We start from the raw sequence: 70,964 nt of genomic DNA on the forward strand, positions 1-70,964 counted from the left end.
ATAAGTAATGACAACTTTTTTGCACACGAAAATGAGATGTTATTTTGTACACCATGTCAATCAATTAAATATTTGGCAGTAAATCAACCATTAGGGATTACCCATCAACAGACACGTGCCCAACAGAATAACCTTTTCTAAAGCCCCCTACGAGGGAGTTTGATTGAATCTGAAGGTGTAGTCGGCAATGATTATTATGTTATTAACATTCATAATCAAATTGAAACTTTTTAAGCTCATGATGAGTTCATTACAATCCAGCATATGATTTAGAGGGGGCAAACAAAAAAAAAAAAAAGTGTAAATTTAGTACCTCGTGACTATAGAAATGATAGGGTGAATGGGGACCCCTCCAGGTATGGTCTCTGGTGCACTCATTTGATGCATTGTCAGCACGTTTTTTTTCCTAAAAAAGGTGCAGTTGTCAATTTTGCTTCTATATCAGACTAACAGTGCGCATGGCAAAGGCTACTATGAGGAGAGGGAAAGATGATAAATTTTGGAAAATTAGCTATTTCACCTTATCAAATATATATATATATATATTAAATAGAAGAAAGAAAATAAAAGGCAAATATATTATGTAGACATTTAATTTCATGAGTATTTTATAAAAATTATTAAATTTTAATTTTTTTCATAAAATTTATTAAAATTTAATTTAATTTAATGAAAATTATTCTAATTGAGAATTAAAAATTTTCAAATTAAAATACTAACCTGTCAATTATTTTATTAATAAAATTAATCTATTTTATTAATTTCTTTAAAAAAAACATGATATATAAAACGTATTAAGCTATCCCCTTATCATTAAATCCTCATCTTTCTCTGTTTATTTTCATTAGTAGTCACTGGTTAATTAATTTTATTTATAAAATAATTGATAAATTAGCATATTAACTTAAATATTTTTAATTTTTATTATAATGACTTTCATAAAATTAAATTAAAATTTAATAAATTTTATAAAAAAATTAAAATTTAGTGACTTTCATGAAATATTCATAAAAGTTGTAACTTTTATATAATTAAATTAAAATTCAGCAAATTTTATATAAAAAAATTAAAATTTAATGACTCTTATAAAAATACTCATAAAATTAAATGATCACATATAATAAAAACTAAAATTAATTAAAACTAAAATCTTACTCAGCCCATCATTTCTCTTTCTTCCTTATCAACCATTTTCTAAATACAAAAACACATTAAATTGAATAATAAATACAAACATAATAAATTAACTAATTTTTTTCTTTTTTTTTCTCTCTCAAAAAATATTAATTTCGTTCCCTTCTTCTTTCAACTTCATAGCATGCATAGTGTAAGAATATGCATTATTGATGAGCTAATATTATTAAAAGTTATAGGGAAAATATCTTGGATTTATTTAAAAAAAAAACCTAAATATGATTATTATTTTTTAAATAGTGAAATTTCATAATTTTCATTATTTAATTTTAATATTAAAAAAGTAGCTGACTAGACGGTCCTTATTGGTTAAAAAAAAAAAAAAAACTAATTGGCTGCATTGTCAGCACGTTCAGTTCCACTAACGGAGCCAAATCTATAAATGCGTGTCGTGCGTGATACGATTTTTATTTTTATATACACGTATATAAATAGCTTTATTGAAATTTCAACCTCCGTTCATATAGTTTTTTGAATGAAAAATTTTTAATTAAATTCACTTCATTATGAATTTTAAAAAATAAATATATAAAATTTATATATTTAATAAATAAATTTTATTATATATTTTATATATTAAATTTATAATAAATTAAATATAATAAAAAAATAAAATTATGAAAATACCTTTAATATCACGAGAATAAAGCTCATTAGTCGTACATTATCATCGCTCCTTTATCCACAGCATCTTTGCTTGTGGCTTTTGGCCAATGCCATCAAAAAGAGCCAAAGTTGTTTTTCTGGTCTCCTCCTTAATGGCACGCCACTTTTTTTTTTTTTTTTTTAATATGCATTTCATTTTATTAAACAAACCTCTTTTGGTAAGTACAGCAGATTCGTAAGTCCGCATGACCAAAGGCTCATCACTAGCCCTACACGATTAATCAACCCAATCCAAATTCATAGACCTTAGCTCTAGGAAACCACCACCTATCCAATATTGAAACCTACTGCCCACAAAAAAAGAAATTGCCCATACTACTGAACAGTATCGTCGGTTACCCAGATTGGAGTCGGTACCGTCGATTACTCAGGCCAGAACCGGTGTAGGTGCAGCAACTGAGAGAGAATGACAGGAACATCACAAGCAAATTACAATTTCCGAAAACAAATCAAGCATACTCGATCATTATTGACCAATTAGTCACCAATCCAGCCAACAAAAGCGTTTCAGAGGAGAAAAAGAAACGAAAATGCAAAGGCCCAAGGCATTTCAATCTTACATAGCCTTGGGTCGTCCATTTAAGATAAATCCGACGGATTTTTCAAAGGACTCCTTTGCAAGCATCCTTTCTTTACGATGGAAACTCCACCTGCAAGCCATAAACCAACCAAACACTATCTAAAACTTTACTCTCATCTTTTTCACCACCCCTGCACAAACCAAAACCCAAACTTTACACGCCGCACCTGGAAAAGAAGGAGAAAACCACTCCTCATTGATATTTGAAATAACTTTAACTTATATTTCTAGTATATTAAATAAAATTAATAAAATTTTTAATTTATTTAACTTTAATTAAAATTTTAAATTTAAAACCGTATATTTTTTTCAACAGCCATTCAATTAAAATTTATTAATTTTCATTATTTCTTGAAAATTTAGCAACAACAACCCTCTCTAAAAGAAAGATGATCCTCTCTCTATCGCAATCCGACGAAAATCCTCTAAAATAACAAATTCATAACTCATGATCAATCAAACACAGTTGTTTGATTTGGATATTTTCTTTTTAATGGGTTTAGCAACATTGGTGCATTAGAGTTATAATATATCCAATTTAATTTAAAATAATTTTTAATATGTAAAATAAACCATGCATTTTATACAACATGGATGGTGATTTTTTTTTAAAGATAAAAGTTGAAAAATATAATAGATGAAAATAAAAAAAAATATGAAAGTAATATATATATATATATTTTTTAAATAGTTGAAAGTCAATGATTAATTAAGGTATTAAGCATATGGAAAATTAATTATAGAATGCAATTATATATACATACGACAAATTTATTATGTCTAGTAATTATAATGATTTCTATTTGGGTCCTATAAAAATATTTTATTAATATAATATATTTATTATTATATATATAATAATTACACCATAAAAATTATCTCCATGATACACTAATTTTGGAAATTATCGGCCCAAACATTCGTGCCAGGTTCAGGTCTAGATTGTAAGAATTGTGTGGGCCATAGGTTGATCACTGAAACAACATGCTGAGACCAACGCCCTGAGAAGTACTTGTACCCGCTGACCAGGTTCGGCCGCCCCATTCCAAAATTTCCAATAACCGGCCGGGTCTAATTTTGAAACTAATTCGGGTCAATTTGAGCACCTTTCTTTTAATATATACAAACATCAATTTTTTTTTTGGAAGGAAAATTCAATTAAGGCTCCAAGTGGGCAAAAGATTGGTTACAAAATGAAGTTGCTATAAGGGATTATACAAAAAAGAGTAATCCTTCAAAGTAATAGTACCTAAATAATGTGCAGCTTGATTACATGATCTGTTAATGTAAGAAAAGAAGACCTCTGTGCAGTTAGTAGAGAGAAGTTTGACATCATTGAAAACATCATGAATCTCTAACGGAGTCAATATATTTTTTCTCTTTACAAGTTTAATTATCTCTTGGCAATCTACTTCAATTATGACTTTGAGATGCCCTTGACCTTTACTAGCAATAAAGCCTCTCTGCACGCCAGCAATTCCAAAACAGCCACTCCTTCACATTTAGCATATTTGTTAACTCATATATCGAAGTTGATTTTTATCAGCTCCCTTGGAGGAGGAATGAAATGCGGAGCAGATGGTGTAAAAGTTTGGGTGCGAAGGAAAATGCTGGTGCTGTGACGCGAAGAATTCATGATGATGATTCAAGGCTTTGGCAATTACTTCATTGAAAGGAATACTCTGATGCTGACAGGATAATAGGCTACGTTTCTTCCAAATATGCCACAACAGAAAGATGAAAAGGTGATGTAATTTAGATCCATGGTCATGTTGAAGCAAAGTGGATGAGACTTCAGTCTAAATATCCTGCATAGATGCTCCTTGCAATTGGTCTGCCCTTAAACACAAGAGAGAGTGTAGCCATACTTCTAAAGCTTTCGGGCAGAAGAAAAAAATGTCTGATAGATTTAGGACCTGTTTGTTATTGCTGCTCTATTCTGCTATTACTGTTTTAAAATTGCTGACTATAAAACTACTGTTATGAAAAAACAGCTTATCTATTTGGTAATAAAATAGAAAGCTGCTGGTAATAAAAAAAATTATTTGTTATGTATTTTATTAAAATGCTGTTGAGCGGAAAAATACCAAAAAGGATAATAACTATAAATATATTATTTCAATTTTTTTAAAAATTAATCATTTATTTTATTATTTTTAATTTTTTATAATTATATTTCATTTATATAATGAAATGTATTTAATTCAATTTTTTATTAATAAAATATTAATAAATATTAATAAAATCTTTCACCAATATTTACAAAATATTATCAAGCTAATACTTCATATATTTAAATAAAATAGTATGAATATTTATAACAGTTGATTTCTACATGACATTAAACTATATGTAATTTAATCACGAATAACATTCATATAAGATGTTTTATTATCTCTATGACTATCAATTGGAGTACCTTCAACATTAGCTCATGTATTTAAGTCAAGTTTGTAATTGAAAACTATAATCTATAAAGAAAATTAAAAAAAAAACATTAGGTTTTTTGCTTTTTTTTTTTTTTATCGAAGAAGAATTGACATTAATTTTAACAGATAATAAAAACAGCAAGTCAATTGGGGCTATAAAAATAGTATTGAATTTCTATTAATGAAATGGATTGATCACAAATTCAGTTCTATATCACAAGCTAGTATTACAATTCCAATACACAAAAAATGAAAATAAACAAATTCAAAAAATAGCCACAATGAGCCCCATGTACATGAGTCCTACCCTTCAAAACCAAACCGACAACTACATATGTACAAGATGGTTCTTCAATGTGAATTTATTATTGCAATGTGAATCTTTCACTCTTTTTTGTGAAAAAACGACTTGCACTGTAATATTAATTGAGACTTGATGATGGTTGAATTAAGTGAACCAACTTATTGAATTATATCTTAAATATGTAGAATAAGGTCATAAACCATTTAAGAGATATGATTAATGTTTCAATTGTAAAATTAAATACAGTCTAAAATAAATTCTCAAATTTTTTCATGCAATCAATCACAAATCACATGCATTCGTAACCCTAAGAATTAGTCTTAGAGCTTTAGTTTGAAAATGAGAGCTTAACTAGAAAGAATTTAAGCTTCATAGTCTTGTATACACTAAAAAATGCAAATCATATATGTATTGATAATTAACTGAAGAAACGGAGTCAAATAACTTCAATTTCAAACTAAGAGATTTAACCATGCTGTTACTTTCAAGAAAATGAACACAGCTTCATAATCCCTCTATTTGTTTTGATAGCAACATTTAGAAATCTGTTTCAAGCATACATGTAGGTCCAGCTTGAAGGTGTTATTGTGACTAACCAAAAAAATATAAAATTAAATCATTCAAACTCAAACTCATTGACTTGTTTATCATCACTGTAAAAATAGGTATGAAAAGTTATATTATATTTATTTAAATTATTATGGAAAATTTTATTTAAATATTTTAATTATAAAAATTTTTAATAATAAAATAATTGTTCATATTTTTAACATTTTAAATGATATTTTCTTTTTAAAAAAATTTCTTTTTTTTCCCAAACGGGATTATGTATGTCGTTTTGACACCTTTGAGAGTATCTCGGAACAAAAGGTCAATCAGTATCATTAGTTACTCGTTGCTAGTTGGGCCGGAGTTCCTAGGGTTTTAACTCCTCATTCAAAAATCAAAACCCATAGATAATAATTCGATCTTCTTCAATTAGGGACGTTTTCTTCTTCAATTCCTCCTCCAATAATTTAGCTTAGCAACCCGCTCCACCAATCTGTATTCACAATGCCCCAAAACGAGAGTATTCGCTTCACTTCATCTTCGCTCAAAATTCCTTCCCTTCCTCTACGACAGCTGCAAACACAGCCACCACCTCCCTTCCCTTTCCTTTCTCATATCTTCACCTCTCAATTAGCTAAAACAGCAATCTCTTTCACTAATTTCATCGACTCGCTCATAACTCGTTCTAGATTACACATACCTCGCCCCCCCGATTCCAAAACTCGGAGGTCTAACTTGTTTGCCAACTCACCTCTTATGTGTTTAGCTTCATTATCACTCAATCGGTCGACAGATTTAGCTCCTTCCGAGTCACATATAAAGTCGCCGATTCTCTGTTCGGCTTCATTGTCGGTGAGTCAACCTGCTGAAACGGCGTTGCCCAGCTCAGAAGCCTTGGTGACGCAGCAGAAAGGGGGTGGCGGTGGCGGTGCTGGTGCTCACTCAGCTAGTCGACACGATGAGGAGAGAGTTTTGATAAGTGAAGTGTTGGTGAGGAACAAGGACGGCGAGGAGCTCGAGAGGAAGGACCTGGAAGCAGAGGCTTTGGCTGCATTGAAAGCGTGCCGGGCCAATTCGGCTCTCACGGTACGCGAGGTTCAGGAGGATGTACATAGGATTATTGATAGCGGATATTTTTGCTCGTGTATGCCTGTCGCAGTAGATACTCGCGATGGTATAAGATTGGTGTTTCAGGTAGGTAAATTTCATATGAACTGAACTCTTATACGGTAACTTATGAAAGGAAAAATTAATGTGGCAAAAATGGTTTTAATGTTGATGTGATGATTCTGATAGTGAAATGCGGTAGAGAGAGGATGACTCTGTTGTTGAGCATTTATTTATGTAGTCCTTAAACATAATTAGTATTATTACCTTTTCCTTTCTATTGGTGCAAAATGTTTGTATGATAGTATTATTGATTAGATGATTTTAAGAACTTGAAAATAAGATACTCATTGTGGTGTGTGATTAGAGTTGGAAAATATGAATATGTGGTGCAACAAAAGGGGACAGTATTTATATGTAGTTTCTCTCTCTCTCTCTCTCTCTCTCTCTCTTATTTTCTCTCATTTCATAAAAATAACTCTTGAACCTTTCTCCAACTGAGGGTCTATTTAACTGCAAATCAGTAGTAGATATATCTGCATTTTATAGTTAGAATGCAAATTTATGAACAGAAACATGTTTATCGTTTTGACTTATATTAATGACTAATATTGCTTTCTTGTGGCATAAGGTAGAACCAAACCAGGAGTTCCATGGGCTGGTATGTGAAGGAGCCAGTGTTCTTCCAACAAAGTTTCTGGAGGATGCTTTCCGAGGTGGATATGGTAGGGTTTCCCTTTTTTTTTTTTTTCTCTTTTTGTAAACTTTGTGCTAGCAGTGTGTCTGGCATGCATATGGGTCTTCCTTTATTTTTCCTCCCTCCCTCCCTTCCTGCCTCTCTCCTAATATTATGGATGCCACTATTTTCTCCATCCATATTTCTGTTTGTTTTCTTCATTATGCTATGTGTCAAGTGAAGGGGATGCTACATCCTAGATATTCTCTTTCTTAATATGTGAAAATTATTATAAGTTGGTATATGAGTATCCTTGTTACTTATGATGCTGCATTTGAAATCAATTAATAGGATTCATTGGTTTTGATTTTTTGATGTCAAGCTGTGCAGGAAAAGTGGTAAATATCAGGCATTTGGATGATGTGATAACTTCCATCAATGGCTGGTACATGGAGCGTGGTCTTTTTGGATTGGTTTGTGCTTCATCTCTCTTGACATGTGGCATTTTAACTCTTCTTGTATTTAGACACTTGAGTTTTTCTGGTTTATGATTACTCTGTATAATTAGGCATTCTCTTTATTGCTATTTTAGGTTTCAGGAGTTGAGATCCTTTCTGGGGGTATTATAAGGTTGCAAGTTGCAGAAGCTGAGGTGAACAACATTTCCATACGCTTCCTTGACAGGAAAACGTAAGAGCCTGCTCTCAAGTTGCTTTACTTGTGCATTTGTCTGCTGCTATGTGCTCTTGTCCATACTGACGAAACCCTAGAATTCATGTGACCTGTTCTTTATTGCTATCTCCAGTGGCGAGCCAACTAAGGGGAAAACAAAACCTGAAACAATACTTAGACAACTTACAACTAAGAAGGGACAGGTAATTATGGTCCCAGCTTGTTGTATCTTTACAGCATTACTTTGAGAAAGTATGATAATGATGGTTCCCTTTGTAGGTCTACAGTATGCTTCAAGGAAAAAGAGATGTAGATACTGTGTTAACCATGGGGATCATGGAAGATGTTAGCATCATACCCCAACCTGCTGGAGGTGAAACACAATCTTGTTCATTTTGCATTATATCATGATAATTATGACGTGCAACATCATATTCTGAGACATGCTAAAATTGTCAAATACTTTAGCATTAAAGTCCTGAAATGTACCAGTGATCTGCAAATTTTGCAATATCCTTTAATGTCGTTTATTATTGTCAGCTACAGATATGCCTGATTTTCGCATGCCCAGAAAACCTTTTTGCCTTGAAAGTGTTAAATATTGAAGGACAACAGCCTCTAATTTGTTTATTGATGTCATGTGAATGGTTCTAAATAAATTTGACTTTTGTATTGATTGATATTACTTGTTGAATCAAGCTTCACATGGACTAATCTCCACTGTTTTTCAATTTATACTGGTTGAATTTGAATAAGAGATTTAATTGTTGATAGGGATTATGTGTTTCTTCTGGGTTATGTATGTTGTCAGAATAATTGTTAGCATAATTGAGAGAAGTGCTTTTTTCCCGCTTATGTGCTTTTGTATTTGTTATTTTTTAATCCTTGCATTTGGAAACTAACACCATTGCCCCTACTTTCTCTTTGTTTAGACACTGGTAAAGTTGATTTGGTAATGAATGTTGTCGAACGTCCGAGTGGAGGTTTCTCTGCTGGTGGAGGAATATCTAGTGGGTAAGTGATGCTAATGCATATGGCACCAGTGCCAATGCTACTTAATGTAGTTTACGTGTGTATTAAAGTTATATTTTTGGTATGTCGGAAACAACATATGCTGATTATATTGCAATTTTTAGGATTACAAGTGGCCCTCTATCAGGACTCATCGGAAGGTAATGTTACAGAATTCCTGTTTTGCTTTATCTAAATTATCCTTCATGACTTGCTAAGTTTGGACATTTATTTATTGCTCATATTGGGGGATCTCTTGACACTATGAAAGGAAAATGATGTGTTGGACATTTATCTTGAGATGGTTATCTCTATATACTTTTCAACTCAGATTTGACCGTGGTTTAAGTGTATCAGAATACATCTGATCATTAATTGGTTTGCATCTATTCATGATCTAAGAGTGGACAGCTAGATCTTCTCAATATACTTTTTTTTAATCGCATTTGACTTGGTTGAGGTATATGCTAATGGTTCTTTGAAGGCAGTAGTAAATAGTAATTAATGGGTTTATTATTCAGAAACTCATAATACTTAATGGTAATATCATGTAAATTAAGAAGACATTCAATGAGCACGTTTGCATGTTTATGTGCGTGCAAATGCCATTTCCCAATTATGGTATTGCCAAATGGGGATCTTGGGAAAACACACATGCTGATCTCATAAATTGGGCATGTACAGAAAAAATTAAAAAGATTCCTACCCTTTATATCTATATGAAAGTTCTGCTTTCAGGAATCTTGATACATGCAATATACCAAGATTCAAGACACTAACTTGTTCCCTTGTGATTGCAAGTTTTTATCAGTGCCCGAGTAATGCCCCCTGACACATACAGAGTTGTTATTTTTCTTTTATTTTTTGTCAGTTTTGATTTATGAAAAATGTTAAATTTTTAATTTTTATTTATTTATTTATTTTATTTTTATGATTTGATGGGAGAAAAAAAATGGATGATGAAAAGATTATTTCTTTTCGGAAATTAGAAGGGGATCTGAGGAATGATCATTTAGTAAGGCTGACAGTGCTTAAATCATTCAATTTTGAATTTTTGATACATGCAATATAAACACTTCCCTTTCATACTTTCTTGTGATGACATCTACTGTTAAACTACAAGCACATGACAACTTGTGCACATGCTGTTTTACCTCATGGTTAGTTCGATTTCTGTTGCAGCTTCACCTATTCTCATAGGAATGTTTTTGGAAGAAATCAGAAACTTAATATTTCCTTGGAGAGAGGCCAAATTGACTCGATATTTCGCATAAACTACACAGACCCATGGATTCAAGGTGATGACAAGCGAACATCTAGAACTATTATGGTTCAGGTATATATATGCTCTTCTTTTTTTATGTATTTCTTGTGTTGGTTACAATTAGTCTTGGTGATGGGAATTCTTTTTCTCATTTAAAATTATGCATTCTGAATTAGAATTCGAGAACCCCAGGGAATCTTGTCCATGGTAACCAACCTGGTAATAGTAGTCTTACCATTGGCCGTGTAACTGCTGGTGTAGAATTCAGTCGACCACTCAGGCCAAAGTGGAGTGGAACAGCTGGACTTATTTTTCAGGTACTTCACCAGCATCATTGAACTTGCCTTGTATTGATAATGAGAGAATCTGTATTTGACTCTACATAGCTTCCCATTGATAAGAAACTGATTTGTAGTTTGCTTGCCAGCTTCTCTTTTTCTGTCCCTTCCAGTTTAATTTGCCTTATTTACTTTCTTTTATTGATCCCAATATCACAGCATGCTGGTGCTCGTGATGAAAAAGGAAATCCAATCATTAAGGACCACTATAGCAGCCCTCTTACTGCAAGGTATACTTCTCTTATAGTTGATATGAAACTTTTAGAATTTTTGGTGACCATGGTTTTTGGTTATTGATTATGTTGTTGTTGGTCTAATGTATTTCTGATTTGCTGTTCTTTCTTTTCATATTTTGTGGTGCAGTGGCAAGACTCATGATGATATGCTGCTAGCTAAATTTGAAAGTGTCTATACTGGTTCTGGTGACCATGGTTCTTCAATGGTTAGTCATCTATAATTTAGGTTTCAGACCCTTTTATCTGGATATAGTTTAGAGAGGGAGTGATTTCTAAAGTTTTGGTTTGATGCATCCATTGACCATCATTTGTATCCTTGCAGTTTGTATTGAATGTAGAACAAGGACTTCCTCTTTGGCCTGAATGGCTGTTTTTTAACAGAGTAAATGCACGTGCTAGAAAGGGCATGGAAATTGGTCCTGCTCTATTTCTTCTAAGGTATTGTATCTATCTGTAATTTTTTTCTGAATTGGAGGATCATAGTTTAGATGGAATAATTGGGAAAATGATCTTAACATAAAATGAAAGTTTCATTCTGAAACCAAAAGTGATAAATGACTAGATGGCAAAAACAGATGCATCAGAAGCTTTGACAGAAAATCGGGATACAAATGTTGTCAAGTTCAACTCTATATCAGCTGGCAGCCAAGGCTATTTGGCTTGAATGGAAAACTTGATAAACCAAGAGGGTCCATATAAAGGATTTTCTCTGCAAGAAAACAAGTTCAAAATGAGCTATAATTGTTGATAATAGAGATATAATTGTTGATAATATGCATATAAGATTTTAGAGTAACCTAGCATCAATTATAGGACTAGCTCACTAAGAGATCTCAGGCATCATATATTGTGATGCATAGTCCCCAATTAGTGCATGGCATTTCACAGCGTATGCAAAGGATTAGGGGCAGAAAATTCTTATTTCTTTCCAAAATAAGATGCTACGGCCTGATATATGGTTTCTTCAGTAGCTTTCTTTCTAGAGAAATATTTGATAAGTAAGTTAAGGAGGTTCCCTTGAGGATGCTACCTGACAAGTTGCATCCAATATGCTGACCCTCTTAACTCTTAGGAGCCAACTATCCTGTTCATTAAGCTCCCAAACAAGCAGCTTGGTATTCAAAATTGCAAAATATTTTCCTTCGTTCTAAAAAATTACAAATTTTTTCCTATGTCCGTGAAAATCAATGAGGAGTGTCCTGAAGCAAATATGTTTGTGTCATAGTAAAAAAGGACATTTTCTTCTTACGTGCCTTATTGAATTTCGTTTATGGGAGATTTTAGTGAATGTAATCTGATTCAGCTTGCTGACTTGCTTGTGCACTCATTTATAGTTTGTCTGGTGGCCATGTGGTGGGTAATTTCTCTCCTCATGAAGCATTTGCCATAGGCGGAACAAACAGTGTGAGAGGATACGAAGAAGGTGCTGTAGGTTCTGGTCGATCTTATGTAGTTGGCTCTGGTGAAATTTCTTTCCCTGTGGTAGGTGATTGCAGCCTTAGTTTTTTTCCTTTTGTGAACCTGGTATCATTGACTTATGGTATTGTCGGTTATATTTCTTCCCTAACTGTGATTTGCTTGATTACCTGCAAGCTTTCCTGCAATTGCCCCTATAATCTAAATTTATTTAAAAAGGTTTATTCAATGACCCTTTGTTTTTCCTTGTTTTGCAGTTGGGGCCAGTGGAGGGGGTTTTGTTTACTGACTATGGAACTGATCTGGGATCTGGACCCACTGTGCCTGGTAGGTCTTTTGTGATTTTCTATCTGCTATTTAGAAGTTAATAATGTTATATGTGAGAAAAGGATGGAAAGAAAGGCTCGGGTTACGTACTATATTCATGGACCATGGTCAGGGCGGGATAAAGACAGGAAATGTGCATTATCCAGAAGCTGAATGTTCTGCATAATTTGCATAATGATGCGACAGTATATGTAGAATGGGATTGAGCTTTGAACCCCACCCCCCACGCAAAAAAAAAAAAAAAAAAAAAAAGGGGGGGTTTAGCTAGTGTAGCTTCTTTATCCTAACCATCAAGGTCTGTTGCACCTGACCTCAGCAGCTTATTATGAAAGGTTAATGGTCAAAGAAGGATAGTTCTGTTTATGCTTATGTATGGTGTAGGAATTTTAAGTCACTACAGAGCATCTGATGTTTGCCCCTGAGATCTCTTTTAATTGTAATCTGCAGGACAGTTTGGATGGACTTTCAGCTTCTGAATCAGTTTAATTTGTTCTTCAATCTTTATATAAACTCTTTTTTGACTGTGATTATTACTGGGTATTGTCACTAAAAAATGTTGTACTCTTTATGAGTTGGATATGAATACTTTGTTCTCATCCTATGGGGTTTTCGTAATTCTTTATTAGGTGATCCTGCTGGGGCAAGGCTGAAGCCTGGAAGTGGATACGGATATGGCTTTGGCATCCGAGTGGACTCCCCTTTAGGCCCTTTGCGTCTCGAATATGCATTTAATGACAGGCATGCAAAGAGGTTTCACTTTGGTGTTGGTCACCGAAATTAAGGCCCTATTGCATCCCCTTATTTTTAGTTGGGTATAGTCCCCCCCCTTTTGTTCAATTAACTGTAGTGGTTGTGTTGTCAAGATCTGTGTTGCCAGTAAAATGCTTTTGTTTTATGTGGTAATTGTATTGGTGCCGGCCTTTAAGGCCTGTTGGTTTTTGAATTTATGAAGATGCATTTACTTTCTCAATATCAATTTATGATTGATGTATTTATCTGGATTCTAGTCATGATTGAGTGCAGAGATGGTTCCATTTATTGTGGTCAAATGTCCATGGCAATGAAATGGAGATGATGTTTTCCACTGTTTGGTTGATCAGATTCCATTCAACATTCATCTACAGCTCTTCAGAGACGATAGCTTTGCTTATCCTTGCAAGCCTTGTATGAATGGTAGCAGGAATAGGTTAGGACTCTCATTCAAATCGAAACTGATGGGTTTTGTTATAGGGTGCGACTATAAAATATTCAACTTATATGAAGATGAATTTATCTATTGTTATATTAAAATTTTCCATCTAGATTTGTACATTATATATACATTTGATTTAGTTTTATACATATTAATATAAATATTAAATTTAAAAAATATTAAATTTGTTTTTATATGTGTTTGAGCTTTATGTTACATGTACCCTTTGTGGGGTGGCTGAGTACCGTCAAGAAATAAATGAAGTTGTTTGGTGGGGACATGGAAAAGTGAAATAACTTGAATATCCTAGTACAGGGAAAATGCTATGTACTCTTTGAGGCGAAAATTATGCAAGTTAAAATTCATTTTAAATCGAAAGATTTCATGTTTGATCCTTGTTTTGATTGGGATTGAATATCTTTTTGTTTTTCTAAAAAAGGTGGAGTCGATTTCTGTATGGCTAATGAATAGGGTAAATTATTTTTTATTTTTATATTATAATTAATATTAAAAAATATAAAAGTATTGTTAAATTTTAATACTTTAATTATTTATTTATTTTTGTGTTAATTTTATTGTTAATAAATGATAAAATAATAATAATTATAAACACTTAAAGACTCAAGCAAAATTTAATAATGGAATCATAATTTATTACAAGTGATATTAAGAAAATTTTTTATTAATAATAAAAATTGAGAAAATAAATGAAAGTGTTTGATATCAAAATTTAGAAAAATATTTATTTTACTTTTTAAAATATAAAAATTTAAATATAAACTATGATAAATGAAAAATTAATTTACCATTAATTAAAAAAAAAAAGACTAGAGAAAGGCACAAAAGACAAAACAAAGTGAGTGATCACGTCATCAAGTGAAATCAATCATTGTAATGCATTTCTCTGCTCTCCTATCTGCAATTCCATTTTCTTTGCCTATCTGAAATTCACACGTGTCCATTGTCAGGATCTTCTTCCTTAAATTTTTTTACTTCTTTCTCAGGCATCACTATTCATATTTAAATTAATCCAAATTCTAAAATATATTTTTCGCCCTCATTAGCTTAAATATATATATATATAACTAATGATGGTTTTGAGAAAATAGGTGCAGATGCCTGAAAATCTTATAACAGGACAACTACGAGTAGCGTCGAGCAACTGGCAGGACACACACACACACTCTCGGGTTGTCTTGGGCGGTGCGTGCATTGCATTGCATGCACATCATCTTTGCTTAAGTTTCCTTCACTAACGTCTCCTGTTAATGTTCCCTATGCATTGAAACTAAGCGTAATTTGGGAACTTCCAATTCAATGGTCACGTCTTGCTCTAATCCCCAAGATTAAAGGGAAACCCTCCATTAATTAATTAGTTAATTAAGAACATTTTAGTTTTCATTTCAATTTCGAACAATTAATTTAAAGTCTCCAACACAATAATTGATTTACAAGTACTATAGATATAGTAATTTGATTGCGAAATGCATTGCTTTTTTATCTCGTGAAAATTATTTATAAGTAAAATTCTAGTAAATTTTTTAATAATTTATTTTTCATTACGTAATAGCAAGCAGTTTGAGAAAATTTTATTTTTAATTAGTAAATGTCATTAATTTTGAAATTTTCTTTTCAATCTAAAGCTGAACTACAATAAATAATTTTATCATATAATCATTGAAATTGCTATTCAAGAGATTGAGAGTTAATCGAAACATTAAAAATGCCAACTTTGTAATGATCCCCTATTAGAAAAAATGTCATAAAAAAAAATTTAAATTCAAGTTTTAAGAGTTTAAGTGTGTGTCGAGTGAAATCGTAGATTTTTAATATAAGGAACTCATTTTGTTATGCTTATTTTTTATGCATGAAAAAGTAGTTGCTGATATAAAAAATGTGTAGAAATATTTTTTTAAATTAGTTAATGTTTTGAAATGATAATTTATAATTATTATAATAAATAATAATTAAACATTTTTTACTTTATAGAAATAAAATAAATAGGGACAAATATTCATGCCACAAAAAATTAAATTTTTAGCTTTAATATTTAATTTATTTTAATAATTAATAGTAAATTTAATTTTAAATATTAAATTTGATAAAATTATTATTCTTAAATTTAAAAGAAAATTTTTAGAGACAATAATAAATTTAATCACTAAAAGTTTAAATTTAAATAATTTAAATAATTATAAAAAGTATTAAAACTTTAAATATTTTTTTAAAGGAGCTCCTTAATAATTAACATATCTATTTCTTTTTTTTTAAAGTAATTAACATATCCATTTTTTTTAAAAGGGGGTGTGGGTTCGCTCTCGATTTATAAAAGCATCAGTGAAAGAAGTAATCATGAATTTAAAAAAGATTAGTGTTATGTGGATTGTAAAATGGAAATAAAGGACATTTTAATAAATAAAAAAAATTAGTGAACAAAAATAATTTTATATCTTGTATTCTATTAATTGCATGCATTACCTTATCTTAATTACTTGAACATTATCTTAATTACTTTAGTGTATCTATGGAAAATTCGAACTTTTATAAAGATGAATATACTCACCATTGGTTAAAATTTTTAATATAAATTTACACACTTTATGCATACACTTTAATTAATTCTATATATATCTTAATATAAATATTTAATCTAATGGTAATTAAACTCGTTATCATATGAGCTCAGTTTATACTAGGCATCCTAGTTACTTTGAAAATTTTCCTGATAGTTCTTGCAAACAGACTTTAAATGAATACCATGACGCTCCAATTTGTCTCTATGTTATTCTGTCATACTAAAATTATTAAATTGAAGTTCATATACTATATATATATGAGATGTAATTTTACATATTAATATATTTTATTTCTTTGATTTTATATAAGTGGAGTGGAGAGTTTAAGGTGACGCAACTAACTTCTTTGAATCATTGATTTATTTGGTTTTCACAATAAATGGTTTAAATACACAATTCACACCAACATTTCTTCCTGAAGTGTTATGTGTAGTTATTTTTTATTTATTTTTTGGTCTTATTCATGGGTCCAGGTACAGACTACTGCAGAGAGGACTTGCGGCGTCAGGTACATGAAAGGAAAGTGATAAGCGTAGAGATAGGGTATGCAGAAGCAAGCAAGAAGTTTGCAAGTAGCAAGTACTTATGTTACTGTGTAAAATTTAATCTCATCTGCTTCCTTTGCTCTTCTATTCACTTGCAATAAATCCAAAGAAAGAAAAAGCTGTATAATTAATAGCTATACAAGGAGAAAGAAGCGGTGTATGTATGTATAGTTTTCGCTCTTCCTTCCTCTTTTATATTTTCCTACTTCTAGAGAGACGCAAGTATCAGAATCACTTATACATGTATTGAAAGAATGATCATTCGAGTGTCTGCTTAATAACTACTGAGTTTTAGTTTTAGATTTTTATTTGCTACAGAGGAACAGTACTGTTAAGTTAATGTAGTTGGTGAAACTTGCTGTAAAATTTGCAGCAGAAACAGAACAAGCTTAAAAAACCATGTGGGGTTGGCCTCGCAATGAGAGAGAGGTGTGTGTGTGTGTGCACGCATGTAACTACAGCTTAAATAAACAGTGAAGATGGTGGGAAGTCTCTCAGGCGGTATTGAGCCAAGCAGACCGGGGCTCGCCCACCAAAGCAAGTGCTGGATTTGGGTTCAGCCTATTTGTTTCCCAAGGATGTGCATACATTGTTAGGTTAAGTTTCTCTTCCCTTGTTAGGATTTGGGTTAAAGAGAGTCAAGCTTCCAACCCCAAATTACAGATTTTGTCTTTGCTTATTTACTTCCATGTGCTTCTAAGATTAAATTTATTTTACTGGGTATATTAGATTTTAGTAGTATATGATCAAAATTATTTTATTGGGTATTGGTTTTTTTTGATTTCTCCTTATAACAATCTTTTCACACAGTATTCAATAAGAGTTGCCTTGTTCTTTCAAGTCCCAAGATTATCCTTCTCCTCCACTTTCTAAGCCCAACCCCCTCATGTCTGTCTTCTGCTTTCCTTCTTTCTTTCTCTCCCTGCTTTAGCATATTTTCTCCATTGTTTAGTCACACCTCATAAGTGATATCTTGTCTCTCCTTTTTAACTCAATTGGGTTCACTTTACCAACCTTGATCTTGTTCATTTTCCTTTGTACCCTTCACCATTACACTTCTTTTAATTTGGTTATCTTGTTCGGCCTCCACCATTATAAAACTTTTCGCCATTTTTATTTTTGTTTTCCTCCCTCTCTCTTTCTCTCTGTGCCCAGCTATTCTCCCCTCCAAATTCCAATCATGGCTGATCCCTACTCCAATTGCTTCAACGGATGGTATAACCTAAACCATCATCTACAACACTTATCTTCCTCCTCAGCTTCTTGCAATCCATCTTTATATGCATCCTATGGCTTCAACTCTTTCATTTATCACTACCAATATTCCTCATCACCTCCCTCTCCTCCTGTCAAAGAAGCTCTTCCACTTCTCAGTTTAAGCCCAGCAAGGCATGACGACCAGAAGCAAGAATCCCGGTGCAGTGCCACGGAATGGGGCAAGGACAAAGACAAAGAAGAAAGCTTGTTTGATGATGAAGCTGTGACTGTGGCTTTGCATTTAGGGCTTCCTAGTCCTAGCTCTGCTGATTTGATCTCAAGCTTATCCTCCACAGAGATCTCTTCAGATAAAGAAGAAGTTACTGTTGCTTCTGGGTATCAGACAGCCAATACTCTTAACAAGGGTCAGTATTGGATCCCTACCCCTGCTCAGATTCTGATTGGTCCTACTCAGTTTTCATGTCCTCTTTGCTTCAAGACCTTCAACAGATACAATAACATGCAGGTATGTTTCTTGAAATGAACCATGATTCTTCAAAAAATGCTTGCCTTTCCCTTCCTCTCCTATAGTCCATTCCCTTTCTGTGTTTCTCCTTTTTGGTCTCGCAGAGAAGAAAAAAAAAAAAAGCGAAACCCCCATTCCTAGTTATCCTTTGCTTGTACACTTCTTTTCTTGCTGGATTTCGACCTTTCACTTTTATTTTCATCTCTACAGGCTGAATTCTTGAGAATGGAGGAGTGAGCGTGGGTCCTTAGGCTAGGGTTTTCCTTTTTCTTTTTTCTCTACTTTAAGACATTTCTTTCCCTTTTTTTTTTTTACTCTTTAACTATATATATGCATTTTGCGCTCTAATTATTCTTCTCCACCCCACCTTCCTCCTCATCTCCTTCTTTTTGCATGATTTGTGGGCTTTGGGATTTAAAAACTAAGAATAAATCCACCGGCTGGTCCATCTGAGAATAAGATCAGTAAGTACCTAGCTCTCTTTATGTGATTGAACTACTCAGGCACTACGCTTTTTGTACCTTGAAGTTTGTGTTCTCTCTACATTGGCAAGTGTGAAAAATTAACTGAAGAAATCCCAGTTCTTTCATCTCTCTGATGTTCTTCACCAAATTAAATCCCTAGGGCAAATTTTCTCAATCTGAACACTAGAATCACCACTTATTTTTTCAAAATATCCCACACGTAAATCTTTGCTTCATCTTTGAATAACTATGGGTTTCATGTTACTTGAATCCCCAATTTCTTGCTCCAGCAACCTCCTTTGTCTTCTCACATTATGCATAATATGCCATGTGTGTGTGAACTGAGAAAAAGTATATCAATTGAACAGGCTAAGAATCCACAGGCACCTTAAATACCTTCTCTGAAAGCAAATCCCTCTGCCTCCCCTTCTTTATTTAGTTACATATTGATCCTTTGATTTGGAAAAATTTAGTTACATAGGGTTTGCATGCTTGCACTACACGTGCAAAAGCCCTTTCCTTCTGTGCATGACTACAAGGGAGCACCCATAGATAATGTTCATTCTCTGGATAAATCCCAAGTATAATATTTTATTTTGACTAGGTGCAAAGATATCTAAAGTACGTAGGACAGAGACTATTTTTTTTCAATGGATGCTCTTCCTTTTTCTTTCTTTATTTTCAAAGGTCTAGTTGCTAATTATATATCTATATTTGTTCAGTGCCTTTATTTATGTTCCTCTTTTTTTTTTTTAATTCATCTGGCTCGAACTCACAACTCAGTCATAGAGATCGATTTTAATATAATGAGCAAGTAAATTCTTAATTATTCTTCATATTATTATTATTATTTATCATATATGTGAGCATCTGCTTGAACGTGCAGATGCATATGTGGGGGCATGGATCTCAGTATAGGAAAGGGCCAGAGTCCCTAAGAGGAACACAGCCAACTGCAATGCTTAGGCTACCTTGCTATTGCTGTGCACCAGGATGCAGGAACAATATTGATCATCCAAGATCAAAACCACTCAAAGATTTTAGAACCCTTCAAACCCATTACAAGAGAAAACATGGAATCAAGCCTTTTATGTGCAGAAAATGTAGCAAGGCTTTTGCTGTTAGAGGTGATTGGAGAACCCATGAGAAGAACTGCGGGAAACTTTGGTATTGCACTTGTGGGTCTGATTTCAAGCACAAAAGGTCTCTCAAAGATCATATCAAGTCATTCGGGCATGGACACGCAGCTTACGGTATTGACTCCTTTGAGGAAGAAGATGAAGAACCAGCCTCTGAAATTGAGCAAGATAATGAATGCACTCAGTGAAAGAAATTAAATGTCTCGAAAACTATGATCCATATTTTGAGTTGATAATGTTTTTACACAATCGTGGCCTCTTAAAGCATTAGAGTTATGTAATCTCGAAGCCATGTTCTCAAAGCCATGTTCTATCTTCTCAGTATTATTATTATTATCATTATTATTATTATTATTATTATTATTATTTTCCTTTTTAGCTTTTCTACGTTAGAATTTGCTTATTTTGCGGACTCCTGAAACATAAATGGTAAACCAAGTTGCTTTCTCTATCTTTTCTTTTCTTTTCTTTTCAATTAAATTGGGTCAGAAGGGTTAATTATATATTACATCGGAAGCACTGATTTTTCATATCTCTAGAGAGTGGGATCTATAATTTTACATATAGAAAGAATGTGTTTCAAAAACGCGCAAACAGATTACTATAAAGAATGAGTTTATGTGGCTCATTTTATTTAGTAATTCAGAAAAGCACAACATATTCCTCATTCATGAATTTTATAATTATCAAGACAACGAAGATAAATAGACATTAATTTACACGTTTGTACAATAGAATAGCATTAATATGATTTGTTCAAAAACCCCATCATCTTTCAGCTGAGCTAGCCAAATAGGCACAGAAAATTAAACATTAAGAAAAAAAAAAAGAAGAGGAAGAAGAAGATGGGACGAAGCGCAGATGGAGGACAGGAAGAAAATTTCTGCTTTTGGGAGGATAGTACATGGACATTTATTAGCCATGTGGGTGTTGTCAACGTTTTGTCTTCAATAATTCCTTTTGTAAGGGTGTAGTTTCTCTGCGCCAATTCAACAAATGGGCACTGAAAGGGTCTAGGTGATAGCATCTCTGATAGATGAAAGAGAATAAAAGTTATTGAGTATATTACGTATAGGGCAAATGCAGTGAGAGGTGCTTTTCCAAATACTATGCATCAGCTTTTTTTATTTGCATACAATACCATTTCCCTCTGGTTACTAGATCGTTTTCACTGATGGACAGAACATATGCTATGTCATTAGATTCACAATAAAAAATCAAATCAAATGATTATGCTGAACATAATTCATACTACACATTTTTTATGAGATTATTGAAGCTGGGGTACAAAGAATAGAAGGGAATTGGATATTGTTGGCAGCTTTGGGAACAAAAGTTGTGAGAAGAGAGATGAAGAAGAAGCAGTCAAAGGGCTCCTGATACGTCATTTCATGTTACTATACAGTCGGCGTACATGCAGTGTTAGGTTTGGTTCAGTACCTGTCCCATATGAGCCCAAGCACACCTTACACATCCTTGGCTCCATCTCTCTCTGTCTCTGTTCACTTTATATTTACTGAGCCAAGTTTTGGCAGTGGCTCTGAGTAGTTATTAGTTTTTCAGAGTTTCATAGATGGATAGATTTAACACAGGACTGGAAAGAGTGATGAATGAGATAACTGTGTGATTCTTTTCTTCTTTTCTTTGTTATTTCCAGTGATCTGTCACAGAAATTCATCATTTTCTACACTAATCAATCACTAACTTGTCAACTAAACAATTTACACTTTTATTTTTCCCCAAAAAGATTGTGATTATGTTCCTTAGACCAATGAAATATATCATTAAAATAATGTAAAATTTTTACAATTTATTTTCCACATTTTAACATATTATATAGGATTTTAAAATTAAGAACTTTCATTTCAGAGAACAAAATTACTTTAGTCATGAAATATTTATAAAAAAGAAACTCTTCTCTCTTTTTCTTTTGAAAAGAACGAAAGGAAAAATATATATATATATATATAGCCACTAAAGGTGCCTTTTCTCATCATGTAAGGTCTATGATGATGGTTTTTTACTTATGAAAAGGAAAGCTAAATTATGAGAACCACAAGAATGAAATAATGGTGATATATCACGTGTGTGTGGTTTTGTATATAAAAAAAATTTCGTTGAGACTAAATAATAAAATCCATATATGAAAATAGATGAACAATATTTGTGTATTAAATAAACATTTTTTTTATATATATTGCCATAACATTTCTACTTTCAACTATGTAGCCCACGAGAATAATACTATATTTGATAGCATCAAAATAATGAAATAATTTTTTTCAATTGCTTTTTTTTTGATATCAACCTCAATGAAAAGCAGAGCTATAAGCCCGGAAATTTTCCTTTTTTTTTTTTTTATAATTATACAAATATTCAGTGTTTGCATTGCGGCATGAAGAAGACAATGTTTGTCTCAGATTCTGGGTCTGAAATACTCGTCTTAAAGAATAGCTCAACTTATACATGAATAGAATACTGAGCTAAACCAGGTTGTTTTGAGGTTCCTTTTAGAGAATCCCACCAGGAAAAGCAAAGGCAGTCATGCACCATGATCAAGTTTTCAAAAATTAATAAGAAAGTCATCAAGATTTTGCAACATCAATATAGTTTCAAGAAAAATAGAAAGGGTAATAAAGAAAGGAAAGAAGAATTCTTTAATTTTTTTTTTTTTAAGAGGAAAATCCTTCCTTTGGTTTGGTCTCTCCCCTTGCTCTCCCTCTCATTGTCACTGTACATGCCAAACTTCTTGGCTTTACATATCAAGGTGCTTGGGTGAAGTCTTTCTTTGGAGATTTCATTAATTGTAGAGGAAAAGCAAATTACACTCATGATGATTTCTATCTTTATTTAAGCAAAATCATGGATTCATATTTTCTATATTTTGGACGGGAGAGGCTTTTGTGAGCTTTTTAGAGAGTTATCTTTCAAAGAAAATATGTGATGATCCGTTAAGTAGCAGCTCTTCCCAATAAAGGTTTGAATGAAACTGTCTTTCCTTTCTTTCCCCTTTAGTTGATGAAATACTTTCCTTCTCTTTTGCTTTTAAGTGTAGGACTCTCTTTTTTCTTCCTCCACCATTTTGCCCTTTTCTCTCATTCAACTTTCACATAGCCAATCAAAAGCCACTTTTTCTCATATGAATGCGAGATAGGACTGGACAGTAGTGGACACCTTTAATCCCATGAATCTCTTGATGAGATCTTTGTTTCCCTCATGACTTCCTTGAAAATTTGCATTTCCCAGAACCTGAAGTAATCATAGTCTCAAATGTGAAGGGAAAAGCAAAAGGAACAAAGAAATAAAAAGAGTTGATGCAATTCATCTCCTCTTCCTTCCCTCTTCCCCAGAAAAACACTCAATCAAGTGACAATTCAACAAAAATTTCAAATCTTGTATAAGGTTAAAATTCCCAGAACTGTGTTAATACAGGGTTTAAAAGGTTATTACACTGCATGTCATAGCATGTGGTACACAAAAGGTATCGCCTATGTCTCCAGGTCACGACCAATCTCGTTTCCCTGCTTCCTTTTAGACGTCTTTTCATTTACATCTTTACTTGCCTGCAAAACATTGTAGGCAAATATATATATTAGAGTTTCATTAAGAGCTAAATGAACAAAAAGGGAAACAAAAACAAAAAAAAAATCAGCTAGCAGATAAGATTGAGACCATACAATTCTTCTTAGCTCAGGCCTGAGAGAATAGCTTTATAAATTATGTTGGAAGAATAAGGCCCTTGCCTCTATTGCTTCGAACTAGAACAACAAACCACTCATCTTCCATCTAGATAATACAGAAAATAAAAAAATAAGCTCATTGATCAGCAGCTCACGGAAGAAAATGACAATAAGCTCATTTGAGATAATGAGATCCATAATTTCTGCCCTTGTCTTCACCTCCTCCCCTAAATTCCCTTTACATTTTTTCCTATTCCTTGGAGGAAAACTTTTAAAGGTAAGTATCAGTGAGGTATTGATTAACGATAAAAGCATGTTCTAGCCTTCTGGGATACTCGTGTCTTCTTGGCCCTCTGATGAAACCAAGTTGCATAGAATACTGTGGTTTTGGAATATGCAGAATTGTTGCTGACGGCTATAAACTCATATCAGGTAAGCTGATTTCAAGAAAGCATAGGCTGCAGAACCAGCACAAGTATATGTGTAAGATGAAAAATAGTAGTCGAGGCATTGGACAAAGAATTGGCAATATATGCACTTGACATAGTTTGAAAGAAATTTACCATTGCACTCACTGCAACCCCAAAGCTACAGCATTCAATCGTAGAAATAGAATCAGAGGATTGAACCAATGACCATTGACCAAGTTTGTTAACACGTAGACATGCAAGCCATACCAAGGAATACAGCCTTAACTGCTTGCTTCTGACCGGCATAATCAAAAGCCAATGGCAGCATTTCATGCAAGTTGAGGAAAGCCATCACTTCACCAACTGCCAATTTGAATAAATTAGTAGAGAGAAATGTTAATAAATTAATTTTCCCTAATCATTTGAGATGCTGAGTGCAAACCTGATCCTAGCAGACCCTTGAGAATTTCGGGACTTAAATTGCTTGGAAATAGACATGCTGCAGCCAAGAGGAAATAAATTCTCAATCGACAGAATAAAATGGCATTCTGTACTTTGGCATTAAATGCAACAAAAAGCAGTGGACGTACCTGCAAGGACAACACCAAGTGGTTCTGCAAAACCAGAAAGCATTGGCAATTTGAATGCCTGCCACTTGCTGAGATCGGTATATAAATCAGCCAGTTGGATATCTTCTCAATATAATAAATCCTAATCTGTTGAGATGCATGCACAAAATTGCTGTTAATATTAATGGAAGGAAAACTTTAGCCACATAACATAGGCCATTAACAGATCTCAACACCTCAGTCGTTGAACCCTTAGGCATGTGATAATAGTGCTGAAGCCAAAAACTGCTGAAAATACATACCAAATTACACCACATTAACAACACAATGTTTTGTGCAACAACTGCAGGAAAAAGAGTGAATGGAGTTGATTCAGCCTGGACCAGTAATGTTGGCTTTATTTGAAAGACTGCCTTTCTTTAGGATTTAAATACTTTGGGAGCCAAAAGGAGGATTTCTACTCAAATTCTATTGCTAACATGGCCAACAGTTAGCAGTACTTCGTCATAAATCCTATAAATTTTAAATAATGTCACATGCATCATTTCTACAAAGAAAAGGGTGGTTGTTTTCACTATCTTTGTCTCCATCCTTACCAGCACAACACTTGTGCAACAAAATCATCTTCAGCATTCCACCACAGCAACACCCTATATTGCCATCTCTACAGCAGAATGTCAACATGGAAACTATATTGACCTCCACCTCTTCACTTCTTATTTCCAATAAAGTACCATTAAAGCTACTTTCACATGAAACATGTTTTTGGTCTATGCTTTTTATGGTATAGAAGATTCATCAGTAATTTAGAAGGATTAACACTAACAATTTGCCCAGGAATTCTCACCTTTGTGTAGCAAAATAAACAGGCAGTGCAACAGCAACACCCTGTACATATGAACACAAAAAAGTTAGGACAACAGGGAAAATTTTCACTATGTAGTTATTTATCTATCAGAAGAATTACTTTTCTGTGCAAACAGTGAAATGCAATATTCAGTGAGCTTATATTAAATAAAAAAATTCCTGTCTTAATTTTCTGAACATTGCAGAGAGCAAGAACTTGCAAGAACTAACAACATAAATTAAAAGGGCATACTAAACATTCCAATGCACAAAAAAGGCCACATTAAGGATCTGAGAAAGCGTACCTCTGGAATATTGTGCAAAGCAATGGCCAATAAACCATTAGCATTAATTAGAAGTTTATAAACATTAACATAAATTTCGAATAAACCATGAGACGTGATTGAAAGACCCTTGTAATTATACATGAAGTATTTGGTGAATTGTTTGACGGTGACAGTGCAGAAAGAGGCAAATTCTTGGAAGAGCTAGGTTGAAAAACCAGAAAAGTAACAGATCTGGTACTTTCTGCATGTGAAATGAAAAATGTGCAGTGTAGAAATTGGAACACAGCAACTCCTTGATTTCATAAAGTATATAATTCAACCTCATAATAAACAGGTAGGTCTCCATATTAAACCCAACATAAAATGGCTCAATTTTCTATTTTCAATGCATCAACCTTGGGAATAAACAATTCAATATTGGCTAACATAAAATTCATCCAGTATTTTGACAGCAGTACAAACAAGGCAGAGGCTACCTCAATCAAAACAAGGAACACTGCCATTCCCTCTGGAAATTGTGCAAACTTACCCCTACAATTCATAAAACCAAAAGTTCATTCCAATTGGATTAATTTATGAACTTTTTTATAATAACAGTAATAAAGTAACCAACTCTAAAAATTGGAATTTGTTTTAAATGCCATCCAACTAGTGACATTCCACCATTATGGACGCTATACAATATAGTTCTTTCTTCCATTATATGAATTCCCTAAACCATATACTAATTTATCTGACGTTATGGTGGGTTTGACACAGTGAAAATATAAAATCAGAGACAAGACAAAGTAATCGTACCTATAGCTGTAATAATCCCACTGAACATAACTTGGACACGATGCTTTTTCATGATGTCCTCTCTCTGTCCCACTTGTCTGCTCCAACACACAACATCAAATCATCAAAACAGCTTTAATATCCCGACACATAAAAAAGCAGCCAACATTAGCTTGAGTAATGGAACACATAAGGATTATGAGAGCAGATAATCAGAAAACCTTTTGTTTTTAATATCCGAACCCAGGATAAGTGTTCAGGGACAAAACCTTGCTACAATAGTAAAGAATACAACATCTCCAAAAAAACTGCTCCAAGAAGAAATTAAAAATAAAGAATAAAAAAGACTTAAAAAATAACATCTTACTGGAAATGTGTTGAATACAAAAACTTGAAAGATATTGCTAACCCAAAGGTTTCCTTTTAAGAAGCCAATTGAGTTCATAACTATGATGACTCGACCCAGGACCGATGAAGGCGGGGAGTGGCATAAGACAGTAAACTCCCGACAAGCTTTTAGGATGGCGAGACTACCTAGGGTAGTGGAATCGAATAATATATGGAAAACTAATCACTAGAGGTAGGTGCATTTTAGTGGAACGGCGTGGAGAGTTGGAAGAACTCTGGGATTAAGTGGGTTAAGCGTGCTCACATGAGAGAAATACTAGGATGAGTGATTTTCTGGAAATGTGCTTTGGCTCATATGCTCAACATTAGAACTGTGACAAAACCCTGCACAATGAGGTCTAGACAATGTTACTGCAAAGAGAGAGAGATAGAGGGACAGAGAGAAAAACTAATATCAAGTTTATATCGTCCCTGGTAACTCTATTCTTTAATCAGTTCCCAGCACTTTTGGATAAGGAAATTCAACATAAGCAGGAATCGGCAAGACATGGTAAGCAAGAAAATATGAGAAAAAAAAAAAAGAACTTCATCAGTAACTATCCATTCAAGATTGGTGCTGCATTCACAAGTAGCATTATGTCCTTCTCAGTAACAGTGATTCATGACAAGATGAAGAAACAAAGAAACGAAAGGAAAGAGAAACCAGTTTCCGCCTTGGATGGATATAGAGGGTTCTACCTCTCAGAGTCACGTGTAAACGCCCATGCATCTTTAAATTGGAAGCCTGATTAAAAATTACAAAAATTGCACCCGTTTCCTAGCCCAAAAGTTACAATTAGATTACAGAGCAAGACCTAATCTTGAACCAGGCTTATCAAATTAGAGAGGTATGAAGCAAGCAGAAAATCAGTACCCAAAAAACAAGTTCAGATAGTTTTGATAACATATTCCATAGAATGCAAGTTTCTCATCTGAATAAAAGAGCTGTCCTTTAATGTCAAAGATTTTCTGATTCCTCCCATGCACTTCATATGGCGTGCTCATGACTGTTTGCATTAGAACATAAAATGTATATGGATCTATTTGAAAACAAAAGCAATTATAAAATCTCAATTAGCCAATCAAGAGTCAGAAAGGCTGTTAATTTAGCAAGTTATGAATATAAAATATTAATGTATTAAACTCATAACAAAGTATGCAGTGATAAGAAAAGTTTATTCAATAACATATTTTTGAATTTCTAACATTAGAACATTTTTTTTCTCAGCCATAACGCTAATCACCAAATTTGTGAACATTAGACCACCAACTGGAGTACTAAAACCGACCAAAAGCGAGAGAGCAATCATCAGAATGTCCATGAAGATGCCCTCTCTCAGACCAAAAATCAGGTGATTTTTATTGATGGGTTCTATAGGCTTGTCTGTTTAGACAGCTATAAATTCCAACGAGGGTTGGAGAAAAAAAAAAAAAAAAAAAGACCAATAAGGGAGTAACATATAAAACTTGCTTTCCCTGAGAGAGGACAAATCAACGATTATAAAGAAATAAATGATCTGAGAAACACTTGAAATGAATTGATTATCTCACCGTATACTAAACTAAAAAGAAAGTTTATTTGACCTCATCTCTTTATCTTATCTAAAACACGATACCAGCGGGTGCCCATAAACAACAACGACAAAAAAGTAGATAACAACGAAATTACGTCAAAAATAGTCTTCAAGAAATCCTTTAAATTTTCAAATAAAAAGAAAAATTCCTGAACTAAACCATTAAAACAAAAGAATTTCCTTTTAACAAAAAAAAAAAAGAACAATTCGTAGCTGACCTATAGAAGTGCCCAATCCGCCCACAAGAGAAAGAGCGAGAGCTACCACAACTTGAGAATCCATTGAGATAAAAACGCGAAAATGGTGTAGTTTAGCGGGTAAACAGGGACAAATTGATTGAATTTTAAAAGAGCTCTGGTTCACTGAGGAAGTGATTGAATAGAGTATATATGTATAGACACTACTGAAGAAGAAGAAGAAGAAGAAGAGAGTATAAAACTAGAAACAGTTGAAAAAAAGGAATGGTGAGAACCTCCACGAAATGAATAGGCAACCCAGTGTATGGGATTACTTTACTTCCTCCGCCGTCCCTTATTCTTATACGGTTATACCTAACTTTCTACTCTAATTTCCGTATGAGTATGCCATCGCGGAGATCGCATGACTTTACATATGGCGAACGACTTGTCATTTCTAAAGTGACTGAAATGTTTGGTCACTCACAAAACGTGCAGTCGTATGCCAATTATTGCCCACGACCCATCCAATTTACCATTTTCCTTTTGGAAAAATAAAACGTATACACTTAATATAAAATTGAGAAACTATTAGATGCAGTGAGCACTTCATCCCTCATAATTACATAAATTTATTTTTATATTAAAAATAATTTATTTTTTTATAAAAAAATATCAAAAACAATATTTAAAGTGTATTTAATAATTAACTCTTAAAATTTTTTTTTTTTTTAAATTAACCCTTAAAATTTTATTAAAACATCTCGTCTCATATAACTCGCATACTCCACGTGGAACACCGAATGAGCATTTACTCACATAGTATGCAGCTGAAATGGCCAACTGATTTGTCGTTTTCCGTAGGATCAGCTTGTGAAAGGCAGTTTCTCTCTTTGGCAAAAAAAAAAAAAAAGAAAGGCAGTTTCTTTGTGTGGGAACTGTAATTTGGCAGCAACCCTCCTTGAATCTTCGATTAGCCGCCATAATTTCGCTTCCTTACAAAACCTCTACTTTTTCCACGTTCGCTCAGAACTTTTCCATCGCTTTTTCCCGAGAAACAAAGATGGCCTTTCGCTCCTCCCTCTTACGCCTCAGATCGCATCTCCTCTGCACCACCAGCAGCAGCAGCAGCAGGTTTTTCCAGTCTAATTCTCCAATCCTATCCACCATCAAATCTGAACGTTTGCTTCTCTTCCCTCTTTCAGATCTCCATGCAATCTCTATGGAATTTCCCTCACTCGCCGGTCTCCGATTCTTCTCCACCGCCCGACGTCACCCTACCCGGCCGAAGAACGTCGACATAGGGGCCCGAGCCCGTCAACTCCAAACACGCCGCCTCTGGACCTATGCTTTGACGTTCAGTTGCATCGCGGGTTTTATCGTTATCGTTTTAAACAACTTTCAAGATCAATTAGTGTTTTACGTGACCCCAACAGATGCCATGGAAAAATACAAAGCGAACCCACAAAAGAGCAAATTCAGATTAGGTGGTTTAGTTCTCGAAGGAAGCGTGGTTCAACCCGTTTCTTCGCCTGAAATGGAGTTTGTAATTACAGATTTGGTCACTGATATTTTGGTCCGGTATCAGGGATCGCTGCCCGACTTGTTTAGAGAAGGGCATTCGGTGGTGGTCGAAGGGTTTGTGAAACCATTCACGGAGGAGTTAAGGAAGGAGGTGGGAGCGAGAAGCGTTTCAGGGAAAGCTAGGAGCGGGAAGTGTTACTTCTCTGCTACGGAGGTTTTGGCTAAGCATGATGAGAAGTATATGCCTAAGGAGGTGGCGGCGGCAATTGAAAAGAATAAACAGCGAATTGAAGCTGGTGAAGGAAGAGAAGAGGAACATGTAAACTAATTGGTACTATTCTAATTTTGATTAATTGATTCTATTCTATAGTTGAAGGCAGAGGATTGACGGCTACAATTTGAATTTTTATAATTTAGTGACATTTGGTTTTTGAGATACACATTTATATGAAGCAGGAGGAATGATTGATTATAATTGGCTAGTTGAATTTTGTTCTTCACAATTGTTCAGGCAATACTCATTGGTTTTGAGCGAGAGATAATTCGATCATTTGACGCTACTACTATTCTTGTTTTTTGATGTTGTAATTTCACATTCATTCATGAGTTGACCTTATAATTAATTTGAGTAAGGAATAATTCCACTGAGGAATATACATGTAGATTAATGAATCTGCCACAGATTTTGAAAACTTTTGCAATATCTTTTGGAAGGAAATTATAGAAATTTCATATTTGTTTTATGGAAATGATTCGAATTGTGTTTTTGTGTATGATTGATTTGAGATGTGGAATGGATTGATAAAGGATGATTGGGGATTCATTTGGCGGATTTAGCAACTAAAGTTTTTCTTACCAGGGAAAAGGTTTTAATACGAAGAACTTGAGGCTTTTTGTTAATTTTGATCTTTTGATTCCTAATTGCCATGTTCACTTACTTCCACTACAATATCCATACATTCACTTGGCCATTTTTTATCATCAGACTGGAATGTGGTGTTAATAGATCAGCACACTTTTTTCACTAAAGGATGGTGAAACCATGTTTAGAAAAAGCAAGAGAACAAAAGTACATGCTTAGTTTCAGGAAATAGGCATTTAATTAACCTATCAACAGAATTGTGATTCACCTTTGTCATTCAATTTTCTGTTTTAGTCGATCTACAAACTTCTGTATAACTTTTAGCTTCCATGTTGTTAATTGCCTACATTTTCTCTATTATTATGAGTGTGTGTCAAAAATTGAATTTTGCTGACATCAAGAAAAGCAATTTGTAACTTTCCTTATTTTTCCCCTTTTTCTTTCTGGATTTCAGATATAGGTGGCTAGGTTTTCATAATCTTTAGGATGAGCATTAGTTGTTTTTAACATGTTATATGTGCTTATATTGGGAGAGATGAATTAGAGTGCTTTGTGGGAGTCTAGCAATGATTGGCTCTGTATCATTTAGACCCCAGAATGATGAATGTTACTCAGGAATATGCAGGGTGTTTCTAGGAAGTTGATGAGAATGAGATGAGAATATTACTTCCCAGCTGCTGAGGTTGTGGCTAACTCGCTGAGGGTAGCATCCAACTTTTCTCTTGTTGCTGAGTCGTCTTGCTTTGCTGGAGTGCTTGTCGTCTAAAATTCAAAAGATAGGGAGCTTGTCCACATCCAGCTTTTGTCCATCATATCATAGCTCATTGATATGTCATAAGTAATGAGGACTAAAACTAGGTGCAGTAAACCCCTTTTGTGGGACCAGGAACTCTCTCTCTTGGGTGCAGTAAATCCCTTTTTCTGTCATGTAGAACCTAATGCAACTCTGCAAAGCTTTACTTTCTTGGGTTTCCATGAGCTGATAGAATACTAGCTGTTTTTGGTCCTTGATAGCCCTTCAAACTTTGCTTTCTTTTCTCCTTTGGCTCTTCTATTCCTGGAAAGAAGGTTTTTGTATTGAGATATGTGTAAGATCTTCCTCTAACCCTCTATATCTAGGTTTTGCCATTCCCCTTTGAGGGGAATATTTTTAATTTTGGCAGTCTCTACAGTATACCTATCTCCAGATTTTGCTCCCCTGCAGATGTGGTTCTTAAGCTTCAGAGGCGAGATGGAGTTAGAACTTCTTAACGACCCTTGGCTCAACCCACTTAAAGACTAAGAAGACTTCTCTACTGCCAATTTCTTTGCTGTGTTGAGTCACTTGAGGGTTGCTTCGCAGCCATCATCAATTTACAGATGATCATGAAAATTTAGTCCAGCCTATTTGGTGCTCGAGTTGTCCTACCGCATTCCACATTCTTAAAATGTATACAAGTGAATCCTATCTCTCTGCATTGCCAAGGATTGACTTGATCCCTAGTAACGCAATTATATGACTATTTATAACTTGTTTTTTATGCTGTTTCCCTTGGATTTTCATATAAGCTTCTTATCATATAAAGAATCCTGTTTTTCCATGCGATGTACGGGAAACAATTCACTATCACATCTTTGAACCGCATGACCTCCGGCTCCTGCCCCCCTGCATTTTTCCCAGAATTACCGTAAAGGCTCTGTATAAAGCTCAAACATCAATGGCTATCCAGGGAGGATTCTCCTTTCATATTTACCCACTACTGCAGAGTGGGTCTAATCTGGCAGGCATCTTTCCTTGTTTCATACATTCTTTTTGGATCCACATTAAAAAGAAGAGGCCAATAGAGAAGGCAATTAATTAAACACAGTGAAAGCTTTCATTTCCATGATTTATTGAACTTAACTATCTGCCTGACCCTAAATAATAATCATCCATAGGTCCCCCTGCCCAGCAAAGAAAAATTACTTCAACAAACGTCTCAACACAGAACGCATAGTAAGATTTTATCATTCGGGAAAGACTTGTATTACAATAATCAATGAATGAATGCAACATACTTTTTGAGCGTTTTATATTTGGCAAATGTATGATTGACATGTATCCCGAGTTTTTAAAACTCATTCACCCGTGACACTCACTAATTGGATTGGTGTAATACACTAGTCAAAGTATTTTTCCCATTCATTGTTGCTAATACAGTTGATCATAGCTAACTGTTTCTTCCAAAACCTCATACATATAGAGGAAACTGATATCCATTTAATAGCTTTTAAAACAATTTTAGATCATAGCACCACAAAGTCAACACCTGGAGGTATTTTTGGTCGCATCTCTTCAGCATGTTGCTTGGCCAATTGATACATCCCGGTCTCCTTGAATTTCAACTGTGATGAGCTTCTCAGATAGCATGGTGAACAAGGATCAATAATTATCTTGTCAAGCGAGATACCATTCCTGAGCAAGTGTAGGACAAGCTCAATTTCAGCAGCATGTCCTTTAAAACCAAGCACTTCCACCACCTTGGGGCATGGAAGTGTATAATCCTTTGGAACCTTGTGAAGCTCTCTAGATGACGACGAGGGAGTTTCATATGATATCTACAAAACGGAAAAGAACATTAACGAATTTTTTTGCACAACTAAAGATGTGAAATTCTAAAAATCTTGAACACTGAAACATGGTAGAAAGGAGTGTTCACCTTTAGTGTGAACCAATACAGCAAAGGGCATGCTTTTAGCAGGGAAACATAAGGAACGAGGCAAAGTTCACCAGCAGAGACTGCAGTCGTCACTTCCAAACTCCTGACATTACCTAGAATGGGAAAATTTTGGAGGAACTCGCAGAATAACTGACCAGTTTTAACAAAGAAAACGCCCATATTATACCATACTTGAAAACAGAAATGAATAGAAACAAGAAACAAAATCCCATCATACGTACATAAGAAAGTCCTACATCGAATTTCAGTGTCTGTAGCCGCAAGATATAGCGAGAAAATTGGTAAAGATTATCAATGATTGATTCACCAAATCGTCCTCCAAAGTATGACTCAACCAGATTGGGCACATTCTTAAAAGGAATGCCTATCACTAGTCCATAGTATTTAAAAGATACAAGACTCGCGGCAGAAATCTCGAGGTCCTTCAAGCTAAAGCAAGAGACTATCTCCAGGTACTGGGGGCTTGAGTAATGGACCTGAAACTCTAAGACTTACCAGACTTGTTGAATCTTCTACTCTTAATACCTCAAGAAATGGACAGCAAAATAATAGCGAGTGCTCAAGAAACTCTCCGGACACATCGACAGTATTCAAACTCAGGGTTGTCAGAGAACTAAAGCTTGAATGATTAAACAAATTTAATGCCAAGGAATAAAAACCTCTAGTGTTGATTCTTGGCGGGATACTTTGCAGGTCCAACTCAAGCCTTTTAACTCTCTTTTGCATTGCAAAATCAATCCAACTATCAATTTCATATTTGCAATCAGAGTCCATATCATAACAAATTCTTAAACCCTCTAGAGTTGGACCTTCATGTAATCTCAGAACTCGATTCACCCAACTCACAAACCTATGCCTTTCTGTGTCCAGTGACTTGCTCATCAGATTCAAATCCCACATTGTAAGTGAAGCATCAAAGACCATACCACCACTGAAAAATGTCCATAAACGTCTCCATCTGCTAGAGAAGATGGAGGTACGAATTGCTTTTTTCAGTGTCAAGCGTGACAAGATGCTCACAAGAGCATCTTCTGGTAGCTGACTAAAGTGATCCTTTGAATCATTACCACCGTTTTCGTTGCTGTTCTCTCTTGGGGGATTCTGATCTTCCCCATTATTGCCTTTCTCATCACACTAAACGCCATCACAGAATTTAAATATGAATTAAAATTTCAGAAGAATAAGAAATAAATTATTAAAAAAAAGTTTGAAAGAACAAACTTGTCTTCTCATTTCCTCACTATTAAAGCTGCGGTTGATCTTTTGTTGTTTGAAATGGAAATAATTTATAATCTGCACAAAGAAAATAAGGATTAATATAGAGCAGATAGCAAAGCAACCAAATCCATATTGAATAATATATATGTATTTATGTGATAGAACTCATCAACAAGAAAAACAATTAGAAGAGGAAATCGGCGGCAAGACAGAGCAAAGTACCTTCTCTTCCATGGTGTGAACATATGAAAACAAAGCAAATGCAAAAATTGGTCTTTCACGGTTTCTCTCCCTGATCGGATTTAGGCTGAAACATCCTCATTTAAAACCCCATCAAACATTTGACGCAGAGAGAGAGAGAGAGAGAAAGAGAGAGAGAGATATGCGTGTCGGCGTCAACAAAAAATGGGTTTGCAGAAGGAATGAAAATAAAGAGGAAGCTCAAACCTTCGAGTAGAGTGGATGGGCAATTGTACCCATGGAAACAAACACAATTAATTAAAAACAATTACAGTTAATGGCTTATCATTAACCGCAATTAATAATATTTAACCGCGCTTTCACTTTCAAGGTCAATCCAACCATGACATAAGCACATACCTGGATAATTATTGGCCCGTGAAGTTTACATCTCCTGAATCTTAAACATGGCAAAGCCGTTATTTGCTTACAGTTCCAGGACAAAACAGGAAATATATATTTGCACGCTCATCCAATAGTAATTTGACACGTCACCAATCAATAAAGATCGTTCGTTGGCAGAGGCAGACGCCTTGCCTTTTAAAAATCAAAAGGGAAAGGCAACAGATAGAAATCTTTAGAAATCTCTCTCTCTCTCTTACAGAGAAAGGAGGTCACCAAACGCCTCTCTCTCTCGCTCTCTCTCTCTCTTACAGAGAAAGGAGGTCACCAAACGCCTCTTTCTATCTCTCCCTCTTTCTCTGGCTCTGCTCTTCTCTCTCTCCCTCCTCTGCAATCTGGTACGTGTTTTCTAGGGTTAGGTTTATGATCTCTTATACCTCGATTTCCATTTTTATTGTTTTTTTTTATCTTTTTTGGGGTGTGATTTGAGTCTGTAGATTTATTTATATGTTTGTTCTATTAGATTAACGCTGGTATTTCCTGATGCAGTTTTGAGCGAAGAGATCGGTTCAAGGAATCGTTTTCAATAAGGAACAAGTTTCAGGTTTGTGTAAATATGTGTCTGTATGTGTTTTCCTGTTTGTAATTGATTTTTTTTTTTTCGAATTTTCAATTTGTAGTCTTATATTTAATTTTGCACCATGAAGAGACCGATATCAAAAAGTTAGGGTCTTTGTGACATTGTAAGAAAGCCCTGATGATTTTTTGTATGACTGGAGTTGTAACTCGTGTTGACTGGTGATTGTAGTTCAGTATAGATTTTGGCTTAGTTTTGTGATTCGATTTGGTTGTGACTTGGATCAGATTCGAGATTTGTATGAATAATTCTAAAGTTAGGATATTTACTGCATTTTATCATATAAAGTAATCCGTGACATGTATGTGACTGATTGTTGATGGATAGTGTATTATCGCATTTTATTGGTGTTAGCTTGTGTAGCGACTCAAATAGCAATTAAGTAGGCACAGTTGAGTTTGATTACAGATATAGTTGATAGGAGATATGAACTTACTAGTGTGGACTTTGTTAATGTATTGGTTCTAATTCGATAAAAGAAGACTTGATGTCCCTGGCACTTTCTAAACATGTAGCCCTAAACCGGATGGAAAGGAGGAAATGATTCATTTAGCCCAGTTAACTAGTTTGGATTTGGTTTTCTGTGGATTGGAATACTCATTGCTCCTTGGTATGCAGTGTTTGCATTTGGTTTTCAGTTTTCTATAGAGTGAAATACTTATTGCTCCTTGGCATGCAATGCCATACTATCTGGCATTCGTTTTTCAGATCCTAGTAGTGTATGGGAAATGTTAGAAAGTGGGCTTCTATCATATTTTGTCAGGAGAACTAGTTTGAAATTCATTGTTAGCTGACTAAAATTCCATCAAAATGCGCAGTAGTTGGCAATGCATTATAGAAAAAATTCTGTGAATTTTAAGTGTCAAATGATGTTTGATATGAGAGAGAGAAAAAAAATGTAAATAAGACCATAAACAGAAAAGAGTTCCATCATTATAAAGCCAAGCTACTGTTTATCTTTTCTGAATCTTATTTCCAATCATTGAATTTCAAAACTGTCACTACCACCACTAGAAACTAGCTAAGCAAATGGTCAGGTAAACAAGACCATAAACATAGGTTGAAGCCTTATACTTGTTTGTCTTGATTATGCTAGTTTATTCTTAACTTGTATCATGACGTTCTTTTCTTTTTGAATTTTTATAATAAATTTGAGTGCCTATGAATAAATTTTCACCTTTCTCACTTTTTTATTGTGTTGCATATGCACCACTATTGTGAATTATCGTTTCCTATTCTCTTGTGAGTACTACACAGCAGCCTTTGTCGATCTCACAACCAACCTCAACCATTTTAGAAATTAGAACTCAGCTCCAGTTCAATCACAACTTGTGTGAGATACAAAATTTGTGCATTTGTAAAACTTAAAGAGTTTTGGTGTGTATTTCATATGTTTAGTGCAGAAGCCACTTTTCTGCCAAAAGGTATTGAATTATGTATACCTGTCACTTTTGTTTGTATATACGTTTCTGATAATTGTGTTTGTTTGAAGAAATTGTGTTTGGAATGGGAACTTATGTTTATTACTGTCAGTTTTTATTTCATATTTCTGGTAAATATGGTGGATGTATGTGGTATGGAATTTAAGAATTGCTAAGAATCTACTTGTGAGGGTTGTTATGCATGTCTGTTAGTATTTGGACCAGGCCGTCAGACATTCTCTGACACGTTTATTTTCATAAGTGCTTGATATTCACTATTTATGGTTTCGGTGTAGGAGAGGTAAAAGATGGACCATGATGAGACAGGATGTCAAGCTCCTCCTGAACGCCCAATTTTGTGTATTAACAATTGTGGCTTCTTTGGAAGTGCAGCCACGATGAACATGTGTTCCAAATGCCATAAAGATATGCTGTTGAAACAGGAGCAGGCTAAGCTCGCTGCATCATCTGCTGGAAATTTTGTTAATGGATCATCAAGCAACAGTGTGGAACAACCTGTTGTTGTTGACACTATTGACGTTCAAGTCAACAAAGTGGAGTCAAATAGCATCTCTGTGCAGCTGTCCTGTGCTTCAGGGCTGGGGGAGAGTGTTGAGGCAAAGCCAAAGGAAGGTCCAAGCCGGTGCAGCACTTGCAAGAAACGGGTTGGTTTAACAGGGTTCAAGTGTCGATGTGGCAACTTTTTCTGTGCATCTCATCGCTACTCGGACAAACACAACTGCCCATTTGATTATCGCAATGCGGCACGTGAGGCTATAGCAAAAGCCAACCCCATTGTCAAGGCTGAGAAGCTTGATAAGATCTAGATCAAATGGGGTGAAGTTTCATGTACTGGAACTTGATGATCATTTTGTCTTTTGAGGCTTCTGAGTTGGCCAAGTATCTTAGCAGGTGTCCTTCTGTATTGTTGTGTATGGGAGAAGCAAGGCAGCATAGGACATCTCTCTGCAAAATGAAGGACTCTATATCTTGTGATTGGCGAGAGTTTATATGTTGCCTCCAGTGTTATTAAGTCTAAATCTGTGCTGGTTTGATGGACTTTGTCATGGTTAGGTTTGTACTGTGTCATCTTGTTTCATATAGCATTTCGCAGGTAGTACGTCAAAATGGCTTGTGCAATTTCTAGAAGATATATGGAAGTCATCCATGGACGCTCATGTGCGTAGCTTCGTAAATTTAAATTATGGCTTCCATGGCATTAAATTTGCTATAATTGAATCCCTTTTATGGTTTGCAATTACTACTATCTAATTTATTTCTGATTTATTAGTTTTAATCTGGTGCCTGGTACTAATTCTTCATCAAGGCTGACGTTTTAAAAAATGAGGATTAATTGCTTGCAGAAAACCCTTAGAAAGTCGAACTTCAAAAAGCATTATACCAGTGACGGTTGATAGTTGGTTCATCTTAAAAGACACTACAACTGTAGATGTGCTGATTGACTATTGAAAGCCAGAAGCTTTTTCCTTCCATTTTTCTCTCGCCTTTTTGTGTACTTACAGTTTTAACAAAGTGTACCAATTGAATTACGCCAATCACCAAACTTCTTTCGCATAAAGGATTAACATAATCATTATTTTATTCCAAGAAAAAAAAACAATTCAATTCAAAAAAACTAGAGAAACTTGAAGATCGGGGAAAGGTGCTGTAATGGGAAACCAATAAGTGCAAAGAAATTGAAACCCATACATTAATTGGAAACCAATAGCAGTCGGAACTATAACCGCCGGCAAGAGATTTCAGAAAATTAAACAACAATCATGCACACATAAAGACGCGTATATAGATAGATGCGTACACTTTTAGTTTCGATTTACAGCATAAATATTTACTGTCATCACAACAAATTCAAAGAAAAATAAAATTAAACCCATAAAAGAGAAGATAACAAAGAAGAGAAAAAAGGACTCACCTTGGTTGGAGAAACAGTGAGCGACGAGAATCTTAGAAGAGATCTCACAGGGTGAAGAACAAAAAAAAAAAAAAAATTTACAAAGCGGAAATTGCTCTTTCATCTCATCTCATATGAGATCGAGATCAGGTGTAAACTTGCTTATCAGAAGACAGGCAGACTGGCTCTTCATATAACTTTACTTTTTTTTTTTTTTTAATTATTATTATATAATATAACTTTATTTATTAAAATATAAAAAATAAATTTTAAATATAGTTTTAATAATATATTTATATTTTTATTAAATTATAATATTTAAATATATATAAATAACAATAAATTATAATAGGCAGCCAGTTGAAATTTTGATGGCAGAGTGAAACCGGTGTGGCTTCGAGGGGTCGGTGCTGCAATTCTCTTGCGAAATGATAGGCGTCGACTTTCTTGCCAGGTTCATAAGACAATATTGCCCCTTAAAAAAAATAAAGTCTAAACACATCAGTTCTTTCGTTTTTGTGTTATATTATAATTAATATTTAAATTTTTATATTTTATTACTTTATTTTTTACTCCTCTATTTTTTCTTATTATCACTAAAAGAAAATTAATATTTCATTCTTAAATTTTATCATTATGAAAATTTTTATCCTTAAGGTCTTATTATTATTATTATTATTATTATTATTAACAATAACTAACAAAAATATTCTTGACAGCGTTAATTTTAATAATAAAAATATATAATTTTTTATTTATGAGAAATTTAAAAAAAAAATATATATATATATATATAGCAATTAAAAAAGAGAAATCTCTTACATGTTAACACTTAAAGAAGATGAATATTTCTGCATACAAAATTTGGGTCGTATTTGCACCCACATATTAAAAACCCTAAGCTTATCCCTCACCAACAATAAATAACAAAATTAAAAATTGGCCTTCTTCACCTTATCAAAGAAGGCCTACCTCTTTAGGGTTTTCAGTTTAAAATCATCATCTCCTGTTACCCAATCTAAACATTAAAAAACGTATTAAATATTGCCCCTTTTCGATATTAATTAGCTAATTTTTCAATTAATCATTCCACATTGTGAAAAGCCCTGGATTTGACCCCTGAACTGAGTCTCCAGACCAGCTGCCGTAGCTAGCTGAAGGCATATCATAATCCACCTTAACAAAAGCGACTTCCTCAGCAGATCCCACTACATTAGACCCTGAAGAATTTGAAGCAATACCCAGTCCATTTCCCAGATATCCACCGCTATAACTCCCACTAGAACTTCCATTGTTCTCCATAATAGATGATGAAGAGCCCATGTTGAATAGCCCATGAAGCAAAGCTGGATTGTTTTGTATATAGCTGTTGTAAAACTGAGGGTTTTGGCTTGATTGTTGCAAGTAATTAGTCCCAGCTGATTGCTGGTGCAAGTGAAGCTGTGTCTGAAGGAAATTTTGGTGAAACGAAGCATCTTGGGCGTACTGGGAAATGTCTTGGTTTTGAAGGGTTAGTAATGGTTGGGGCTGCTCAAAAGGTGCTTGCGTTAAAGAGTAAGCTTGTAGCCTGCTTGAGCTTGAGCTTCCATATTGAAAACCTGAGCCTAGAGCGATCATTTCCTCTCTTTTTCTTGATGATTCAATTGCTTGAGCCTCCTTCAACCTCTTGGCCGCTCCTCCCCCAATCGGTAAAGTATTGCTTTCAAGAATGCTCTTAACATCATATCGATTCATGTCGAAGTTGGTCACTGCATTCAACCCTCTGAACTTTATTGCGGCTATATCATAAGCTTCTGCAGCCTCCTCCTCAGTACCTGCATGATTAATTTACTAGTTTGATATTATTAACTGAGCAATGCAAAAGAATGTTCTTTAGAGAAGGCAAAGAATTTGAGTTATTTGTATGCTATGTTCAAAGATAACATAGAGAAGCGTTCATGGTGAAAAATCAATAACTTACTAAAAGTTCCAAGGTAAAGATCCTTGTTTCCTGCAACTCTACCAATCCTCGCTTGCCATCTTCCATGTTGATGATGCCTGCTCAAAGATAATGATATTTGAGAGAGAGAGAGAGAGATGCTATATTTATTCATAATGTTACCTTGTAACTCCTCGATACATGGATGCACCCCTAGAGAAGCCACTACTTTTCCTGTAGTTTATCAATAAATAAGTTAAGCTCAAGTTCAACGCTAAAAGAAACCATTAATGCAAGTAGAACGTTAGCTCAAACTTATTATCTGATTAATATACATAAACTTCTCCAACAATTTCATCAGTAAGCAACAAGGGATATGGGATAGTCGTCCTTTTTAATAATAATCTCGATATGGGATAGTCGTCCTTTTTAATAATAATCTTTATCTGCTTATCTAGAAAAATGGGATAGAATTTATCATTTACCTTCTAATGGATGCCACAAACTCTTGTCTGGTCATATGCTTCATCTCCTCTAATTCCTTCTCATAGTTGCTGATCTAAAAGAAATAAAAGACGGTCTCCTTGGCATTTTTCATGTTGTTAATTTTTAGCTTTATTGCGTTTTAGGACAAGAAACTCACTGGGAAATTGGTGGTGGTAGATGTTCCCCAATACTTAAGAGCTGCCAGATCGTAAGCCCTTGCAGCTTTTTCTTCTTTGTCATAACCCCCTGGTCACACAAAATCATAAGATAATTATTTGAACTCTTATAAATATAATATAAAAAGATATGAATAAAGTAGAATTTAATCTCACTTACCTAAATAGACTACAAGCAAAATTACGAAACCCAAAATGGTGATGCAAATAGAGAGAAAAAGAGTCAGTACTACATTAAATTTATCTGAATTCATTATCAATAATAATAAAAAAAATCCATATTGAATACCTTGTCGTCCTTTCCTAGACTGGCCTTCCCTTCTACAGCTATTGTCCCACAGATGAGCTTCATACCTTCCTGTCCACCGATGTCTACATTTCGAAAATTATCCATTTCAAAATCCTAAGTGGATACATATTAAGTTCATTGTATGAATTAGAAGGAAAAAAAACTAAAAATAAATAATTAATTATCAATGTATCGAATGAACTCCACCTTGTTACACCACGAAAGATGGAAGTTCTCTGTCCAAATGTATCTAAGGTCCTCCTTGGGGTGGCGGCCTCAACGGTGTTAGTACTAGTATCGCCGCTGGTTTCACAGGTAGAAGAAACCTTGCCACTAGCACCACCCATAGACAATGTTAATGACTGTAAATTATTGGCATTTTCCGGAAACTCATAGTTGCCAGAGGCGGCTAGTACAGTGTTTTGCACCGGCACCAAGCTATTGCCAGGAAACATGTAGTCAGAAACATTAGCCTGAATTTCATTGAAGGCCACAAGATCTGATTGATTCTCGGATTTGGTCACACCAAGAAAGTCTGCAACTTTTGGAACTTCACTGCCGCCTTGGGTGTTGATGAGACTCCACTCTGAAAAATCATATAACAAAGAAAAAAAAATGAACCAGATATTAGGTAGAGAGAGGAGAGAGAGAGAGAGCTAGGGAGAGAAATATACCTTGGGTTTGGAATGGGTTGTCCAAGTTTTCCGTGACTAACCCTAGAGAAAACTGTTGAGGGTGAGGGGCATGTAAATGGTTTGGCAAAGAAGAATGAGTGGGAGAAAGGGGAAAAGAAAGCCAGTTGTTTGAATTCATGAAGCCCTTGCTTCTTTGAGAATGACCCTATATTATTTCTCCTTCAACAGATCAAATGTATCCTGCATGTAACAAAATCACACATTCAAAATAGGAAGAATATCTAGATATATAGAGGAAAAATCAATGCATAGAACACGGGTGTCTATTGGATTTACAGATTTAGGTTTGTACCAGGACTAGGGTTTGCAGCAGCAGTTAGCTCTCTATCCCACTCCCTCTCCCCTTCTCTCTCTGTCTCTCTCTCCCCCTAAATTTTTTTACCTATGTGGAGATTATGTTAAGAAAGGCTGAGAGGAGAAAGGAGGAGGAGGAAGGAGAAAGGTATAAAGAAGTTAAAATGAACCTCTCTCTCTCTCTCTCAGTCACAGAGAGAGACACAAATCAACCAAATTGTTCCTTCGAGATTACCCCTTTTGCACTGGTCATTTTAATCTTTCTTAACCTAAACGCCATTTTCCAATAGTTGAAAACCAAGTCATCATCATAGTATAATAATACATTAAACTAGATTATCTATATATAAATAAGGACACGAGTGTGATGATCATGTATTAATTAAACTAGACTAGTATATAATCATTTCAGCTCCTTTCAGTCTCTGTATTGAGACAAACCCACAATTCCAACTGGAAAAATCCAACTAATACCTCTCCTTCTCCCTCTCTCTATATAAAAAAATCTCTCCATCTCTCCCCCACTTGGCTTATTGGAACTCTCGTCCTCGTTCATTGCAATATATGACTCCCCAAAGCCCAGCATTCCTACACTCTGCAAATCACATCTTAGTCTAAATATCGACCACTCTACGTAAAGTTACCGACCTCTCTCTCTCTCTCTCTGTCTCTCTCTCTCTCATCTTCAGTAAACTAAGATTCAGTATATATATATATATATATAATAAGAAGATCAAACCCATAAACCATGGAAGATATCCCTTCTCTCTCAAATGGGTTCTCATCAAAAACCAAATTTGTAGATCCCCGAGTCCCTGCATGTGTTGAAGATGCATTTGTACGGACAGGAAGTTTTTTAATGTAAAAATCCGACATTAAATATTAAAAATACCAGGGAGAGGAATGAGAACTAAGAACTGCCTCCACACATTCAAAATAGGGCCACACGTTCTGCTCAGTATAAAAATATTTGATTCAAAAGAAATTAAGAAATTCTCTTTCAAGGATTTCGTTTGGTTCCCCAAGTAGAAATCTGTTGACCACCTAATTGATCTTCGTGCAGGTCAAAAGTTAAAAAACTATTCATTAAAATAACTTCTCAGTCATGTCCTATTCCTATAGTTCGGCAATATCTAATACTACATCTTATAATTATTAAAGCCATCAATAAAATAATCAAAATGCTTAAAAATTCCTACTTGAGCTAAATTATACCCACGAAATATATAAATTGATGATTATTGAAGGAGATGGAAGTATGAAAAAGTTTTTCCAGTCAGCATGTGTATTATAGTGACTGTATCCATGTCAGTACGATCTTTATCTTTGTTTTTTGGTTCATATGCATGCTTATGTGTAAACGAGTGCAAATATCTATAATGTAAATATTAAAGAGGGCTACACCTGACAAGAATTTGGCAGTTCAGGACATTCAGAATTGGATATACCCAATCGCTGCCAGGGAAACTTTGTTTACATCATTAATTTAGAAACTGATCGAACTGCTCAGATTTCTAGGTTTCAGACTTTCTGATAATAAAGAATCAGAAACAAGACATATATAGTTTTTACAATCAAAACAAAGGAAAAAATCATCACCTGCCATTGTTGATATGACACAGTTCCCCCAAAATTCTTAAACATATTAAAATATATATACAAGACTACGTTGACTGAAGTGCACCACGATAAGGGGCAGGACCCACGTCTCTCGCTTCTCTCTTCAAGCTTTTCGACTCTAAAAAACTACAAAAATATTCAGAATCCTACAAACCAAAATACACTAACTTCTCAATAGGGAGATCATTTATGATAAGATGAAAACATTTAAAAAAAAAAAAAAGAAATGGACGAAGAAGAAGAAATTTTCTCATCCAGAAATGGAAAAAGAAAAAGAAAAAGAAAAGCTGTCTTCATTATAAGTAATACCAGAAAGAGAAGATCGAGAACTTGCAAAAAGAGTAAAAATAAAAGAATTAAAGAAAAGAAACATTTACTTACGAGCCAATTCAGTAACCAAACAAGAATCTCCCTCTCTATCTCTCTGTGTGTGTCTCTCTCTCGCAGTATTCTTGAAAAGCGTGGATAGAGGAGAAGGAATTAGCCACCGGCCATTTGCTGTAAATTCATTTAATCAGAGGGTCACGTCGTTTCAAATATTACGGCCAAATGCATAGGAATGTGACTGACACGTGTCAGTTTTGCTTTTCGGCTTCCTTCAAAAGTTGCATGCCTGGGCCGATTATCCGGTTTGCATGCTTGCCAAAAATAAAACACAAAAAGGAAGCAACTTTGACCATACTATGACCCATGATCACGGTGACCTTTCTTCATTATTGCTATATTGCCCTTCACTTCTTAACCCCTAATTCACCCTGTTACTTATGTCATCTCATTAACCTAATTAACAAAGTTTTGATTCATGGAAAATGCTAATCACGTTATCCACGAATATACTGATTTAAATGTAAATCTTGATGAATTGCCCATCAACGAAAATAATGCATAATTTTGGACTTTTGTTTGAATCTGATATATATATATATATACATATATATAGTATTTACCGAACATTAAAAATATAAGCGGGATTCAACATTTCATTAAAACGCGAATTGATGTATATATAATTCCTAATGTTGGATGGCTATGATAAAATATATGCTTGAATTAGTGTGCAAAGTGCGAAGACCATGTATTGTATCCTTGATTCATGTAAAAAAAATGATGAAGAGGGAAATGTTAGGTAATTAAAAGGAGGAATAGGGGTATTCTGGGGCAAAGTAGGTCACGAGAACCCAGAGGAAAGTTTGAGAATTTCCAAGAGGTGGGAGGAAACGCCGGGAAAGTGATCGTGTCGCCTCGAAACGAAGGACTTAGAAAGGCAAATGTATCTGGAGGAACCCTTGTTTTCTTCTCGAACACATATAAACCCTATTAGGGTTAGGGTTAGGGTTGTTTTGGAACATCATATAGATGCCAGCCCAACAACTGTGCAAAACATGAAAAAAAGGAATTGAAAATTCATAAAATAAGCATATTGGACTGCTTATACGCATTTGTAATAAATGGGCTGTAAACATGTTGGAATGAGGAATGACTTCATAAACTCTGTCTTCTTCTCGCTTTGCTCCTCGTAACTTTTTACTTGCATTTTTTTTTTTTGTTTTTTAACCTTAACATCATTTTTTTTTTCTCATCAACATTTGATTAGTAATATTACAATTCAGTTTTTAATTTCATGTATTATAAATATTAAATATTCATTTAGTGATATTATTTTGTATAACTATTGTATATATAATTGGTAGATTTTCATTGTTGTTTCATCATTATAAGGGATATTTATAAGTGACATTTTTTATTTATTTTATTTAAATTTAAATTTAAAATTTTACTATTTTAAAAATAATTGCAATACTTGATAGGTATATTGCATTTGTCCATGAAAGCAACCATATCAATTGAAGCAGAAGGCTTCAACATGTCCAGTGAGCATCTAGCACCTGCCAGGGAAATTAAAACTATGAATAGTTGGCTTCTTCCAATTATCTAGGCTTCCTTTCCATGTTCTTGAATTCCGCTATCAGCCGCACCCTTAATGATGCGTTAATGTAAGCGTCGTTTAAGCTTCATAAGATTCGTAACTCTTTCGGTAGCCAAGAACAGGTATAACATTATCCAGTAGGTACATCTTGTACATATATGTTCAATCTAGACATTCTTATTATTTTGATCATGAAATGGGATTGAATAAAATAACAAATCAAATTAAATTGGGTTCGGATATGGAAAGTTTGAGCTCGTATGAGAATGAGCTTATGAACTGTTAAATTAGGTTTTTGCATTCTATATATACAATTTAATTAATTCTGCAAATATCTCGGTATAAATATCTAATTTAACAGTTATTAATCTCATTTTTATATGAGTTTGAATTTATATTAAATACATTCAATTAAATTACAAATGTTATTTATGCAGAAATTAGTCTTTATAATGAGAATTAATTAATTTAATTACTTAATTGCACTGTGTTTTAGTAAACCTAAACGATAAGTATAGTATTAGAAATTCAACGGATTTCCCAAAGCATGGGTAACCTTTAAATTTTGTGTAGTGTATGGAATATAAAATTAAGGTGAAAAATCTGATTGTAGAGTAATTAATTAATGAGACGTCCACATATAAGGCATGTGCTTGACATTATCTTGTTTTATGCGACAAAGAAGCATAAAATAACATAGTTAATTAGTTTTAAGAGTTGAATTGTTTATTATAAGTATCAGAGAATTGGAGAGAGAGAGAGAGAGAGAGAGAGAGAGAGTTGATTCGATGGGATTTTTGCCACATGAACCTCAACGTTCGGATCTTAGAAGGATTTGGTTTATTGTACCAATTAAGATATGTTATAAAACAAAGTGACCTTAATCATTCTTACCCTATTAAGGCCATGTATACAAATAATTAATCCACTTTTATGTTTAATTTTAATTAAATTTTAAATTTAATATTTACAATATTAAAATATTTTTCCCCTTTTCTTGACTTGGAGGGACTGGAAATTATTAGTCCACTGCTCGGGACTTGCTTGGATTTTATTGGGCTAGCTTTTACTGGGGCTTAAGATGAGGGTTTATGGTAGACAATTTTGAGCTCAACTACAAGATCCATTGGGTTTCCAATGACCCAGATCATCTAATCGCACCCAATTCTATTAACGAAAAGATAAAGGTAATCATATCCTTTTAAAAAAAAAGAAAGTAATCATAAGAATTAAAATTTGCATCAATTAATGTAATAAATACAAGCAATACTTTGAACAGGATAATATATCATCACGACAATATATGTATGAAGTGATTATTTTGATAAAAATTGGCAATCTGCGCAATCGTTTGCAATGATAATATACTTGAATTCCTTCATGTCATTGATGTCCAAAACAATCATTCTAATAATTAAATACACCACAAAGAAAAAGGAAAAAGATGTAGAGAGATTTAATTCTATGGAAACAAAAAGGACAAGAAAACTAAACTGCACCATCCTTCTTTCTTTTTTCTTTCTTAATGTCAGGTTGTGGCATCAGTACCCCGGTACAAAGTTATTATAAGCTGTCCTCCATTATGAAATTGGAGAGAATATATAGTGGATACTGCGGGCTATAGCCACCACCCAGCATGCACATAACCATGGCTAGCTCTGAACAATTCTCAATTATGAAAAAGGATGCAAAGATCTATACGTATTTGTGATATGATAGATCAAAGCATGCCTACATCCCCATAATCAAAAGGCTGCAAAAGATATTGCAATGATAAATAAGTAAATAATAGGAATTTAATATATAAATAAATAAAATAAGCATTATTGGCTATAATTGTTGCGATGATAATGAATTATATATTTTTAAATATTTAATTCCATTTAATTTTATTTAAGTAGTATGTATAGTATTGAATTCGAGAAAAGTTTAAAATTGATAATAATTAATATATATTTTGACTTCAAATAGTATTCAAATTTTATAATTTTATTTATAAATTTTCAAATATTATATTTAAAAATAAAATTAATATTTATAATATTATTAAATTTTAAACATAAATTATTGAGAAAAATATTTTTTATATAAATCATTGATTAAATATATAAAATTAATAATACATTTTGAATAATATATATACCATATATATGAAAAAATATATATGTTTATAATTAAATTTGAAATATATTTAAATAATAACATTCTTAAATAAATTTATATCTAAGTATTATAAATTTTATTATTATTCTATTTAATATTAAACAATAGATGAATGGGTTGGGTCCTTGTGGCAACTATATATGTATATGGTGCCTCCATTCTATGCAAAATAATAAAAGTAATGTAAATGCAAGGTGTCCACTTTAACCATTATTGAAGGAGCCTCATCTCCGAGTACTCCAAAAATAAGTTTTCATTCATTAATAATTTTTCCTATCATGGGGTATCTATATTGGCATTTATACTTTCTATACACTTAAAAAAAAAAAAAATCTAAGACCAAATTATGTGTTTGATATAAGTTTAAAAAGTTAAGAATTATTTATTATTTTGTAAATTTTAATTTTTAATGTGGTAGTTATTAATCTAATAAATAAATATTAATATTTAAAAAATATTTAATTTATAAATCGATTAAATTTACTTATAAATATGAAGTTATACATATATTAGTATTTATTTGAAATTATAAATTTAAAAAAAAACTTAAAATAAATCAAAAGTTATAAGTAAGAGAACCTTACTTATAACTTATCTATTTAATTTAAAACTAGATTTTATCAAGTAAAATACTATATTATCCTAATAATTTTAAAAAATATCAATATTATTTTCATTTTGACAATCACGACATTCAATGATATATCTTTTTTTTTGTCATTTTGATAAATTAAGTTCTTTTTAATCACTTTTTAACTAAGCACTTAAACTATTTAAAAATTAATTTTAAATAATTTTATTAAATAATTAATTACTTAATTTTAAATTAACTTATAAGTTAAAAAATATATTTTAAATTAAAATTTTAAAACAAGTAATCAAGTCTAACATTTTCTTAATATTTAAAGAGAGGATAACTATTAATTAAATTAAAAATTAACCTAATTTTTTTAAACATCAAAACAATATTAAATTAAAAGTTACGATAATAATATTATCCATGGATACCAAACACCCATAAATTGTAAGTTAAAATTTTGCTACCATCTCCATTCAATAACTAACCATCAAAGTTAATCATATTATTTTATCTAAAGCCTTTGTTAATTACATATACATTAATGTTATTTTTTAGGAAAACCTTTGAAATCAACCTTGGACTTAATTATTTAATTATCCACATCTCATGTGCATGCTTACATACGAGTTCAAGATAAAAACTAATTAAAAGCATCGTAATTAACCTTTTATATATATATATAGTTGGTGAAATCATGGCCGACAAGGGCATCATCAAAATATATGAACCTTTTCCTTTAAAGTACATATGTTCCTAACTTTGACATGGGTGATGGAATATAATTAGTACTAGTTCTTTTTTTTACCTTTCCCTCATCTCTGAGCTTAGGTGGAAGCTTACATTTCTCCCACCAAATGATGGCAGACAGGAACATTTGTTTTATATATATATATATATATATATATATAGAGAAGAGGGAGAGGGCCTGTTTTAAAAATTTCTTGGTGGGGTTATTATGTTTCGAAAACAGGCCCTAAACATAGACTAAAAGAAAACAGTGCTAAAGATTTTGTCTAACCTAAAATTGTTATGTATGGGGTTAGGTGTGTGGATTTTTTTTAAAGAATTACTTATATGAATATAAACTTATCTAATTAAGAATTGATACATTATTAACTAATATTTATTAAAAAAATTTTGATTTTAAAAAATAATAAATTCTAAAGCCATCATGCTTCCTTTCTCTTTCTCTTGATCATTATAGCTTACCTAATAACATTTAATCTTATTGAGCAAGGTTAATTTAATTAGTAATAAAGTATGATATTTTAATTAATTAATTAATTATAATTTGATTTTTAAATATATCAAAATGGTATGAAAAATAGATTTTTAATATATATAAACTAATTTGAAAATAATAAAAAAAACTAAAAAAATAATAACATTGAACCAACCTTAAAGCTAAATATGCAATGATAGTTATAGGAATAGCCAATATATTGTCCATGACATGGCCTACAACCTCACGTGGCAACTGGGGGTGGCTTAATTTTAAGTAAACAATATATCCCTTAAGCATCTATGGGAATATACAAATTAGCAATTAAGCTTGTTAGGCACCGATTAACTTTGATCTAAATATAAAAATAATTAGTCTACTCATTGCTTTTAAGGAATTTTGACAAACCACAATACCAACCCAATTTGAGTTATTATTATTATTATTATTAATTTTTCCTTAAAAAGAAAAAAAAAAAGGAAAATTAAAGTTGAGCTGATATGGTATACACGTGAACAAGCACTGAAGGTGATATGATATTTCTTTTCAGTTTATAATTTGGATCATTCTAATATCAATAATGGACGATAAATATATTATAGCATTAAGCACTAAAGGACAAAATTCGCATTCTTTAATTTCATTTCTCCTTTTTCTGACTTTATATGCATGAGTAATTCTTCTTTTTTTTTACTGTTTTATATATTTATTAATATATAATGGCAAAAATATAATCCATTATCGAATGGGGACATAATTTTATATATACATATTGACAAATTAATGGTGAATTAATTAATTAATGGACCCATTGATCATCTACCAAGCATCTTGAAGCATGCAATTGTGAATTGTAACAATCAACATTAAAAGAGACGTGTGATAAGACAATTTCAATTTCTTTGATTTCTCCATTGTCGGGGCCTTATTAAACACCACACCAGAAAATGCTTCTTAATTATTATTTTTTTTCCTTATAATATCTTCGTTTTAATTAATCATAAATTTTAAATAATAATTTAAATTTTTTTAATTTTTAATTAATAATAATGGGTAGACACATGCACATGCATACACCCAAAACATTTAAAGATGAGAGGCTCCACCCCAGATAATTAAATATTTTCACTGCAAAGCAATTACGAGCTATTTAGCTAGGATGGTGAAGCAATTGAAAAGGATAAATGGTTATTAGTGAAGCTTTCTGCCTGGTTGTTTTCCGTCTCAGTTTTAAGAAAATTAAAATTTATTTGGAATCCTTCTAAGACTAGACATCATCCAAACGTGAAGTATTAATTAAGATTTGGATGGGCAATATAAGAGAATCGAACCCAATTCAGTTGAGGCATCGATCAATAATAATTAGGTTTTGGTAGATGATGTTATTAGGGGTTTGATCTACCAGCATTACCTAAAATCATCAACCCCAATCACCTTATATAATTAATTGGATTACGTGATTTAGCTAATAAGATTTCAAACTAATCCCACTTTAGTTAATACTCTTAATTAATTCTATCCACTTTACAAGTTATAAAAAAACATTCTAATTCCCTTAGATCATGGAAGCCCCCATGTGCCTCAACGTAACCCTTGAGACCATTTCTTCTTCTATTGTCTTTTGTTTTTGTCTCTGAGGACTTACTTGCATTTTTCTTTACTCCATACACGTGTGTTTCTTTTTTTTTTTTTTTTTCCTTTATCTTTTTTGCCTTTTTAATGGATAAATTAATTGATATGCCCACTTTAACTAACAACTCATTACACTTAAGACCATATGGCTACCATTAAGTATGATTCCAATTCTAATTATCTGTTGAATTATGCTAAATTATAGGTATCAATAATATTAAAATTTCTTAATTATTTACATTACCATGAAATAAAATATTAAATAAGTTATTTATTTAATTTCATTATCATTCATTCACTCACTATGATATGAATTAATAAAAATGTAACCATTAACCATTATTGTCAAATACATTCTCTCCACTCACAACTGAGAAAAAATAAATCAAGTCAATAGCATCATATATATATATATATATATATATATATATATATTAAATTTGTATTCTTAATCTTCATCTTATTTCATTATGAAATTAAATTCAAAAAACTACTAAAAGGATTGGTATGGTCTATTAGAAAAGCGTGCAAATTAGGCCATGACGTAGCAAAAAATTTGTTTTCCCAAATTAGCCTTGTTGCTGGGGAGCTTCATACTGACAGATTTTGTACAAAATAGTAAATGCGTCTAGAATCAACTCCGTCACTATTTCACTTACGGACAAAACACAAGAACAGAATTTGTACCGATTATAAAAGGCCAAAACTCAACGCTCAAGGCTACGAGAATCCCCTCTCTCCGTCTGCAAGCCATACTCTCTATCTCTCAAATTCCTCTTCTCAAAATGGACACACCGCCACCAGAACAGCTGCAACGATCATCATCCACTCAGTTGGACTTCGACAACCTTAGAGCCATCAAAGTCCTAGGCAAAGGAGCTATGGGCACGGTGTTTCTAGTTCACCACAGAACAGCTGACCCTTTTGCTCGAAACCCCTACGCCCTCAAAGTCGTCGAGAAATCCACCCTCCATACAAAATTCGAAGCCGACCGCCGTGCCCGGTGGGAGATCCAGGTCCTCACCAAACTCTCCGGCCGGAACAGTCACCCTTTTCTCCCTCATCTCATATCGTCCTTGGAGACTCCAGACTTCCTAGCTTGGGCCGTCCCTTTCTGCTCCGGTGGTGATCTCAATGTGCTGCGATACCGCCAAAACGAGCGCGTTTTCTCCCCGGCCGTCGTGCGGTTTTATTTGGCCGAGATAGTTTGCGCTTTAGAACATCTCCACGAGATGGGGATTGTGTACCGGGACCTGAAGCCTGAAAACATTCTAGTACAACAGTCTGGTCACGTTACTCTCACGGACTTCGACCTTTCTCGTAGTTTAACGAAACGGACCGTTAAAACCGTTTTTCCTTCGACTGATCTTCAACATTTTGATCAACCTGCAAACGCTGAATCTATGTCTCTGTCTCTTGATTTGCAAAACAGACACTGCCACCGCTACCATATCCCCCACCGAAGAAATTTAACCCGGTGGCTGCCTATACTTCCCATTAAAGATAAAACCGGCTTAAAAAAGGCCAAGTCAGCCCGAGTTAGCCCTGTGAGTCGGCGAAAACTCAGTTTCAGCAATGGAGAACGATCCAATTCGTTTGTGGGTACCGAGGAATACGTGTCGCCGGAGGTTGTACGGGGGGATGGACACGAGTTCACAGTGGATTGGTGGGCGTTGGGGATTCTAACGTACGAAATGTCATATGGCACGACACCATTTAAAGGGCATAACCGAAAGGAAACGTTTCGAAACATTTTATCGAAGACGCCAGAGTTCGTCGGGAAACGAAACGAGTTAACTGAACTGATCGAACGGTTGCTAGAGAAGGATCCAACGAAGAGGCTGGGTTACCAACGTGGTGCGTGCGAGATCAAGGAGCACGTGTTCTTCAGAGGGGTAAGGTGGGACTTACTTACGGAGGTATTAAGGCCACCATTTATTCCCGCCAGAGAGGACACTAATCTAACGGAAACAGCAGTAACGGCTGAAGGAGTGGATATTAGGGACTACTTCCAGAATTTGAAGTCGCCGCCGTCACCTCCTCCATCGCCATCATTCGAGTGCCATATAAAGATGTCGCTAACGGAGTTCTAGGCACACGTGTGGCAGTTAGCACGTGTAAGAGTGAGTGAGTATAAATTCTTTTTCATATACGCGATGGCTGTATTTATGTACATAAAATAATGGGTACAACGTGAAAAAAAGATAAGGAAGAGATTATTGAAAAGCTATAAATAGATTATACTATTTTTATGCGATTATATATATTGCTGTCTTTTTTCTTTAAAATAAAAATAAAATAATTAAATATTTCATGAAAGACTATGCAATAAAATTTTTATGGAAATTTACTTTATCATAAATTAATTAAAATATTATATATATAGGGAGATTTATATATTTAATAAATTAAACTTATATATATATATATATATATATATATATATATATATATATATATATGTGTGTGTGTTGAGAGCCGCACTGTATATTGTAAATTAGATCAAAGTAATTTTTTTTTTTTTAAGGATGATCCATACTCTTGAATACTTGCTGGTAGATGGTTTTCTTGATGGGAAAGGTTATAAGCATCTGAATATTTTACAATGAAAAGGCAATCTTCATATGATTACTAGACAAAATGTTCTTAAATTACGGGGTTTGCTGGAGGTTTTATTGCCATATTGGCCTCTCTAGCTACTTTATATTATACAATTTCTGACTTCTAATCTTTGGTGGCCATAATCATAATTACACATTTCCCCTCCAAATATATATAAAGAAAAAGCTCCATTTTACAATTAGAAGAGAAAAAAAAAATTCAAGTAATTAAGCAAAGGTCATCATCATATTTTCCATTCGATTAAATTTGCTAATCCTAATATTCATTTTTCTTTCTTAGGAAAATAAAAAAATAAAAATAAAGAGCATATGGCTAATAAGAGAAGGCGGATGAAATTCAAAGAAGAAGAAGTAGGGTACGTGGACATAATTTTCTCATAATATAGGGACCACCGGTGTGAAAAAAGAAATGGTAAAGTTATTTACCTTTGGAGGCTGCTAGTTTACCTTTTACAGTAAAGAAGATTAAAAAGACCTTGCTTTTGCCGATAGACTCCACCCCCAACTTCTAGGGCAATTATTACCATAGTTAATTTGTAGCCTCCGAGTCTATTTCAACGTCAGTAGTGTTCAAGAGCGGGTCTTTTAAAATTTTACATCCATTATGGATAACATATTTATATAATTTATATAAAAATAAATAATTTATTAAAATTATTATAATTTTAATAAATGTATAATTTTATCATTAAGTTATATCTGTCTATTAACAAAACAAAAAAAAAGGTCCATTTCACAATATTCTTAAAAAAAAATTTATATTTATATTTATATTTTTTACTTTTCAATAACATTTCCGAAGATGTTGTACCTTTGAATAGGAGTAATAAATGACGTCATTAATCATTCACATGTATGGAGCTAGATGCCTAAAACCATTTTCTTTCATTCATTTTCATCCGGCATTCCATGTGTTGTTTCCTCTTAATTATTCAAGTTTGATATATCTAGTTAAACATTTTTTGTCCATTATTATTTTTTTAATAATTAGAATTACAAATGCTAGAATTTTCATCTTCAGATCATTAATTAATTAATTGCAATGTTTAAATTTTTATACTTCTAAACTTTCCAATCAGTTTTCTATACAATTATAAATGAGGAAGCAATGATAAATAGATATGTTCAGGTGATCAGATTGCTTAGAACTGGAATTGGTACCCTATAAGGTGGACTAAAATTATTCAATCTGTCGGCGAATTTTAGGGCTAGAAATTTAACTAGTAGCCATATGACTCATAGGTCCACATTTACTAGAGACCAAACCGATTCTTTGTCATATGTCTCTTCACAGATCTTGGCATTTTGCAATTTAAGCAATACTGGCCCTCAAAACCTATAGCTTGGTCTGCCTATCACATGGATAGAGAAAGAGTAACAGATAAGAAAACGTTGTAGCTATATATCACTGTTCTGTTTTGTTTCCAAGTCTCTAGCTAGCTTCTTGGACGTCATCTTGATATGAATATAAACATGCATGTGTGCTGTGACCCTCTATTTTACCACATGCATTAATTTCCCTACCTAGTGAAATAACCACAAAAGAGAACTGTAAAGCTCATGCATGGTCATGTGGGTGTGTAGGGCTATTCTTGAAAAAAAACAAGAAAATGCATGCCTTGGTCCCTTGATAGAGAGAGATATAAATATATGTAGAGCATTGTCAAGGGAGGGACAGAGCACGTGCAATGTTAATTACATGATTAATTTGCATGGACTTGCGTTATGTAGCTAGAGAGATTACTTAATAGAATAATGGGTTCAATTTTGAGGCATTTTTGTGGAAAACTTAATAGAAACAAACTAAAATTAAATAGGAGTCAAAGCTCAATTCAAACAATTCATGAGGAACTCTGATGATAAATAATTGATCATATTTATCTTTATGCAAAACAAGAAGAAAATAAGGATGCTTTGAGAATGAGTTTGTCCCCTTAATCAGTTTTGACCATGATTGATGGCTAGTAGACCAAGTTTTGCAAACACCCTCTTTTCAAAGACATGAAAACTTGGTCTAATTAATTACCTTGATGTTCAAAATGGTATCTATGCTTACAAATGAAGAATATATATAGTGAGAACGAGTGTAATTGTGTATTTTATAATGATGGAAGAGTGGCTTTCAATGCTTCTTGTAGTCAAGGAAAACTAACTAAAGCACCATTTAGGCTTCGATGAATGGATCTCTAAGAACCCTTTTGGTGGGTTCAAAGTAACTTTGAAGAAAGAAACATCGACTGCCATTAAAATGATTTGTATGTGAGGTAAATAAGGAGTAAATTGCTTTTCAAAGTTGAAACTTGTTACTTTTCATATAGGTTGTAAAAAGCATTGCTATTTTTTTCCTTTACGATTGGCTTTGATTAAGTTTCAAACTTGATACCTTACAATCTTAGAGACAATTTCAAATCTCATAACACTACTTTAATGTTATATAAAAATGTTTATATGGATCACGCAACTTATTATTTTCTCTCTTTCAAACGCTTAAGTCTTATTGCATGCCTTTAACCCTAAACCGTAGAAAGGACCACTCTAACCCATTAACCCATTAACGCACTGCTTTAATGTTTCAACTGTTGGAGGTATAGACAGATAAAAGTGTTTTTATCTAAATTTAATTTATGTGGGTTAATACACAAACAAATAAAATTTTTATATAAAATTAATAAATTTTATATATTATATGTCTATATACTTTTGTGAGTTTTTATAAACATCTATATAAGAATTTTTCAGATATATAGATTAATATATTAAGATAATTTTTCTTTTTAAATTCTATCCTCATGAATTTAGAATATATATAAATGTGATTCATATGTAAAATGAGATTCACTATATATCATGTATATCTTGAGTCATGATAAATTAGATTTAAAAATAAATTTTCTTATACTAAATAAACTTAATAACGAAACTGTTTTTCCAAAAATAGTAAGAAATCCATATTAATTATTCAATCTTTTTAAGGTAATATAAAACAAACAAATATAGCGTAGATCTTTTTTTGTTCCTTTCTTTTTAAGTTTTATTCATTAAGTTTTATTCTATCTTTATTTTTAATTCTTAAATAAGGTATAAGAGAAATTAATTATGAGCTATAACAGAGGAAGCTAATAAATTAAAATACAAATAGTCATAATAGGAAGGGTAAATAAGTTTATATAATTTTTATTAATTAAATTAATTGTGATTTTAACCAGTGTAGTTATAAAGATAAGGGCTGCCTTTATATATATAAATAATTTTGCGGAGGATTATAGTCCATCATCTTATGTGTTTAATAAAAAAATGAAGAGCCTAAATATTTTTTGTGTACCTGTGCACTCCTGAAAATTGTGCAGGGCCTTCCACAGATTTCTATGGGAGTGGTAGAGATTCCTAATGTCTTGAACTTTACATTTGCTGCTGTAACTATGGCACTTGATACTATATTATCATTTAAGTATAATTTTTGTATATAATTTATTTTTGTTTACAGTTATTACCGTAGATATTAGCATATATTTAATTAATTTTATCTTTTTACACTTTTTAGTTTAATTTTTGAAATTTATTTGTTTCATAGGTTAAATTTGAAGAATTTTGGTGATATTTTAATTAGAACAGCCATTTGAAGGAAATTAGAGTTGAATTACAAAATTTTTTTAAAAAAATTTTGAAGTTGAGTTTTAAAGAAACAGAAAGGTACACAACCTATGACATAGCTTGTGTCATTGTCAGATATGAAGTTTTTCTCAGGCAGAAAGTTACACAACTTGCAACACAATGCGCAACACAAACGATTCAGCTTGTGACGTTTTAATGAAAAATACTGACGTGACACTTTTGCTCCTCTGATTTAATACATCATTTTCTCCAGAATCTTCTATCCTTTAACCCATTCTAGGCCAGATCTCTGAACCATATATAAACACCTTTTTCTCTTTCTTTCCACAAGGAGAAAAATAAGGGAGATTTTTGCAAGAGAGAAGAAGAAAGGGGAGCACGTGAGATCGAGGCTTGCTACAGAAAAAGGGACGCTATCTGCAACATTCCAGCAGCAGTTTCTTCACCTTCTTTACTGGGTTTTTCTATCCTTTAGCTTTGATTTTCATTTCTTCTTTATTTTTCTAGTTGGGTTTGTCTTGAAATCATGATTTGTGAGTAGAACTTTGAGATTCTAGAGATGGGTCTGTAAATATTGCTTTGTATTGTAGTTTTTGAACTGATTTAGTCATTTAAATGAGATTTGCTGCATTTTAATTTATTGCTTATGAGCTTGTTGCCTTGCTTGATGAAAGAGCCCTCATTAAGTTAAGTTTTAATCCTTAATAGATGGACTGAAAAGTGAATATTTGGGATAGATAATCTTGCAATAAACTTAGTTTTCTTGGTGTTAGAGATAAGCTAAGAGGATTAAGTGGACTTTTAAAATCAGTTACAGCTTTAATTAGGTTTTTGTTAGGTTTGAAATATTATGAAAATAGGGTTTGATTTGATGAATACCAACTTTGAAATGCTTGAGAAAGGTTTCAAAGAACTAAGAATTGATTTCCCTCAAAATTGCAATTCTCATGTGTTTGGCTAAATTAGGGATAAACCATATGCAAACAATATTGAAAACCCTATCTCTAGAATCATTTTAATTTTTATTGAAGTTAGATTTAATTCCTCCCAATTTGATAATTAGTATTTTCAATTCAAATTTTAGTCATCTAGTTTAATTAGTTTAATTAATTGTTTGATTTGGCTTAAATTCTTCAAGTACCAATTTTAATTTTGAATTTCATTACCAATATCTTTGAATTTTGACAATTCTACTTAGGTTATTTCTTTAATTCCAATTTAAGCACATTTTCCTGTGAGAACGATATTATTAAAACTATACTATTGTGACCCGTGCACTTGCAGAAGCTATTTCACAGCAACATCAAGTTTTTGGCGTCGTTGCCGGGGAATTGTTTGTTTTTAATTTGGATTTTAATTGTTTTAAGCTGATTAGAACTTTTTATTTTCTTTTATTTTCACTATTGTTCCTTGTGTTTTTTAGGTACTTTTCTTGTTTATGAAAAGATCGAAAAATACAAGTGATACTCAATTGTTGTTCAACCCTGAAATTGAAAAATTCTGTCGAGCTAACAAAAAGGAATCTAAGAGGAGAAAGGAAGCAGAAAAAGAAGAACAACAAAGGCTTGAGCAAGAGGAGAAAGTTGAAAATATGGAGAATCAAAATAGAGCTAATGATGAAAACAATGGAGGAAATGATCAGAACAGGCAGAATGAAGTTGTTAATCAAAATGATCCTAAGAGACGGTCCATGTTAGATTATGCTTTTCCTAGATGTGCAGATGTAAGAGATAATAGACCTATCATTGGAGCTAATCAATTTGAGTTAAAGACTGGTCTCATTCAAATGGTTCAGAATTTACAATTTGGCGGTAGCTCACTTGAAAATCCCCATTCTCATTTGAAGAAATTTTTGATGATATGTAGCACTCAAAGACAGCTTGGAGTTTCAGATGAAGTGATTCAGTTGACCTTATTCCCATTCTCTCTTTGATATTCAGCATTAAAATGGTATGATACACTTCCACAAGCTACTATAGCTACTTGGGAGCAGCTATCTCAAGCTTTTCTATCTTAGTTTTTCCCACCTAGGAAAACCACTCATTTGACGAATTTAATGGTAGCTTTTAGACCAAGGGATGATGAAACTTTGTATGAATCTTGGATGAGATTTAAGGAGCTTGAAAGGCAATGTCCTCATCATGAAATACCCAAATGGATGATTGTTCAGAATTTCTACACCAGAGTTACTCCAGCCATAATAAATACAATTGATTCACAAGCAGGAGGAGATTTCATGAGAATGACAAGTGAAGAATGCTATGATCTGTTAGAGAAGATTACTCATAATACCCATTTATGGGGAAATCCAAGAGCAATTGAGCCAAAGAAGGCTGAGATTTATGAACTTGACTCAGTTAGCTACATGAATGCAAGATTTGATCAGTTGACTCAGCCTGTAACACCCTCACTGTAGCCATTCCGTACATTCTATCGCTCTGGACCGGTGTCGGTCCGACAGCGTAATGTCCGAACTATATCTAGACTAGAGTGAGGAGTCATAAATAACTCAAATAATAGTAAGAAAAATCTAAGAAAAATTTTAGAAATAAAATACAACCAAGTTAAATGAGCCGGTGTCTAGCGATGGGTAACCTAACGGGAAGTTATTGTTTTCACAGCTACAAGTCCTAAACCAGGGGGGAAAAATACGTGAAATAATTTTTGGGACTCCAGAGAAGAGTCATTGAGGTTTCAATGGCATTAGAACACCAAAAAAATGCTTAAAAAAATTTTTAAATCGGTACAGACAATTTTAGTCTGTTAAACAAAACAAAGGGCATTTTGGTCATTTCGTCTTCAGAGATGATTTTTGGCCAACTTGTCCAATTACATAAATAATTATTATGACATAAAATATGAATAAATATTGCTAAAAATTAAATTGAAAATGAGTAGAAAAGAAAAGAAAAGAAGAGAAAATGAGTTAAATTTGAAATTTTGACCTCATGCTTATGTAATTAAACTCTCCACCCAATCACCACTTGACAAACAAATTAAAAAGAGATAAAAATGACAAAAAAATAAGATAAAAATAAAACAACTTCAGCAGCCTTCTTCTTCCCATCGGCCAAACCACCATTGATGTAGAGCTCTCCTCCATTTCCTTCATTCCAAGCTTGATTCTCTCCAATTTACACCATAATTTCCTACCTTCCAAACACAAAAATTTATCCTAGAACCTTGCTTAGCACTTTGGGAGCAAAAAGAAGAAGAGAAATTGAAGTTGTGGGAGCTTGGAAATTTACGTAAGAGAGGTATGTGCCATGAAACCTTAAAATTGTTGTTTAAATCTTGCAAGTGAGTTGATGGAAGTTGAAATTTCATTAAAAAGGAAAGAAATCTATGCTTAGGGAGGAAGAGGAAATTTTGGTCCCTTAGAGAGGGTTAAGGTTTTAATGAATTTGATTAAATTAAACTTGTTTACTAAGGATAATCAAAGTGTATATATGAATTAGAATTGAAGTTGAAAGAGCTTGCATGAGCTTTGTAATTTTAACCAATTAGGGTTTGAGAAAAATTAGGGTATTAATCATGTGTTGATGAATGGAAGTTCTAATGGTCAATTACTGACCATTTGGCTATATTTGATAAGGAATTGAAGTGATTTGTGCCATGAGAGTTGAAGTTAGGTATGCTGCCTAATGTGACCTGCAGGACTGGGTGTGAGTCCAGTAGATTTGGGCAGTTATAACTGGAGTTTTGTAGGTTCAATTGGTTCAAGGCCAATTGGACATGAAATTTGATACATAATGGCACAACTTTGATGCAGGAAACCTGCCCAAAAAACCATAATAGACTGACCTAAAAATTGACCAAATCCGGGTACATTTATTATGCCTGGGCAAAATGACCAAATAAACAGTGTTCATTCATTTGGTCATAACTCAGTGCAAAAAGGTATAATTGACTTGACAATTTACAACAACTTTCATGTAAAACACAAACTCTAATTCTGGACTTAACCAAATGAAATTGTTAGCCAAAATTGAACTACCAAATCTGGCAGAATGGGATTCTAACTAGAAATTCTGGGCAGATACTAATCTGGCCAGCCTTGTTTAAATTGACATATCTTGAGCTAGAAAACTCCAAATAGAGTTATTCAAAAAGGGAATTAAAGAAGACACATAAAGGAATAACTTTCATGAAGATAATTTTATCAAATTCCTACTGTATAAATGACTAATGGAATAGTAAACTTAGTACTTGAAATCTAAAAATTTTAAAATAACCAACACTAAGCTTTATAATGGTATTGGCAACCAATGCCAATAATTTTAGAATGCAAAATATAGTATGTTAGTGATATTAGAATCAATATACCTATTGTCTATAAAAAAGTCAACATTTTAGTTGACTAATGGAATGAATATTAACAATTAAATTTCAATTTCAAAGAATTGCATAATTAAAAATGTTAAATGCCTTAGTAAGCCTAGTGTGTTTAGTTTGGATAGGTTGGCATGGCAATAGGGTTCTGTTAGCAGTGCTGCATATGGCATCATACCATTCTGTGATTCATGGCTTAAATGGCCATTCTGTGATTTTATGACTTTTAGCTATTCTGACCTTATTGTGATACTTGGCCTTGCGCCTAATATTTATTACAGCTTATTAGCTATTCTGTTGCACACCAGGAGACAAATTGTGACCAATGGTGTGACGGCCCGAGGTACTTAGTATCCAGTGTTAGTTTACCGGTTATCCAGTCCAGTCAACTGGTATAGGTTACTTAGGCAACCAAAAATAAATATTAATAAATTTTAATCAATTATTGATATAAAAAGTACTAAATACATAATACTACAAATAATTATAAAAAATTTATCCGTATGAGAAATCAACATATATACTGCATTTTATTTCTTTTTAGTTCTTTTTATTTTATTATTAGCACCACTAAGCAGTATTGCTTAGCGTGTTGCTTTTGCTATGAATAGATACTGGAGATACAGAGCGTGATCCCAGTAGACCCCAGTCCGGGTGAGGATCAGATTTGCGAGTGTCCTGTGTCACCTCACAGCTACAGTGCATTGGTAGAACACTAGGTTATATTTTTGTATTTTAAAATTTTTGTAAACTGTGTAATTAATATGTTATTATATCATGTGTAGTTGCAACTTATATAATGTAATTTTGTATTAATATAATTATCTGTAAATTTGTGTTCATAAATAAAATTTGAGTATTTTACTTATAATTTGAGTATAAACATGATGTGATTTGAATGATTGGAATTATTGAGAAATGGATGAGAAAAAGTTGAGAATTGATGATATATTTGGAGTTATGGATTTGAACAATTATTGGAAGTGTTTTTTACAGGTTTCGAAGAACTCTTTTCTCCATTTTTAGCCGGCACTCTGCCGGATTTTCTGTAAAATTTTTAGAACCTTAAATTAATTCAAAATTTCAATAAATAAATTAAATGACATAAATTTCACTTTGTGATAAATAAATAAATTAAGAAAATGGTAAATTATAATAAAATAAGATTTGTTGCTTTGGCACACTGTGTGGCATATCTTACTCGGCTACACTGTAGACGGATAAGGGGTATCACATTTAGTGGTATCAGAGCACGGTTTAGTGCGTTTATGGGTCTAGATAGAGTCCATACCATGCATTGCATTTGTAAGAGTCGAGGTGACACTAATGAAGATCTGTTTGTTTTTCTTATTTTGATTGATATGGACCCTAATTCATAGAGGGCAGTTGAGGAAGAAGTGGAGAGTCATGCTCCACTTGTAGCTGAGACTGGGGGCTAGGGAGAACTTGCTCCACCAGCACCAGCAGTGCCTGCACAGCCTCTGCCGGCTATGTTTCAGCAAATGGCGAAATTCTTCAGACAAATGGCCGGGGTTATGCCACTGCCACCACCTCCACAGCAGAAATCTCACCTAGAAAAATTGAGAAAATTTGGAGCTAGGACTTCTTGGGTAAGAAAGAAGATGACCCAGTGGCAGCTGAAAATTGGTTAGACCGAAGTATAAGAGTATTGAAGCAACTCCATTGCACCCCAGAGCAAAACCTGGAGGGTGCTGTGTCTCTGCTATAAGACGACGCCTAGCAGTGGTGGGACATAGTGTCTGGTGAGGTGCAGCCAGAGCAAATCACCTGGGACTTCTTCCTCACCGAGTTCAGAAAAAAATATGTGAGCAGTATGTATTTAGAGGAAAGAAGAAGAGAATTCATTAGTCTAAGGCAGAGGCAGCTCTCAGTAGCAGAGTATGAGAGGAAGTTTGTCAAACTAAGCCGCTACGGAAGGGAAATAGTCCCCAATGAAGCTGAAAGGTATAAGAGGTTTGAAGAAGGACTCAATGACAACATTAAGATCATGATTACTGTCTTAGGGATTACGGACTTCACCAAATTAGTTGAAGCAGCATTAAATGTTGAGAGAGTCAGAATAAATGAGAAGAATAGAAGGGAGAGACAGCAGAAGAGGGGTCCAGGTCAGTCCAGTTCCTCCTCTGCACCTGGGAAGAAATTTATAGGTCCACCTGCTCAGAGTTCGGGTCAGCCTCAAGGTCAAGGTCAGTCCCAAGGGCCCAGACCACAGTTCACACCTAGGAGAGGCCAGTCCATCCCATCAGTGGGCAGCTCTCTAGGGACGGTGTTTAAGGGACCAACCCCAGCATCTTCTACCTGTCCACACTACCTAAAGTGGCATAAGGGGGAGTGTTAGAGAGTGACGGCTGCTTGCCTAAGGTGTGGGTCTACAGAGCATCAGCTAAGAAACTGTCCATGCAGAACTGCTACAGTTGCTCCAGCACAAGCAGACAGGCCTGCCCTTACACCTCAAAGGGGTAAAAGGCCTGGTAAATCTGAGGCAGCTGGTCCATCACAGAGACCTGCATCTGAGACAGCCGAGAGGCCAGAGGTAAAAGTACCTGCCAGGGCTTATGCCATGAGAGCTCAGGAGGAGCAAGATGTCCCAGATGTCATCAGGGGTACGTTTTCCCTCTACAATATCTCTGTACATGCATTAGTGGATCCAAGATCTACCCATTCATATATCTGCATCAAGCTACCTGTAGAAAAGGGGATACTAGTAGAGGAGAGTGACCAAGACATTCTAGTCACTAATTGTCACACCTTATCCCTCTGTAAGGCAAAACATGATCCCGTAGAATACCTAATGAATTACCAAACTTCACCTACCGATAACTCATTAAGTACCCTACAAAGGATTTTAAATCAATTTTCTTACTTTTGTTAAGTGATGAGCATTGTTTAATAGGCATTTAAAACATTTAGTTAAAATTAAAACTAGTTAATATTTTTGGTCCATTTTAGTTTTCTGCAAATTCTATAAAAATTTTGACAGAGTTTCCTCTGTATTTTGAGAAAACCGTTCTTCAAATACCTGTAAAAAGCACTTCTAAAAGTTTTTCTCAACCACTACTTCGGTTTCACAATCAAACTCAATCAATTTCATAATCATTTCAATAAATTTCTCAAGTCAAAATTCAATAGTCCTCAATGTATAGTCAATCAATTTCATACATTCATATATATATATATATATATATATATATATATATATATATATATTTTAAGATAAACAATTTATGTATTCATCATACAAAAATTTACATTAAGAAAATCCAAACTAAAATTTATTACAAATTTTATACAGATTTTGTACAAGCTGCTCAAAACCCATATTCACATGTCCATACATTTTTGTGCATTACATACATCAAAATAATATTTACGATCAGGGTATAAACTATACCCGATAGCTTCAAAGCAAAACGATCCTCAATCCTCAGAACTCGATCACGCTCCTCTAGTCTCTCAGATCTGCGAAGAATAGAAGCTATCGCTGATTACAAGGACTCAGTGGTACACAACATACTAAAATAATCTTTATACAAAACTTAAATCATATTTATTCAAAAAATTGACTAAACATGAGCATTAAACACAAAACATAAATTATGAGATTTTAATGCAAACCAGGTTCATTTCAAAGTATCAAAACACATTTCATAAAACCCACAGTTAGATCATGCCATTCGAAACAAATAGAATCTCAATAGTCAGAGGCTAAAGAGAAATCACATGAATCTCAATAGCCAGAGGCTAAAGAGAAATCACATCACAAGGCTAGCTAGCTCAAATATATGGATATCCATTCACATCCTCTTCTACTGGCACACCTCAACACTTCTCCAGAGAAGGAATCAAAATTCGAAACTGATTACCCCCACTAGTCATGCTAGTGAGACGTTCAAATATATGGTCATGACACTGTGGTTTCAAAACTTATCTTAACAATTTGCTAAACATTGCTATTTCAAATATACACAATAACTTTCACAGTTTAAATCAAAACATCATAAATAATGTCACAAATAAACTTTCAACAATTCAAAGCAAAAGTAAAATACATATTTCATTCACTTTATCAATAAATTTTAAAGCATAGTGATGTTGTGCACAAACCTCAAACGAGTCGTCCCTTAGCCTCGACTCGGTTCCTCGGGTTCCTTCCTGATATTCTTTTCAACTGAAACACACAATTTTGCAATGTTTCAGTACTAGAACTTAACACAGATCCAAAATAAATTTAGCTTCACAATTACCTAGCTCTAACATGCTAAATTCGACGTTCTTTAAATTTTGTGTTTCGGGTTACTATTCACTGCACTATTCAAGTCAAATAGTTGACTTTCTAAGACTTTATAGGTATGGGAACTCCAACTTCACCCACATACCACATTTTGGCACTAAACTTGTTGGTTTTGGTCATTTTCTCAAAGCTTAGGTCATTTTGGCAAAATTGCCAATTTTCGGTTTTGGTGCTCCGAAGTTGCACTGTTTCATTGGTCGGTCTACTGTTAGAATTTGACAAAACTTCCTTCATAGAAAATGTTCCTTATTGTCTTAAGTGTATTCTCATTTTTGGATCACCTCAATCGGAGTTTTGTAGCTCAAGTTATGGCCAAAATAAGTTTACTGTTCACGTGTACTGTTCATACTGGTATTTTGGGTTCTGGCAGATTTTGATCCAATTTTGGTCAGTAATTTGATTAAGTTAAGTTCATAATTTGGTCTGACTTTCTTCATATGAAATGTTCTACTATGTCTTAGGTTTCCTTCGGTTCAAGAATCGCCTAAATCCGAACTTTCTAGAGAAAGTTATAGCCATCCAAACATTACTGTTCAACTGAAAATCTGCAGAGTTGCATGTTTGGTAACTCAACTTTGCTCAATTATTTGAATGGGTTAATGGCATAATTTGGGGTGATGTTCTGCATGAAAGTTTTAGGTCTATATGCCCTCTAACCCCTGGCCAAATTTCAGGTCAATTTGACCTGTCTAACTCGAGTTATGACCAAATGAGCATTCGCTCATTTGGTCGATTTAATGCATGGCAGCCTGCTATCATTTCACTTTGATCAATTGTTTCACCAAGTTTTGGTCAGTTTTTGGCCATGGTTCCTCAATGAAAATTGTGCTCTTTTATGTCTATTTTCATCTCCAATTGGTGGCATATCAATTGGACTTGTAAAATTTGAGTTTTGGTCCTTCAAAGTGGGTTTGGTCATGCATGCAAAGATGACCATTAACCTACGAATTTGGTTTAATTTCCTAACATTCCCACACAATCCATTTGGTCATAATTGACCATTATTTCACTTCACAATAGGTCAAATATGCCATTTATGTATTTCTCCAAATTTTGGTTCACTAACCCTAACATTCAAACCCTAATCTCACTAATTCATTGTGTTTAACTACTTTCAAAGCCTTAAACCATAATAACTCAACTACTTAAGGTTCATATACTCATTTAAGTCAATCAAACCATGAAACAATACCCTCATACCCATGTTGGCTGAAATCTTTATGATCCTTATCTTAACATTTTGTTTTAACTTTCATCAAATTCCAACTTAATACAAATAGTTAATCATTAATATAAAGAAAAATTTAAGGGATAAACACCAACCTTGCTTGGAGGGTTTCTAGGCTTTACTTCCTTCAAGTGTTTCTTCTTCTTTTTACTCTCTAATGCTTCCTCAACATGTAAAGAGAATTTTTTAATGTTGGGACTTTGTGAATTTATGGAAGTAAGTAAGGAAATTCAAGCTTTCTAGTCCTTAAAAATGCTGGAACAAGTGAATGAGAATGAAAGGGAGAGATGGGGCGGCACAAGGGTGAGGAAGATGACTTTTTCTCTTTTTTTTTTCTTTTCCTTTATCTAATTTAATTTATGAAAGACCACAAAAAATTCCCAATTAAATAATTCAATTTATTAATTTAGTTATGGCATCATCCATGATGTCATAACTTTTGACTTTTTCATTTTCATCTCTTTTTCTTTTTATTTTTTATTTTTTTTTAGTTCTTTAATTTAATTCTCAATTCCGAAATTTTCTTTTCTCCGATTTTATTTGACAGTTAGGTCAGGAGTCAGCTCTCGGGGTCAATTGACCAAATTGTCCCTCGCCGGTTCATCCCGGTTTGCAAATAATTCCATATTTCTTCCGGCTCCCTGACCTAATTATTTGACTGGCTTAATAGTTCTTTTTCATGATTTTCTTTTTTCCACTGTGTTCATAAGGGTCCTAAGGACCGCAGCGTCATTTTTACGGTTCGAAATTTGAGTTTAAAACGACTTCGCAGTCGTTCCCGAGGAGATCACTCATTGCTGTGACTCTCGGCTCGTTTAACTTCTTATGTTCTGTTTTTCTTATTTATAGTCAACTAATTAAACATTACTAATTATTTGTGTTTATGGCTTCTTAAGTTGTCTCAAGTGTGGTCCTAATCCTTAATTGTCGGACCGACACCGTCACCGAATGATGAAATCTACCAGGCTATGCAACCGGGTGTTACAATTCTCCCCCTTAAATAAATTTCGTCTCAAATTTTACCAGTATCAATCTTCGAACAATCAGGTGTTGTCTCCTCATGTCCTCCTCTCATTCCCAAGTAGCTTCTTGGCCCGAATGATGGTTCCACAGCACTTTTACCAACGGTATTTGCTTGTTCCGTAGCTGCTTCACCTCATATGCCAGAATCTTTATGGGTTCTTCTTCATATGTGAGGTCTGGATTCACTTCAATTTCCTCTATTGGTAGTACATGAGTTGGGTCTGATCGATACCTCCTCAACATAGACACATGGAAGACATTATGTATCTTCTCTAACTCTGGAGGTAGTGCCAACCGATAAGCCAAAGGACCCACTCTTTCCAGAACCTCATATGGCCCTATGAAACGAGGACTTAGTTTCCCCTTTCTGCCGAATCTCATAATTCTCTTCCAAGGAGAAACTTTGAGGAAAACCCTGTCACCCACTGCATACTGAATATCTCTTCTCTTCAGATCAATGTAGGACTTCTGACGGTCTGATGCAATCTTAAGTCGATCTCGGATCACCCTAATCTTCTCTTCAGTTTGTTGAACAATTTCGGGTCCAATCATCTTTCTTTCACCCACGTCATCCCAACACAACGGGGTTCTACATTTTCTGCCATACAAAGCTTCATATGGAGGCATCCCAATGCTTGATTAGTAGCTGTTGTTGTAAGCAAACTCAATCAAAGGCAAGTGTGTATCCCAACTGCCCGTAGCATGTCCTCCATCTCAGACTGGCCATCTGTCTGTGGGTGGAATGCAGTACTGAAGTTCAATCTAGTTCCTAGGGCTCTCTGAAGACTACCCCAGAATCTAGAAGTGAACCTAGGATCTCTGTCTGACATGATGGATACTGGCACTCCATGCAGTCTCACAATCT

At 33.7% G+C, this 70,964-nt stretch overlaps 7 protein-coding genes, 2 long non-coding RNA genes and 1 pseudogene across 20 annotated transcripts; 5 read left to right on the forward strand and 5 right to left on the reverse strand.

Annotated features, from left to right (window-relative positions):
• Positions 1-6,061: 6,061 nt before the first annotated feature.
• LOC110639142 (outer envelope protein 80, chloroplastic) lies at positions 6,062-13,739 on the forward strand. Its single transcript, XM_021789975.2, has 16 exons — positions 6,062-6,916; positions 7,461-7,554; positions 7,896-7,978; positions 8,098-8,195; positions 8,311-8,380; positions 8,457-8,550; positions 9,110-9,191; positions 9,314-9,349; positions 10,371-10,524; positions 10,629-10,769; positions 10,950-11,020; positions 11,154-11,232; positions 11,349-11,464; positions 12,361-12,508; positions 12,700-12,769; positions 13,396-13,739. The coding sequence occupies exons 1-16, from the start codon at positions 6,227-6,229 to the stop codon at positions 13,548-13,550; spliced, it is 2,181 nt and encodes a 726-aa protein (XP_021645667.2). The 5' UTR covers positions 6,062-6,226; the 3' UTR covers positions 13,551-13,739.
• A 3,981-nt stretch (positions 13,740-17,720) lies between these two features.
• LOC110639154 (zinc finger protein WIP2) lies at positions 17,721-20,768 on the forward strand. The gene is made up of 2 exons (XM_021789984.2): positions 17,721-18,805; positions 20,156-20,768. The coding sequence occupies exons 1-2, from the start codon at positions 18,263-18,265 to the stop codon at positions 20,594-20,596; spliced, it is 984 nt and encodes a 327-aa protein (XP_021645676.1). The 5' UTR covers positions 17,721-18,262; the 3' UTR covers positions 20,597-20,768.
• A 2,274-nt stretch (positions 20,769-23,042) lies between these two features.
• LOC131175359 (uncharacterized) lies at positions 23,043-24,673 on the reverse strand. Of its 2 annotated transcripts, XR_009145459.1 has the most exons (4): positions 24,652-24,673; positions 24,086-24,546; positions 23,859-23,971; positions 23,043-23,657 (listed from the first exon to the last, which is right to left on the reverse strand). It is a non-coding gene; the product is annotated as an uncharacterized LOC131175359 (long non-coding RNA). The 2 variants fall into 2 exon arrangements; XR_009145458.1 differs by lacking the exon at positions 23,043-23,657 and having other exon boundaries at positions 23,782-23,971.
• Positions 24,674-24,722: 49 nt separating this feature from the next.
• LOC110639164 (uncharacterized) lies at positions 24,723-29,679 on the reverse strand. Of its 7 annotated transcripts, none has more exons than XM_021790002.2 (7): positions 29,157-29,679; positions 28,239-28,371; positions 26,999-27,075; positions 25,915-25,955; positions 25,089-25,214; positions 24,941-24,997; positions 24,723-24,861 (listed from the first exon to the last, which is right to left on the reverse strand). In XM_021790002.2, exons 1-6 carry the CDS (start codon positions 29,218-29,220, stop codon positions 24,974-24,976), a joined length of 465 nt encoding a protein of 154 aa, XP_021645694.1. In that variant the 5' UTR covers positions 29,221-29,679; the 3' UTR covers positions 24,723-24,861; positions 24,941-24,973. The 7 variants fall into 7 exon arrangements, 2 of the variants coding, with proteins under 2 accessions (XP_021645694.1, XP_021645686.1); XM_021789994.2 differs by having other exon boundaries at positions 28,239-28,404; XR_009145457.1 differs by lacking the exon at positions 24,723-24,861 and having other exon boundaries at positions 24,966-24,997; positions 25,089-26,731; positions 26,999-28,142; positions 29,157-29,674.
• A 330-nt stretch (positions 29,680-30,009) lies between these two features.
• On the forward strand, positions 30,010-31,201 carry LOC110639204 (cytochrome c-type biogenesis protein CcmE homolog, mitochondrial). The gene has a single exon (XM_021790060.2). It carries the CDS (start codon positions 30,178-30,180, stop codon positions 30,964-30,966), a length of 789 nt encoding a protein of 262 aa, XP_021645752.1. The 5' UTR covers positions 30,010-30,177; the 3' UTR covers positions 30,967-31,201.
• A 2,257-nt stretch (positions 31,202-33,458) lies between these two features.
• Positions 33,459-36,168, reverse strand: LOC110639211 (putative F-box/LRR-repeat protein At5g38386; annotated as a pseudogene).
• A 63-nt stretch (positions 36,169-36,231) lies between these two features.
• On the forward strand, positions 36,232-39,318 carry LOC110639219 (zinc finger A20 and AN1 domain-containing stress-associated protein 8). Its single transcript, XM_021790077.2, has 3 exons — positions 36,232-36,397; positions 36,549-36,603; positions 38,354-39,318. Exon 3 carries the CDS (start codon positions 38,366-38,368, stop codon positions 38,882-38,884), a length of 519 nt encoding a protein of 172 aa, XP_021645769.1. The 5' UTR covers positions 36,232-36,397; positions 36,549-36,603; positions 38,354-38,365; the 3' UTR covers positions 38,885-39,318.
• Positions 39,319-39,744: 426 nt separating this feature from the next.
• On the reverse strand, positions 39,745-40,354 carry LOC131175361 (uncharacterized). Its single transcript, XR_009145460.1, has 2 exons — positions 39,991-40,354; positions 39,745-39,909 (listed from the first exon to the last, which is right to left on the reverse strand). It is a non-coding gene; the product is annotated as an uncharacterized LOC131175361 (long non-coding RNA).
• Positions 40,355-40,769: 415 nt separating this feature from the next.
• LOC110639225 (AP2-like ethylene-responsive transcription factor PLT2) lies at positions 40,770-46,174 on the reverse strand. 5 transcript variants are annotated; one of them, XM_058140047.1, is made up of 10 exons: positions 45,829-46,174; positions 45,427-45,565; positions 43,513-43,713; positions 43,046-43,424; positions 42,839-42,921; positions 42,531-42,619; positions 42,373-42,446; positions 42,071-42,121; positions 41,930-42,006; positions 40,770-41,783 (listed from the first exon to the last, which is right to left on the reverse strand). In XM_058140047.1, the coding sequence occupies exons 3-10, from the start codon at positions 43,649-43,651 to the stop codon at positions 41,050-41,052; spliced, it is 1,626 nt and encodes a 541-aa protein (XP_057996030.1). In that variant the 5' UTR covers positions 43,652-43,713; positions 45,427-45,565; positions 45,829-46,174; the 3' UTR covers positions 40,770-41,049. The 5 variants fall into 5 exon arrangements, with proteins under 5 accessions (XP_057996030.1, XP_057996028.1, XP_057996027.1 ...); XM_058140045.1 differs by having other exon boundaries at positions 45,427-45,593; XM_058140044.1 differs by lacking the exon at positions 45,427-45,565.
• Positions 46,175-53,682: 7,508 nt separating this feature from the next.
• LOC110639245 (serine/threonine-protein kinase UCN-like) lies at positions 53,683-55,231 on the forward strand. Its single transcript, XM_021790116.2, has one exon. The coding sequence runs from the start codon at positions 53,757-53,759 to the stop codon at positions 55,062-55,064; it is 1,308 nt and encodes a 435-aa protein (XP_021645808.2). The 5' UTR covers positions 53,683-53,756; the 3' UTR covers positions 55,065-55,231.
• The last annotated feature ends 15,733 nt before the right edge of the window (positions 55,232-70,964 follow it).

The sequence above is a fragment of the Hevea brasiliensis genome, chromosome 17 (genome assembly GCF_030052815.1).
Source record: "Hevea brasiliensis isolate MT/VB/25A 57/8 chromosome 17, ASM3005281v1, whole genome shotgun sequence".
NCBI lineage: Eukaryota > Viridiplantae > Streptophyta > Magnoliopsida > Malpighiales > Euphorbiaceae > Hevea > Hevea brasiliensis.

Bases quoted from the DNA above. Each gene is read 5' to 3' on its own strand.
- LOC110639142 (XM_021789975.2), top strand. From the start codon at position 6,227: ATGCCCCAAAACGAGAGTATTCGCTTCACTTCATCTTCGCTCAAAATT. The intron at 6,917-7,460 runs GTAGGTAAATTT...TTGTGGCATAAG, and splicing joins GTATAAGATTGGTGTTTCAG to GTAGAACCAAACCAGGAGTT. The intron at 9,350-10,370 runs GTAATGTTACAG...TTTCTGTTGCAG, and splicing joins CTATCAGGACTCATCGGAAG to CTTCACCTATTCTCATAGGA.
- LOC110639154 (XM_021789984.2), top strand. From the start codon at position 18,263: ATGGCTGATCCCTACTCCAATTGCTTCAACGGATGGTATAACCTAAAC. The intron at 18,806-20,155 runs GTATGTTTCTTG...TTGAACGTGCAG, and splicing joins ACAGATACAATAACATGCAG to ATGCATATGTGGGGGCATGG.
- LOC110639164 (XM_021789994.2), bottom strand. From the start codon at position 29,220: ATGGATTCTCAAGTTGTGGTAGCTCTCGCTCTTTCTCTTGTGGGCGGA. The intron at 28,405-29,156 runs GTCAGCTACGAA...GTTTTCAAATAG, and splicing joins CGGATTGGGCACTTCTATAG to ATCCATATACATTTTATGTT. The intron at 27,076-28,238 runs GTACTGATTTTC...GTGTTGGAGCAG, and splicing joins TATCTGAACTTGTTTTTTGG to ACAAGTGGGACAGAGAGAGG.
- LOC110639204 (XM_021790060.2), top strand. From the start codon at position 30,178: ATGGCCTTTCGCTCCTCCCTCTTACGCCTCAGATCGCATCTCCTCTGC.
- LOC110639219 (XM_021790077.2), top strand. From the start codon at position 38,366: ATGGACCATGATGAGACAGGATGTCAAGCTCCTCCTGAACGCCCAATT.
- LOC110639225 (XM_058140044.1), bottom strand. From the start codon at position 43,651: ATGAATTCAAACAACTGGCTTTCTTTTCCCCTTTCTCCCACTCATTCT. The intron at 43,425-43,512 runs GTATATTTCTCT...ATGATTTTTCAG, and splicing joins CAACCCATTCCAAACCCAAG to AGTGGAGTCTCATCAACACC. The intron at 42,447-42,530 runs GTGAGTTTCTTG...TATTTCTTTTAG, and splicing joins CTACCACCACCAATTTCCCA to ATCAGCAACTATGAGAAGGA.
- LOC110639245 (XM_021790116.2), top strand. From the start codon at position 53,757: ATGGACACACCGCCACCAGAACAGCTGCAACGATCATCATCCACTCAG.